This window comes from Charadrius vociferus, unplaced genomic scaffold (genome assembly GCF_000708025.1).
Source record: "Charadrius vociferus isolate BGI_N301 unplaced genomic scaffold, ASM70802v2 scaffold494, whole genome shotgun sequence".
Classification (NCBI taxonomy): domain Eukaryota; kingdom Metazoa; phylum Chordata; class Aves; order Charadriiformes; family Charadriidae; genus Charadrius; species Charadrius vociferus.
This window is the reverse complement of record NW_009648157.1, coordinates 1,484,652-1,540,688: the sequence shown is the minus strand read 5'-3', so window position 1 is coordinate 1,540,688 and position 56,037 is coordinate 1,484,652. Positions and strand designations below refer to the sequence as shown.

The window sequence follows — 56,037 nt, the reverse complement described above, 5'->3', positions numbered from 1 at the left end:
CTGCTGAAATACCTTAACAGAGTAATTACTTTGCCAATTATAAATTAGCCCTGCTTATAAAGCATCTCCACATTTTTAGGCTAAATTTTCAGGGAAAAAAAAGGGGTGTTCTTTGCTGGTGCCACACTTCCCACCACCTTTGTTACTGCTGCTACTACTCCAGCTGCCTCACTGGCAGAGAAGGTGGTGAGGTGCACTGAGACAGCAGTGGTACTTGCAACAGGAGCTGTACCCATGGAGGTGGAAAAAGTGCATTGATAAGAGCAGTATCAAAAGGGTTGGGTACATGTGGGATGAGTGGGAATTTCTGTATGCCTAGGGAGAGGAAATGAGATGCTGAGAGATTTTGAAACCTTTTTATCCCTCCAAGCAAATCTTTTTTTTTTTTTTTTTTGCTAGAACACAACAGGACAATAGTGATTACTGTCTCCCAGTGCAATTCCAGCTTTCTAGCCACAGCCATTTTGGGCAAAGATATAATTAATCTTTTCCTCATGCACTTGAGAATGCATTGGGATAGTCTCCAAGTCTCATCTTCAGCCGACACCTTAGTTCCCCAGGGGGGAATTATTCACTGATACAAATCACTCACTTTGAACATCCTAATCGATATGTTTCAAGAGAGTTTGAATAAATGATGTTTGGTAGCTGTGGTGAATAATTATTCATTTAGGAGAAAACAAACTCTCCTTGAGAGGTAATACACTATGCATAATTCTGGAGCGCAACTGCAAAATAGACAGAGACCCTCTAGATACCCGAATCACTAGATCAGCCAGTCTTCAGTGGGAATTTTAGGGAACAAGAAAACAAAAAGATAAAAGACACTGAGGTATTCTTCGTTCAACCATAACAACAAAAATAGTCTCCTTTGCATAGGCCTCACTGGCATTAAAGTCCTAGATATACCAAGAGGACAACAGATCACTGTCTCAGCCTCAACAGGCTGGGTGTTACTACCCTCCTTTCCTGAGGACTTGAGAGGAAGACAGAAAGAGGACATGAATGCCACCATTGCAGGAATCCCTTGTAGTGCCCATAAGTTGATTAAAATTCTTCTTTACTTCATCTTGTGTGTACATGTGCCAGTAGGAGTGGGGAGGGGAAGGGGAAGGAAGAACATGGGGAGTGTGGTGGCTATAAGTTACTTGACCCAGCTCCAGCTTGGTTTACTTCAGCCTACCAAAAGGCTGACTGAACTGGAGACTGTGGTCTTGAACTGCTGAATGAGAAGTAAGTAGACACAGAGAAGGAGTGTGTCCCCCAACCAGAAGCGCCAGAGTGGCCGGCATTGCTGATTTGTACAAGAAAACCCAGGCTCACCGACACCTCTGCAAAGGAAGAATACCTGCAATAGAGTCAGGGTAGTTGCAGTTACCACTAAACAGGGAGATCAGAATTTGGCCTTTTGTCACTAAAGTGGCAAAATTCATGAATACAAATAATAGTTTCAATAGAGACAATTAAAATAATAAGTGATGTGAGTAGGAAAGGACCCACTCCAGCAAAATTGTTCTTCTGGATTAATTTGAATTTGAAAAGACCGCAAAGCTGATAGAAGTGCCAACGGAGGTTTTCAGCCCCTCTTCTGGCTCTAAAACAGAAATTAACTTGGGCAAAAATGAGAGTACCAATCTAATACCAAACAGAAATTAACTTGGGCAAAAATGAGAATACCAATCCAATGGAAATCTGTCTTATTTAAATAGTTGTCTTCATCTCAAATGACTGAAATAATTCTGCAAAACTTCTGAACTTTGATTTAGAAATACCAAAGCATCATTTGAACAACTCCAATCAAAGTATTTCAGGCATTAACTGCAGAATAGCAGCTTTCCATTGCATCAAAATCTTCTCTACCCACTGCTTTCCATGATACACGTCCAGTAATGGGACTTCAGTGATACATTATGGGATTTAGGCAGCAAGGGGAAAACAGTGCATCATCAGAGATAAATCTAGCGAATGCTCCCAGCATTTGGGAAATTGATGAATCATGGCATCAGTGGCACAAACAGTCTAATGTTGAACTGAACAAATCTGAAATGGGGGGGGGAAGGAAGAATTCCCCCAACCAGAAACTTAGAACAAAACCAGCAAAATCTTTCCACCACTACCACACCCCTGGAAACCTGTAATGTTGCAAAAATGCTGTTTTCCAGCAGTAACAGGGAAACTCTGATTAATCCTTGGCAGAATCAGATTAAATGTTGTTCATTAATTTGCAGCAAGACACAACTGTTTCTGAAGAATCTTTTGCATTTTTTAAACTATATAACTTGAAAATATCTCTGAAGAGTTTTGTCTACTATCTGCTATCATCATCAGCATTTGAGTCTTTTTCTGGGAAAAAAAAGTGCAATCATAGTTGTCAATATCATTGAGTAATTCACAAGTGTTTCAAGATAGAGTGAACTATTTTGAAGTTTTGTTTATGGATAAATTAATCACAAGTAGGATACGTGGGGACTTCATGAGAGCCTGAACAAGAGTGGCCATCACCTATGTAATTTTTCATAAGCCATTTTTTGGTTCAGCTGAATTAGCTTTCATGTCAGACCACACAGTATCAATGGAGTTCGCAACTTATGGGTTCTCATCACTTTCATTAACTACATTCAGGATATCTGTAATGATTAATCAACTTGCAAAAAATTGCCTGGCAACATTCCTTTAACCACTTCCTGCTTGTGAGTTATTAAAAGCACCGCCTTTACATGGGAGGGAAGGGTGGCAGATGTATTTACATACAAACAGAAAAAACAGATCTCCCTCATGTTGCCATGTTCCTCCTGCAGTAAGAATTGCTTATGGAGTTATCTCAGCCCATACTGGGCGACCTTATTCCTGCGGTTCCCTCTGCAGAGCAGCATCCTTAAGAGGGCTGGGGCCAGGGATGGAGTGACACGTTCAGCTTGGGGGAAGGACGTCACACAACGGGCTCATGAGAGACGCCGACCGCAGCCAGGCACCGGTTCAGAGCAGCCAAAGTAGGAATGGAAACTGTTACTCCAGCTTTAGGGGAAGGAAGGAGCAGATCATCTTCCACTGAGAGCTGAAATTCTGGAAATGGGGAAGGCTAATGGAGAAGTTTCAGTCATTTCTTCGATTTGGCAGAAGTCAGTGCTATCCGGAAAAGAAGGCAGGCAGAAGCAGTCACGTTTCAGAAAGTAGATGGTACTGAAGAAGCTGTTGTTTTTTATTAGTTTTGGTAACTTGAGTAGAGATGGTTAACCACCAGGTTATGTTCAAAATATAAGCAATGCACAAAAATGAGCCCCAGAAACAATGTGGTTTTTAACAAGGTATTACATGCAAGTAAAAATGGAGTTAATGACTGGTCTAGCTTTCAAAGGTAATTTTGGGAAGGTGAGTTCAGGTACAAAACCAGAGTAGGAGCCCAATTTGAGGCAAAGCCCTTAGCCTACTGAAAGATCCAGAATTAACTCCTAGCAATGTCTTTATTGCTGGGCAAAGGAAGTGCCCCTGCTGGAAGCTTTGGAAGGTAAACAGGACTTTGATACTGTGGAAAATAAGGAAAAACATAAACCACATATAAAATTAGCCCTGAAATAGAATGGCATTCAGAACTCAAAATCCACCATAGGCAGCACCCTGCGAACAACACAAGTATGGTTGCCCAGCGTGGAAAAGCTGAAGGAACTGTGTTGGAATATGCCCTTAGGAAGACTCTGCAAACTTCAGGAAAGTCAACAAATAGAAAAATGCTTCCTAACAGTCTGAGAGACAGCCCTGGAATGAAAGCTGAATGTATTATTAACTGCAAATATATGGAATGCTCAGTTATCCAATGTTGAATGCTGATGCACAAGTTAGTATAGTGCTGAAAGTGCTGATAGTATCTCAGGAAGAAAAGCTACAGATAGTAATAGGTAATCAGGAATAGGGTTTTCAAGGTGACTTGCCCCACAAGAGGACAGCTAAATATCAAACAGAAAAGATAACGCCTGCAGTGCTGCTGAGGAAAAGTATTCCTACTAGGGCTAATATGTGTTCTATCTTTTCTTCTTCTCTGTAAGCTGTCCTCCCTTCAGAAGAGGCTTCAGGTGGCCTCCAGTGGAATGGTAGTCCAGAGACCTCTGTCCCCCCCATGCTCTGCAGGTGCCACGGGTGCCTGACACATCATCCTCATTTGTTTCACATCTGCGAGCTCCTCTGTGCAGCACAGGGCAATTCTTCTCCATCAGTTGCCTCCAAGCATAACTGAGTAACTCTGCTGGGATTTTTTTATTCTTCTTGTCTATAATGTAGAGTGAAGCCCCTTCAAGAGATGTTTATTAGAACTAGCAAGGACTGGCAGACTGGCATTAGGCATGCTGACTTGTGTCAAGTGTGCTGAGAAGAAATGCTGAGTTTTGCTTTTTCAGTTGTGCGTTCACTGAATGTGCCAGAACTTTGCAAGAGGCATGAGTTAAATATAAAACATAGCATGAAAACATCATTTAGTTTGAGAGCTCTTGAAACAAAGCAGTGGTCTCTTTTATTACAAATATTGTGTTTAATGTCCCTCTGTGAAGCCTCTGTTCTTATTTAGCATTGCGCTTAGTTGCACACCATTCAGGTATCAACAAGGAAACACATATAGTAGATTTCTGAGGCTGCACAGTTGTGTTAAATATTCATCTTTTGCCTCAAAGGATAAGGATTTATTTAGCTGTAGCAAGTGTAATGCTTTTTGCTTTGTGAAAGAGCTAGAATGTCAGCAGAATCTCTGATCCACATCATGCAACCTTAGAAACTACCTATATGATGCAACCTTATGTCTACTACTTAAAACACAGATAGGTTTGCAGTAAATAAAATTAATTTCATGCAGTTTTCTGTGCGTTCTTTATGAGATTATTTCTTTAATGCGTTCTTTAAAAGATTTTGCCCCCAAAATCTTTTCTACCTAAGAAGGTCTTAAGAGTAAAAATGTTTCAGAGGCATTCACCTTCTCCAGGGTGAGAGCTGCATCTTCACTTTGCTTCAAATTAGAGAAGTTTTTAAGAGTTGGTTCAGTGGAAGAAGCGTATTACAACCACTGGATGTTTTTGAAAGTCCTGTGATACAGAACACGTATTTTTCATAAGAGCAAAGATACACCTTGGTTCATAACAGGCTGTAACGTTATGCCCTAATTTCCAGTTTACTTACTCAAAAAGGCTTCATTATTCTTTTATTGCAAAGGGTTTTGGAAGAAAAGACACTATAAATAACTAGTGTAGCGATTTTAAAGCAACTCATTCAATATTTATTTCTAATAACATATAAGTATTATAGGATGACGTATTCTACCCTTTGCCTCAATAGAATCAACTGAGGCAAATAAAAACAGGACATAAAAATTTTTACCTGAAATGGGAGCTAGATAAGGCCTTTCGGTTGGAATATTTTGAAATTTTATGTTTTATGGGACTAAAAGAAAAGAGTCTAAAGAAACCTTCTTTCTAAGTGTTGCCTTTTTTAAAAAAACACTGAAGTAGTTTCTAATATTAAACCTTCTCCTTAGCCTGCTGCGAAGCTTGGTAGCTTCAATCATATTTTCTAGTTTTATTGCATAACTTTTTTCTCCTCCCAAAAGCATGTGATGAAGCTGCACAATTGGCGGGACTGGATCTAGCCTAAATACTCCCAATACACAAAATAAAACCATGGTGGGGTCTGGCTCTGCTTTACTCAATATAGCTGAGCTAGGCAGTAAGCACTACTCTTCTCCTTCCACCCCCTTCCCCAACAGCACCCTTCACCCTTTGCTGCAATGTCTGAAGATAGCTCCTGAAGATAGCTGTGGCTGGATGAATGGGAACTTACTCAGTGGTGGGCTTTTCCAGGTCATGTTGCTCAAAGCTCTTCGCATTCATCTGATTTCTGACTGTTTGTTTTGGTCTCCTAAGCTGATGATGCTTATAAGACCTTGCTCTATCTGCCTGCCTGTCCCTCTCCACTAACTTCATGTACGTCATCCAGTTTCACCAAACAACAGGTCAAACTTTCAAAGATAATCTCAAAGACAGAAAATTAACCCAAGTTCATGGAAAAACAAACCCAGCAGCCTAGTGAAGGAGAGAGGTCCTACTAAAGCGCTTGTGGAGAGATTTGGTCTGCAAGCTTAACCTTTACTGGCCAACACAGACTTTGCAAAAATCCCTGCTGCTGGAAGAGCAGGTGTGGTGTGACAGCTCACTGAGAAGGTCCTCAGAGACAATCGGCATGTGAGGTCTCAGTACAATTTGGCCTTGTACCCAAGCTTGTTGCCAAGCTTCCTTCATTCTCCATCTTCTTAGAGATCTCACAGCAAGGTCCTACTTTCAAAGAGAGTTTGGGACAGAAGTCAATGGCCAAGTTACGATACAGCTGAATGGCTGGCAGAGGGCAAATTGTGGAGGAGACGGAGCTGTGAGTAGCTGGCTGGGCCAGCTGTGCTGGGCCTATAGCTCTTTTTAATTAACTTAATGCTGTCCTTTGACATACTGTCAACAGACTGCCCTGAGCTCTTATACGGTTCTTTTAAATCATTACCTTGTCCTCTTACCATTGCAGACATATTTTTTCTAAAATTCAGCAAGAAAACTACCTATGTGTATTTCACTGGCTAGAGGAAATATAGCTCTTTATGCAAAGCTCTCTAGTTTTTTTTTTTTTTAACATGAAATACTGCATAAAAGGATGCTGATTAACTTCCCTCATGGACCCTGTAGTCTGTGTCGCAGTAAACAAGGACATCAGACAGGCTGCACTGCCAGTGAGCAGAGCTTTTATAAGAAGAGGAGTGATAGACCAGACATTCGCATCAAGCTTCACTCAGTAATCTGTGAAGACAGTGTTCCAAGTGGTCTCATCTGCTGATCATCAGGGATCTATTTATCTAAATTAAATTGGTTCATTCCATCCCATTGCATACTCAAGTGGCAGAGCTACTTTAATGCCTTGCTATACAGTAACATAGCTGGTGATTGTAAATCTGTGCAAATTCTCAGCATAAGAGTGGAGAACTTTTAAATGTACAGATCTGACTAGACGCAACACTTCTATACCAAAACTTGCATGTTTCCAGAGATTTCAAAGGTTTCAAGTTTTCACAGCATGTTTTTCAGTCCCTTGTGTCTTAGCGGTAGATTTTTTAATATTGGTACAATAAAAGGACTTGGATTATGAAAAATCATGAAATTTATACTATTGGAAAGTAGTTTCAAGTTCCATCCTTTAAACTTTATAAAAATGTGGTCTTAAAAATAGACCTTTTATGTAAGATTTTTTTGTAATTCACTTACAAGTGGTCTTCAAAAACTTTTTCTGCATTTGGATTTTGCCCTTTTCTGGGCAGCAAATGATTTGCAAGCCTTTTTCTCTTCTTAAGCCTTGAAGAAAATGCAATAGCACCACAGCCTTCCCTAAGCACATACGGCTTCAAGTATACCATCATGCAAAGAAAAGAGGGAACAAATTAACTTCTGGAACATTACTTACTATCGGTGCCTGTCCTCCAAAGTAAAATATCCTTTCCCAGGAGGAAAAAGGGTGAATTCTTTCTATTCAAATTTGGTTTTAGGATTTGTAGAAATGCAGGAAGAGTTAACTCACATGCTTGATAGGGTTAAAAAGAAAAAAAGGAAGAAAAACTATTATAGTGTTTCTTAGTATGTAAGTTTTCCATAGTGCAATAACTGTCGGATTCTGCAGGAAGACATAATTTAATCATTTTTGTTGGTGACTATGAAAGAATATATGCACAGCTTGCTATAAAAATTTGTTTACTGGGCTGTTTGGAAATCTGTATGGGAGGAGAAAGGAGAGAAGAAAACATAATTGATTTTGTTTTCTTTCTCTGAACCTTCCTACATCCCTTCGAACACACAACATGCTAACTAGCTTAAGGGACTCCTCACACTAGTTTCCAAACATCTCAAGCCCTCTGCCTCAGTGTGGTATTTTGGGAATCTCTATGAACTTGGAGATACCAATTTGACTGTTAGGTGTTTTCTGCATAATTTAGACATTTATGGCTTTCTTTTGCTGCACACCTGCATAATGCCTCTATGTTTACAGGAGAGAGACTGTGCTACAAGTGTCCAACACCTGGTGTTATAAAATACCAACAGCCACATAAATTTGTGGTAGTCAGAAAGTGACCTGTGAGTAGCTCTGGAGAAATACGTTCTTCCAGACAAGCTGGCAAATGAGACGCTACTGAGGATTCAGGCAGCTGAGGTAGATGCTCAAGTACACAAAGAAGGCTGCAGCTTTCTACATGGGAATCCTTCCAGCAGGGGAAGGGATAAAACAAGGACAAGGGAAAGGAAAGAAAACCCGCTTTCTCTCATTGAAAAAAGTAAGTTCTAGAAAGCTCTTGCAATGGCAAGGGGATTTAACCTGGAAGCCTGATTTTTCTTTTTCTCCACAAATGTCTTTTTATTTTCTGTGCTGCTTAGTGCCTTTGACAGATGAGTCGTAGCGAGTCTTGCTGCAGCAGGATTAGGCGCACATCTGCCTGCTGTAGTGCTCTGCAGGTTATCGATTTCACAGCAGAGCTGAGAGAAATCTCAGCTAGGAAAAGCCAGTGACCTCGGGAGTGGGAAGGGAAGGAGGCCATGGCAAGGGAGATGAGTTAAGACACTGGTGCAAATCAGGAGGAGGCAGATGGTCCCATGAAAGTCCATCACTGCTGTCGGCTGAGTTCATCCTGTACCACTGCACTGGGCTGTTGCAGGTGAATGCAAATCAAAGCTCGAAGAGCACAGTATCATCACTGCTGTAGGTGACCCTGCTCTGGCAGGGGGGTTGGACTAGATGATCTCCAGAGGTCCCTTCCAACCCCAACTATTCTGTGATTCTGTGATCAGTTTTAAAAACTCTATGATGCTTTTTTTCTGCTGTTAGGGAATCTTAGAAGAAAACAGCTTCAGGGTCTAGACCAGTGACTTCCACTGCCCAGAGACGTGTTAGGCACGGGGTGTGCCTCAACTTTTCCATGAGATCTAGGTAGAATTTTTATATTTATGACCAACATAAACATTGTTGCTGAAATGTTTACTTTGTAAACGTATATATATATATATGTATATATTTGAAGGAACCCAGAAATGGAAAGCTGCGTGTCTATTCTTTTATATCTCAAAAAAGCCTCCCATTCAAATTTTGAAGCTTTTCAAGCCACATAGCTTGTCACCTCTCTGACACCCACTCTAATTTCATGCTCCAGAATGGTTCTGACCCAAGATTTAGTCAGGTAAATCCATGTCTTCTGTCTTCCATACTTGTTTGTTGTCTTCCCGTTTTCCCACTCTTGTCTGCCCTTTTTATTTCATGCCTGTTTTTCTTGGTAACTTGTTGAATAGTGTAAAGGGATAAAAGAGGCCTTGATAGCTCCTCCCAATGACTGTCCTGTGCTTGTGGCTGTGATCAGCAGCTCCCGCCTCTCTCTGCACTGGTGAAACCCCAGTCAGTCAAGTCTCAAAACCAGCAGTGAGGGACGCGGAGCCTGGGGAGGGGAGATCACCAATTACAGGAATGTGACAAAGCCCTGAGGAAGCACGTGGCCACAGCGCTCACTACAGCACCTCCACAAACGATTCTGCTACTAAAGGAAAAGGGCCATGTTCATTTCATAAGTGGGGAACACTCTCATGTGACACAGCGTGAAGGACATGAAGCTTGGTAGCAGCCGATGGAAAACTGAGAGTTCCTGCACGGGACGTGTGACTAATAGGTGGACAAAGCAGCATCTAACACAGAACAAGCAAGTGTGGTGGAAGAGTCAGACCAGTGGAAATGCGGGATTTCAGACAACAAACCTTCTCCAAGCATGGAAGCAATGGGTGCTTCTGTAAAAAGAGATGAGGAAATGAACGTAAAGCTTTGTTATGATGTGCAGAGGAGAAAAGGGAGATGGAAAGAGACTAAGACACCAATGTCAAGAATAGTGCCTGACACACAGAAACAGAATATGCTGAGTAACAGAAAAAAAAAGGAAGAGGTTTATTTTGTCTTACTTTTTTAACCTGGCATCTAGGAGCACAGAAGGAACAGACTTACACAGCAAGAAGACTGGTATAAGAACTTATGAGAACTGTGGTAATTTTGGAAATTGCTCAAGATTCCATAATTTAAAAACACACAACTTAGGGAACATTAGCTTACAATTTGTAGCAAAGATTTGAGTGGGGATAGCAGATTTCATCCTAAAGATGCAGTCTAAAATGTTCATGGCAGCAGAACCATCCAGGGAATAATTAATATATCTGCTTAAAGTGAAAATTAATGATCTGTATGGCCCTGATAAAAACATAGCAATCAAACAGAAAGACGTACTAAGAAAATTGCAGACAAACCTGGAAGAAGTCAAGAACAAGCCTGTTTGCTTTTAATTATGTGAAAGACTGTTAGACCGTATCCCAAAACTGAGCTGGCAATCTGGAAGATACTTAGGCAACACTATGATTACAAGTTTGTTCTTTTCAAAGCACTCGATACTTTATGCTCTTACCACATGCAACAATATTACTGCACCCATGGCACAGCACCAGTCCTGGTACCAGTGAGCACAAATTATGAATAGTCACAAAACAATGGAAAGATCTTTTCAACAGTAAAGACAACCAAGAAACTGACAGAGAATAAAGAATGGATGGAAAGGGATCCCTCCTATGTCATGCTGAATCATCCCTTGTACCTTATCAGGTGCTAATTATAACCCTGCACAAACTGATAGGTAAAGACCTGCCTACTAGAGTCAAACACATAGAGAAAAGCTTGACATAACACAGACATCATTATAGGAATGCTAAGGAATAAAAGCACCACAAATCTGACCCTGTTATGTAGGTGAGCAGATGGCCACCCACGGCATAGGCAAGAAACCAAAACCCCAAGCTACCATGGACTGCATGTCACTCAAAGCAGCTACAGACTTGGGGTTAGAGTGGAGGAGAGGAAACCAAAGCAACTGTGGAGCAGCAGTAGAAAGTACTGTACACTGACGTAAAAATCCTGGGGAAACTCTTGAAAACCCTCAGTTAACAGCTAAACAAGGAGTCAGAAGTGATAAGACAAACGTGTTGCCTGGAGATAGCAGCAAGGTAAATGAGTAGAGAAGTAGCAGCAAGGTGGAAGCAAGAACCTTGCCAACAGCACCGTGCACTTGAGACAGTCAGGGCTTTTAACTAACTGCGGTCACCCAAATGCCAGCGTGGTGGGAAAGAGCACATCCCTTGCACAGAGTAGGCACTGTTCTCCTCTCCCTTCCTCAGACCAGCAAGCGTTAGCACTAACTAGAGGAAAAGAAGTATCAGCAGCTTGCTAAGAGTTTAACAGAAGTAGCATAGTTTGTGGGAGAGAAGTGGAGATTCGTTATGGATGGGTATGCGCCCAATCTGACCACGATCTGTCAAGGGTAAATATTCCTTTAGTTCTATGGTCATGAAGTTCATAGATGTTGTAATTGGAGCAGAGCATGGTACCTGGACAATCCCTGCCCCTGCCTTTCTTATTGAAAGCTGCTTCTTTTTAGATAAGCCTATCCGCATGTAGTTCTTGGATTAACCTTCTCCCACTATTCCAAGCCATCCAGAAAAACCTTAGGCCTGCTTCTACCTCATGCCACCTTCCACTCCTCTCCCTCTCAGTTTTACTGTGTTAACCAAATACCTTCTCCCTGACACACAAATATCTCGATTTTGTTTATTATACTTCTTTTTGCCTTTTTTTTTTTTTTTTAATTTTGAGGCTGGCTGAGGAAAGGAGGGCTGGAACATACAGGGATCCTGTCATCCTGTCACAGGATAGCTCAGAAGTCAGTCAGTGAAACTAAAATCAGCATGATGACCAAATATCCAGTTATGTCAAAAAACCTATATTAAGGAAGCCTTTTTGAGGCTACTTCTGTCCAAATTTGTGACTTCTGTTTCCAGAAGGAATTTGAAAAATAAAGTGCCTTGGAAGTAGAGGATGCAAGTCTTCATTTTACACTGAAAAATGTGGATTCTGTCACTTCAAAGACTAGAACCATGTCCAAAGTTGTTTCAGAAAAGTTGTTCTCACACTAAAAAATTTTCCTAACTCCTTCCTTTGTTTTTCAGTCTGTAGTAGCACGCGCATCATAAATGAAAGTCATGTGCACTTATTTGATTAAATGCTACCATTTCTGCAGATGAAAAATTGCCAGAATGGTCTTATGTGCAGAAAAAGCAGTTCATCAATGTTAAAACTAGTTTGATACTTGAATTGCACTTGCAAGTCTTTTTACCCTACATTAGCTAGAAATTCTTGTGCTGGGCCTATGATTTTTTCTTAAATTTCTGCTGAAATTTGTACGGAATCTGTGCAGTTCACATAACCCCCAAATGACATCTGGCTCTACGCAGAGAAATGGCTTTGAGCACAGGGAAACTTATTTAGAAATTACAATGCTAATGCATGCAGTAAAGCTCTCTGTGTTCTCAAGGGTCTTCTTAGTGTCCTCTTTATGGAGAATGTCATGGACCTTAACAAACAATTCTTTAATTTTCCAGCAATATGTCAAGACCTGTATTTCCCCCCTGTGAGAAAAGTATCTTTTTGGTTTTCTAAAGTGTGGTGGCTTCATGTGTCTACGTCAGCTGTAGTCACACTAGCCACAACAAATAGGCAGATAGATGTTGTGTAAAATGGGATTCTCAGATGTTTCTCAAACACATACAAATAAAAACAATAAGCTTAAAAAAGATAAAAGGTTTCCTGATGAGTTTTACACTTTGCTTTTTATAAAATGTTCCTGAAGACTGTAGAGTGCTCTTAATCATAATTTTAGTACAGCTCCTTAAAAACCACATGCAGGCATCTCAAACTTTTCAATAATGCATTACTGTCAAGCTTAATGTTTTGTTACTGAGCAGTAATGTCTGATTCAGAAGTACAAATGCATATCTACTTGATGATACAGAGATTTAAGCAGGGCTTCCTCAGGATACTAAGTTCACCATAAAATAATAAAAAGAAATCTCAGACATCCTTTATGAGTGCAGAAACTGTCTGGCAAAGTCATAAAAAGAATATTACTGTACACAAGGCAATGATTTTATAATGTTCACCAAATTGCACAGTTTCAATTGAAATGAATATTCACATAGCAGTGTTCTATCCTAATAAAACACTTAATGTCTGAACGCTTTCTGCCAAGTGTCCACACAATTTCTTTTTCTTCCTATCCCATCAATGGACAGAATGTCCACTTTATGACCTGCTCAGGCCTTGCTCAGAAAGACTTTAGAAAGAGTCAAACATCTCCAGAGCAGAAGACCTGACAGGAGAAAGACGTCTGTATGGCAGAGGTGTACATGTCTTGAAATTCTTTGCTGAGTTGCAGTAACTAATAGAAGAGCAAGATGTTTTGCTGTAGACACTCAAGTCCAGTTCCCCAACACAAAAATTCAGTAGGTGCAATAACCTGTTCTCTGAGCCAAAAAGCATTCAGAATCTACAATTTCAAAAGTTGCTACCAAAATGTGGTCTGCTATTTATACAAGAATGACAGAACGGAGGCCCTGAGATGTCTTGGGCACTTCAAGCTACTTAAGAGAAATAAATTCCTTCCATGGTTCTGCCACATTGGTAATCAGTATGGGACCATCAAAGTTAAAAGCAATGCTTCATACAGCTTGATGTAGGCAGTCAGGCTTGTAAAATTAAAAGCTCTAATATACGCATGCCCTTTATGGGCTGAACTCAGCCCACAGAACACAGAATCTGTGCACTGGCCTGTATGGCCCATCAGCATGGGGTATGTATGCAATATGAAGGTCTAGTTACAAGTATATGGATCAGCTTCTGTTTTGATTCAGACCTTCTTACTCTTCACAAGTTTTTAGAACAGATGTGGTGCAAAATATAGTTTTTGAAGAACACAGAAAAGCAAATCTTTTAAAATTTGGAGTTGCAATTCCGCTTCTGACATGACTACTGTTAACCAGAGTAGTTTTTAGAAATAGCCTTTTGCATTGAACTTTCCTTCCAAAACACAAACTCTTAAAAATGCAAGCATTTCAAACTTTCCATACTGCTGCAATTAATCAAAATTTTCCATGTAGCCTATATTTAAATCAATTAAGGTGCAATTAAGATTCTAGTGTTGCCAATAACTTCTAATTGTTCTGCAATAGACTACAGATACATTGAAATAAGTAAATGAAGCCCCAAGTAACTCATTTATACGTCTTCTTCTGCTAGACTTATTCTTCTGTATGACTTTGCATGAATTTATTTGTGAAATACTGAATGGCTTTCAGGAATCAGTGGCAAAAGAGAGAATGTACCCGTGTCAAGGTTTCTTTTGGGCAGAGTGACTGGAACGAATCCCTTTGGTCCATAAAGACTGTATAAGTGGCCAGCAGCACTTAAAAGGGTACCCATGGCTCTGCTGTCTTGATTTCACTACTCACTTGGCATTGTGAGGAGCATACGGAAGTCTTTATAGCTCACAAACCTCTGATAAATCCCTTGGTCTGTCTTCATTTAGCTCATGGTACCCTTAAGACACTACTCTAGATGAATGAAGACAGCACAAAATAAAAGGTCGGTGTTGTGTTAGGGCTGTCTTTTCATTGCAAGAGCAGCACATGCATCTATGAGATTATTTAACCGGCAGGTGGATCCAAGCAGTGTTGCATTGTTCTAGTGTGCTAGTAAGTTTGTCCTTAAAACCTGTGGTTTTAAAACAGATAGCATATCACAGATCATTAGAAGTAACATATTATGGCATTCTCTGAGGGGTTTTGCATACTGTTTGGAGTTAAAAAGATGTCTAATATATTACAAGCTCAATAAGGCACCTAACTCCTCTGAAAAAAAAACAGTATTTCCGAGGTATCTCTGTCATTTCACCCACTGACTGTTTTAGGAAACTAAAACCCAGGCAGTCAATCAAAATCCTGTAAGCATCACTCTAAATGTCCCCAAACAACCAGTTTAAAAAATCAAGGAAGTGTTAATGTAGCTCTGTTTTTAAATGTTGAGATTTTCCAAATATGTGTAAAATATAAAATCATAGTTGGAAGTCTTGAATGCACAGTATACAAAGCCTTCCTCGGTGTACATTTATTTTTTACAATGGATTCTGAATGAGGTCTTAAATGGGCAGTGTTTACCTCAATGCTTAAGGCTTGACGGCTTTCAACATCCCTAAACTTAAAACCAATTCTTGTTAGGAAAACATGTACCAACTGAACATCAGTTAAGACAGTAAAAACATGAGTTATGGTTAAAAGATCAATAGAGTCACATTTGGGACTAGTGTAAAAACTGGTATAAGGTCTGACTTTATGTAAGCTACACAGTTGAGGTTTTGGTTCTTTGTTGGCAAAGTTAAAGGAAGCAAAGCAGTGCAAATGAGCTGATGCAATAGGTCACCCTCCCCCAAAAAAAGTATTTTAAGGGCTAAGTTTCTTGCCTGCAGAGTAGATCACCCTCTGTATCCTTAAGTCATTGACTGCTTCTTTCTGATGCAAGGTGATCTTTCTTGCCTATTGCAGAATTTTGAAAAAAGACAGATTGCTCTAGCTGATTCTGCTCCAATTCTGTCCTGAAAGCTAAGCCATTATGTGTCCTACCTGCAACAAAAGACATAATGCCACTTGCCTGCTGTATGAAATCATGCTGTGTGTTTATCCGCACCCTTATATGATATCTCTCTTTCAAAACGGCCATTAGGGAATGGCTCCAGAAGATACGATAAAAATTTCTCAATCCCTAATGGAGTTTCAAGATGCTTCTATGACTTCCTAGAGCATGAGCTTCTCCAGTGAATGCCCTCTTGATGCTGAGAGGGGAACAGAAATGCTTACAGGAAGGTCATGGGCAGGGGGAAGCTCCAAAATGAGCAGAGGGGGCTGGATGGGACAGTGCCAGAAGTTCAGAAAATTTGCAGGGCAGTAACGAAAGGCTTTTGAGGCCAGGAAAAACATAAAGAAAAAAAAAAGGTTTCTTTTCCTTCATCAGAGGATAGACATCAATAGAGTCACTGAAATAGCTGAAATGATGCAGCCTGTGTTTTGTGCCATGTCTAACACCTTGGGAATTTCAGGGGAAAACACTCTAAAATCTTAACACAAGTCCTGCAGGAGGTGGAGAGTCAGGGAGGTTCAGAATTTACCTTCTTTTCATCTTCTAGAGGCACTCCGTGGAATTTGAAATTACTGTAGTCAGTATTCAATAGGGCTGCCCAAGTATAAATGTAATAAACCAAATGATTCTTCTATCAGTTATTCCTTTTTGAGCTATCTTCCCAAGATACTGCTCTGTGCACGAGGGGATTTCTGTAATAATTACCCCTGAGTACCCAGTGGAATGTAAGTGGTAATTACACTGTCTAAGCATAGAAATAGATCTTTGTGCCGTTGGTTCCACAACTGACAGGAAGCCTTACTCCAAATTTCTGAGGGTTTTTAAGTTTTCATATTCCTCTAGCACTGCAGGATTGAAGATACACACAGGGTGGTGCAGACTTTCTTGCTCTGCAGCTTATATGAACTACCTGTCTCATAACTTGTATAATAAACAGTTGCTGTACCCTTGGGTTCCTTTCCTCAGCTGCAGAGCAGGGACGGCAGATGTTCTGCAAAATGAAATCCTTCGTGATTACGGGATTGCTCAGAGGGCCATAATACCTACCCACCCCCAAGAGAATGAGTCAGTCAAGCAAAATAGAATACTATTCCTATTTCCTGTCAGCACAAATGGAAATCGTAACACTGTTAGTAAACCATGCCACCAAATGGAGGCAAAGAACCAGATGCAAAACTGGCAGAAGCAGCTTATACCTGTGTTGTAAAGGTCTAAGAGATCATATAGAGTACCAAGGAGAAATGTTCTGTCTATTGGACAAAGGCCCACCTTCACCACTCAGTATTTTTGCCAAGCTAGAGGGTCTCAGGAACAATGAAAATGTTGAAAAAGCTAAAATGCAAACTGAGGTCTTGGAGACAGTATGTGCAATTTGTACCTCTATCTTAGAAGGTCTGCTCAATATCAGTTCACAATATTCTACTCCTTCACAGTTATGTACTAACTTTCACACTTATTTACAGAAAAATAATTTATCTCATCAGACTGACTTGCTGAATTAGAGATTCTAATTTTCCTTTTCATGCCTTGGACCAAGACACCAAATATAAACCCTCTGTCTACAGTCAGCCTCTAAATATAGCCAAGAATTAAGATATTCCTGCTTCTGCATCCTAAATAATCTAATGGAATCAATTATGGTTTTGCGTAGATGACATCTGGTATTTGCAAATACAACATGAAACATGAAATCCAACCAAAATAAGCATGAAACTAAAGTTTCCACCCATCCTACTTCATCCTCAGTAAACATATTATTGTTTTGCATCACGGGGTGGATTTTTCGTATTTCTTATAGATTTCATCTTAGAAGCTCTCCAAGAGAATGTAACACTTGCAAAAGAAAAGGGCTGATAACTTTGACTTCAGCCAGTGGTTAAGCCAGATGAGTGAACATTGCTCATGTATTCACTGAGAACACTGCCTCGTTGCTTGGATTTACAGCCTTGCGCTTTTATTGATCAGCATGCCGGTCACACCAAGCCAAGTAACAGTTTGCATTGTCAGATACAGAGAGGTTCAGAGTGAACACCAACCTCAGCTGTGGAAAGGACAGAATCTGAAATGGATTAAATACAACTCTGTCCCACTGTGCCGGTATATACCATTATATGGTATATGACATTACAACTGGAAGCTAGGGATAGTCCCACTACACAGTATCCATATTATCAATCCATTTCAAAATATAAGCCCTTGCAGCACTCTCCTAGCATCATAATTAATGCTTTAGCCTCAAGTAGCCAAACATCCTGTAATAGGACCAAACTATCCTTATTATTAGGATGCAAACTATCCCTGGATGTAAGTACATGGGGTTTAGGGGGGTGGGGGGAGTTTCTTTTATTTTCTTCTTTCATATACAGCCTAAATAGGTAAATGTAACCGTGCCTGCAACCAAGGACTGCCCTCTTCCTCCTCCAAATAATGCACGGTCAGGAAAGGGATGGGTCATGCCCCTCCTCATAGTCCAGAGCAGAGCAAAGCAAACCATCCCACTCTAAAGACTGGCTTGCAGCCTGGGGGCTCTGAGCAGCCTTGGAGGAAACCATGCCTCCTGAAACTCTCTACAAGGAAGACCCACGTTTCCTTATAACTCCTGTTGCCACCATGTACTGCCAGACTTGTAAACCTCCAAAAAAGTTGGCCATGGCAGCCCATGCCGAAAGCTGAACACAGGAGAATTTTCAGTGGTAGAAGTTGCTGGGCAGGGCTGAAGATGTGGATCATTCCTGTGAAACCACGCTTCTGACTTTGTCTCCTGGGCATGCCATGTGCTGTGTGTTAGGAATTACAATCGCAGATTTTGCCTTTCTGCAGCTAAGCAACTCCCCTCTGTTACACCGTTAGTTCCTGCCAGCACAAGCAGGGTCTGAAGGAAGCGGTCCCCGTGTTCCCCTCGCCTGCCCGATGTTGGTGCTATGCTGTTCTCTTTCCTCCCTTGCTCTGGCCCAAGTGCTCACATCTTCCCAACGTGAACAAGACTGGGACTTGAACAAAATTAAAGCTAATTTTATTTTTTTTTTCTTTCCCCTCCGGATTAATTTTAAATCATGTCTACTCTTTTATCCAATTCACCTAGTACCTGCACAAATGCTGCTGCCAGCACAGAGAATGTGACAGCTCAGGTGAGGGAACGAGTGACTATGAGCTGTGTGGGAGAAAAGGGAGAGAGACATTTATTTCGGTGGGACAGCAGCTTCTGCTGTGTTAAAGTTATTGCGAAACTACAGCAAAGTCACCAACTGTCATCATCATGTCTGAAAGGATAACCTTCATCCTGCCCCCTTGTATTTATAGTGCAACAGGTTCTAGCCATAGCACCTTTTTTATACATAGCTAAAATTGTGTAAGAAATGCATAATTTTAGGTACACAGGTAGAATGCATCGAATTTTTTCATTCCAAGATTACAGCCTTATAAGTACTTAAGTATGGGTAATTTCACCGGTTTCTGAAACGAATAAATTTTGTGATTTTGTACAAATGTTTCTAGAATCTTTATCTATCTTGCAGGAAACAAACATTCCCCATGAAAATATCTGGCTTTAATTTCTTTAACCATAGTCCTTGCACTTGCTGAAGCAAGTACCATTCACAGCATGACACAGCTATCTATGAAATAATTTAACAGCATCATGTGCAGTCAGCAGTTCAGCACTGTAATTTGGAGAAAGTGATTCCATGCTGTCACTCACTGTCTGAGCTACACATTATACTGCAACACTTTTCCTTTCCTTCCTATCTATGGTCATTTTTTCAATTATGTTAAAGTTTCCCTTCTTAACAAGACATGCTTACATTTGATTAAAAAAAGGTGTGTTTTTAATATGTTAGTTTAATATTCAGGACTTCAGTACCTATAAACCATAAGAAGTAATATCAATAGCATAATCAGGTGCCCTCACCACAGGTATTAAATGTTTCTTCATTGTTTAATTTGACCAAGCACTTCAGAAATGACTTGATTGTATTCAGCGACAGTGTACATGGAAAAGTTATCCGTGCAAGAAGCTGAAATAACCACCAGCCACGAGTTTTGCCTCATGAGTTCTGAAGCTCAGCATCCTTGCTACATGTTGTTGCATGTAAACTGCCTACAAGGACACCACTACAGAAGAAGAACGTCAGGAGTTGTAGCAACCATGTAGATGCAAACTCTCACAGCCACTGCTTGAATGCACGTAGACGGAGTAGCACATCTCTCGGTTGTCTGTGCGTGATGTATCCAGGTGGCAAATCAACCAGAGCCCGCCGTTCCCCAGCACTCCTGGCTACAGCAGGATGCCCCGGGGGTGTGGAGTACAGCGCGTGCTGCTCATGCCAGGCCACCTTCTACACGCTTCTGTTTTAAACTGGGCTCCTCCCCACAGTAATCTGTTTGTACTTTTTCAAAGGCAAAAGTACTAAATTAATTTATTCTAATTTGTCATAACCATCACTCTGGAAACTTATAGTTGCTGTATAAAGATGTGAACCGTTAGAAGGATCCTGACATCTAAACCTTCCTAAATAACATAACTTAGCAATAACTGTTTTTACTTCTTTTGAAAACTAAGTAATGCATGGAATATTACTTCCAGCTGCCTATTGCAAGTCACTGGAAAGAAAAATATCTTGGCCTAATAAAACCTAGGAAAGACTGGCAATGAGGAAGAGATAATCTTCTGTGACCAGAAAAGAGCCTCAAAGTTGGAAAAGTATTTTAGAAATACATATTTATTATTCCTTTTATTTACAGAAAATAACTGGCAAGTAGCAAACCTCCCAGTTATGACACTTATAATAATCTTGTCTTTTAGCAGACAGCTATTAGTGCCCGTGATATAACATCATTCCTATCAATTTCATTGGTATGAAATTCATTGACCAGAGAAATCAAAAAGTAAAAAAGATCAGTTTCCAGCTCATGTTTAAAGTGAATAACCATCCCGCTGTATTTTTAGTACAATGGAAAGAGCTGTGATAGTCATATGGCAAAGAACAACTCAGTCCCTACCAAGTGCTACACAAGCTGTGTAGCTTGCTCTTCACAAGGGTAATAAACAGCCCTTTTAGTCCAGCCAAAGTGATAAGAATAGACGTGATTCAAGCGTGTCACTGAAATGCGGTCTTCTGAAAACATCTTTTAACACAATAGAACTATTACTCGGCCAGCACAGTTGACGGCCACGTGCTTTTGTTGCCACGAGCTGTGAGAACCAGTAGAATCAGAGATTATTGTAGAAATGTGAATGTACTTTATGACGGTCTGTAGTAATTCTGTACATCTCTTATGTCTGTGTTCTTATAGCCACTTGGGCACTGAAGTAGCTGAAATGAGAAAGAGGCAGCAGTCACAAAATGAAGGAACATCAGCTGTGTCTCAAGCACCTGGAAACCAAAGGCCCAACAACACATGTTGCTTTTGTTGGTGCTGTTGCTGCAGCTGTTCATGGTATGTCCTGTAGTATATTTGGTTTCGTATCCACCACAGGTAAACGATGAGAATGGAAAGTGCTGAGCACTGGGAACATGCAGACTTGTGGGAGAGGATTGCTGCCTAGAGGCACAATTTAACATTTCACTTTAAAATTTGATTAAACAATTCCCTGATTTGGTTGGACATCTTGTGAGGGGGAAGAGGAGAGAATAGTAAATTCAAGCTATATTTACCCTACTTAAACCAAAACTAAAAGAGTAAAATTCAGTTGTAAAACTAGTATGTGTGAATGAGATTTGATACTGAACATTTTATATTTTGCATTCAAAACATTTCTTTTTCTGCTTGTACTTTTGATACTGCAATTCTCCACATTCAGGAGGGAAAAAAGGAAATGGTCATAAGTGTGAATGTATGGTGACCTGTTTTACTACTTAGTTGTTGAATAATATATATTCTGTAAATCTGAAAATGCAAGCCTTAAATTCCACTTTATCTTTTAACTGGTGTGGCACAATGTTAGTGGAAAAAAAGGCTGAAAAATCGTGGCTGATTTTCTCTTCCTAAACAAAGAGTTCATTTGGAAAGAATTATGGGTGCTTTCAGAAACAGCTTTAAATTCTCAGTATCTTGAGATACATCAGGTCTCTATTTCTTATTTTCATGAACGCAGTGTTGTAACATAAAGTAATTGATACGCAGTACTGTTTGGAGCCTGTGCATCCTGTTACACACACAGTTCAGTCTTTTTGGAGTGTCCATTCCTCTATGTATCTCTGTTATTTTCACTTGAATCAGCCTTCTGGCCCCAATCTAAAATCTGAGGCTATTTGCCCCCAATGTATTTAAAAATACATAACAGCATGCATGCATCAGGCATCAAATGCGACAGCTTTTTCCAAGATGCCACATCCTGGAGGCAGTACCAGGGTGGACCTGCCTTGGCTGTTGCTTCCAATTTCACCTGGAGGCAGAGGATATTTGGAGCAAGGATGAGCGAGAGGTCACGCTTTCAAAAAGACACTTTGCAATGTCTTCCATCCATACAGCAAAGAGCTGAAGGGTATTAAATGGGAAGAAAAGGGAGGATGTTTTGTCACTGTTATCTCTGCTTTGTGACGAGGGCACAATGTAAGATTAGCTATACTGTTACAGACCAAAGGCTCATTTAGCTCGGCACCCTATTTCACAAAGTGACCTGTAGCGGATGCCACAAGGAAAAAGATAAAACAAGTGGACATGAGCCTTCTTAACCCACCCACAGCAAAATTTCTCACAACTTCTGACAATCTGCAAGTTAGGGGCTTTCTGGCCCAGAGGTTATTTCTGTGTGTTTTATAGCCCTTGATGGAATTTGCTTTCATTAATTTGTCAAACCATTTCTGAAGCGACTTCCTGAACTCATCTAAACTTTTAGCATCCAGTTTCCCATAGCAATAAATTCTACAACAGACCTGTGCACTTTATGAGCTATTACTCCCTTTTATTTGTTTTAACCTACTAGATGTTAAGTTCATTTGATGCTTCCTTGTTCTTTTGATTGTGAAGAACAGTGAATAATTGTTCCCAGGTTGATCAAGCTTTTATAGAGTTCTCTCGTATCCCCCTTCAGATGTCTTTTCTTCCATAGTCTTCTCTATTTTAATCTCTGTGATACAGAAACTGACCCAGGCCATGATTTATCCTTATCTCTCTTCTATCTGTTCACCTACCTTGTGTGTCTCAATGTACCTTTCCTATACTACTATCTCCTGCCTGAGATGTGTGGCTACATGTGTTGCAGTAGTCAACACATGGGTGCGTCATGTTTTGTGTTTGCTTTTGATTTTTTATTATGAATTCCTAGCACTCTGCTTGCTTTTTAACAATCCCTGAGACGATGTTTTTATAGAATTATCCACCATGACTACAACATCTCTTTACTGAATGGAAATGAAGCCTATCATTGTGCATGTACAGCTAAGGTTGGCTTTTGCCTTGCATACTGGAACATGAATGGCCACAAAACTACCAGTCTAATTTCTAAAACTTGAAGACAACTGATTTTATTTTTGAGCATGCTGTAGCTCAAGAAGTCTTATTTGACAACTACACTCTATTTTGAAGCTTTCAGGAGCTTTGTGACCCTTGGAGTGCCTCCACTCCTTAGAACGCAATACCATTATATATTTGAACCGCTTATGCATATTAAATCTAAATTAGAACAATTATTCCTTTAAAATGTAGGATGTCCCTCCAGCTGCTTTAGTAATTGTTTTTGCTGTTAATAGCCTGTCTTTTGCATGTTGAGGGCGTTTTTTGGTAAAGTAGATTAGAGATGCATGGAGAAATCCTGTCAATTTAAGCTAGTTTTCAGGATTAAGTCAAAGAATAGGTCAAAGGGGATAGTAACATCACTTGCACCTTCTAAAATGAAAAAGGTAGAACAGATGATGTAATAAGTCTTTTCCAGCTCTATCTTCTGTGATTCTCTACTGGAAACTCCATTAGAGGAGAGATGGGACAAAACTTTGAAAAAGGCAATATGAAATGTTTCAGAATCTCAGTTGAAATGAAGTAATTGATTCTGGTGCCAAATTTGTTTGGTAAATTTAAACTGTCCAGGTAGAGTACAGATTACTGCTCTTGCCTTAGTTGTGTACCCTAAAAATATACAAAAATTATTTATTTAAAAAAAAAGGTAACAAACTTTACTAGTCACTTAGTATATAAGGGTTTCTAGTAGGTAATTCTCTAGGGTAGTGCTCTGTAATACGAAAGCCACCAAATCAATCATTGTAACAGGTTCTCTGGACCTGATGTAATTGCATGCTTTCCCTAGTTCCACAGGTCTTTGTATTTGAGTAACATGAATTTCTCAAGAGATACCTGTCTGGAAATGTTGCTGGGTTCATTAATGCTGATGACAATGCTTTAACTGTCATTACCAAGATTAGGAGACTTTTCTTCTGTTTTTTCCAGCAGCCCATGTGACTGAGGACAGCTCCTGTATCACTGACCTCTTAGTGCCTCAACTTCCTCACCATTCATAGAAATCCATGGGGGGTGGGGCAGGTTTTTGTGCAGCTTTTAGTAAGAATATCTCACTTGTATCTGTTTGGAGCATTAGTTCAATAGTTCATATGTCCAAACAAATAATTAGAATTCTAAAAATATCTTCTGCGAATCGTTAAATGTCTGTTTTCTTCTGTTCTACCTTGCATTAAAATCAGAAGAGGCATTAAGTCTTCCGTTTGCATAACAGCACAGGCAAATATTCACACCTTTGGGGAAATAGTACCTTGCCTAATAGAGACTTGTTAACAGCAAAAAGTTAGATTCGAAAATTATTCAGTATATCTTACAAGAAACTTATTTTCTCTAATAATTCTTTCATAAAGGTAACAAATATTTGGAGTGTTTTTTCATTGTTGTGGGTTAACCCCAACAAGCAGCTCAGCCCCACGCAGCCGCTCACTCCCTCCTCCCCAGTGGGATGGGGAAAGAGAATTGGTAGGGTGAGAGTGAGAAAACTTGTGTGTTGAGATAAAGACAGCTTAATAGATAAAGCAAAGCTGTGTGCACAAGTAAAGCAAAATAAGGAATTCATTCACTGCTTCCCACCGGCAGGCAAGTGTTCAGCTATTTCCAGGAAAGCAGGGATCCATCATGGGTAACAGTTACATGGAAAGACAGACACTACAACTCTGAACCTTCCCCCTTCCTCCTTCTTCCCCAGCTTTTACTGCTGATCCTGATATCACATGGTATGGAATATCCATTTGGTCAGCTGGGGACAGCGGTCCCAGCTGTCTCCTCTCCCAACTTCTTGTACGCCCCCAGCCTGCTCACTAAAAAACAGAGAAACCCTTGACGCTGTGCGAGCACTGTTAAGCAACAGCTAAAGCATTGATGTGTTATCAACACTGTTTTGGTCCCAAATCCAAAACACAGCACCATATGGGCTGCTATGAAGAAAATTAACTCCATCCCAGCCAGACCTAGTACACCTCTTGGCACTGATGATTGTCAGGACAGCAAATTGTTCGATTTACAAGGACAAAGCAGGGCCGATTGCCAAGATTTGCTCAGGTTGGAAAAGATGGAGATAAACAGAATCCTTAAGTTGGTCATTTTATTGTAATAGGTATGGTTTCTCCTTAGTGGAGAAAATAAAGTGCTTCTGAAGTCCCCAACAGGAAAAGCTTGTCCAGTTAATGCAGAGGCAGATGATAGAAGATCCCTCTGGAGTTCTTCTATAAGATCTTCCTCTCTCTACTGACCAGATACAGACCTTAGGCTCTTACTTCAGGAAGACTGCCTCACTAAGGCATCTAACAGATAAGTACCAGTCAGGTACCGGTAGGAGCTGGACTGAATCTCACCCCGTGTCTTAAGCCTCCACAAAACACCATTCCCATAGAAGACTGAAGAAAAGGCTTCCTCACTAGGTGTAATTTCAATGACTCGGGTAGATTGAGAGTTGCAAAATTTGCAGTAAGACGCCTAACATGACAGTCTGTAATTTCCTTAATTACCCTTTTGCAGAGAGCTGTGCATTTACTATTTAATGCTATGGCTTTACAGTTTTGAGCTTGGGTTGGTGAGGTAAGGATAGAAGCCTGCTATTTCAACTCCCCAACCTTATTTAGCAATACGTTACTTCAGCTTCCTGAGCAGACATGAAACCAGTCATCCTCTTGCAAACACTTGTAAATCACATTCTTCAAAAAAAACTCTCAAGACACTAGCACAGGGAGCTTGGCTATTCCGCCAATTTTATTTTGCTTTCTCTTCTGTCTCCCACCCAGAGCAGGAGCCGTATCGTTTTATCCTCTCTTCCTTTCATCAGGTGCTCAGTGAATTTTAAAGCTGTGGGACACTGATGCCTGATAATCCATCTCCTTTTACTACACACAGAAGGCTCAGAAGGCGTCTAACATCTTCCCTGCAAGAGACCTTAGCAGTACGGGAGTCTGGGGGACATGAAAAGGCTTCCTGTGGATAAGTGAAGATGATCACACAACTTTACTTGGTTCTTTAGCTCGATTCAAAGATGTGAGCTGGAAGGCTTTTACCTTAAAGGGAACCACTAAAACAACTGCTGAAGACTCTTGTGGAAGAGGGAAAGGGACTCTCACATGTCCAGCAGCTCCAAGCTGTGCCCTGTAGAAAAGCTATGCCTGCCATTTGATTTCTTATGACCTTTCCATGACTAGTTTCCCACACCCAAGAGATTCCAAGGAAGATAGGGTATTTGCCAGCTTGGCAGTAAACAAGAGTTGCTCTTGGCAAGAAAGCTCTCTCCTCCAGTTCTTATAACTTGCCCATAACTGCTGTGAGTTAGGTCTGAAACTTCTTCCTGGTGACCTTGTTACACAAATATTTTTCTTTATTAAAGGGAACATTTTCCTCACATGGGTTTAGCAGTTGACTTGAGCCTACAAGAAGATATTTCTGTCATTGTGCCACAAATATGAGATGACAGATACAGTTGTAAGGACAATTTTAAATTATATTAGTATTTTTTCTCTATGGGGTTCAACGTTTTCCTCCTCCTAACAAACACAGTGTCCATGGTAGTCTAAATGAAAAAAAAAAAACCTAAACCAATTTTTTTTGCACTTCCTACCTCTCTAGTACTTTGAGATTAATATTTTTTTCTGGCATATTCAGTGTTAGTTTGCCACCGAAAAGCTTTGTCTAAGCTTTGTGTGACCCTACACAAGATAATCGCTGGGGGTCATGGTAATGGCTGCTTTATCTTATTTAACTATGGTAGAAAGTTTGGTGGAAAGAGAAGCAAAGAAACAATGGAAACAAAAACCAATGTAAGGCAATAAACTATACCCACGTGTTTTGAAATATGTGGAAAACAAAATCCATAGTCTTCTTCCCATGCCTTTCTGCTGCAGAATTTATACTAGGAGTAGACTAGAAGTGGGCTGGTACAAAAAGAATCACCCAGGCTCCAGGATTTTTTTTAAAGCTTTCAGCAAGCAAATAAAATCTTTATCTTTGAAACAAAAGTGCTCATTCTGAAAATTGGCTTTCAATTATTTTGGTGTTTTTACAAACCTATTTTTTTTTTAATTCTGCTTTTCTTCCTTGAACACACAGGACAACATATCTGAAACAGATGTACTCAACTCTCTGCATTTTACCTTTTCAAAACACCCCACCTAAGAAAAGCAAGTACGGAAAAGTGCATTGGGAATTATTGTACTCTAGTGCAGAATACAGCAGAGCAGGCTACTGTACTCTATTTTACTGAAATAGAAGGTGATTTTTTAAAAATATTTAATGGGAAAAGCTCTTCCATTCTGAGCCTTTTTATACTTTAAAACATCACAGGACTTCCTTATGGTTTTAGCATTTGCTGTTGCAGAGGTCAAAGATGAAAACATTCCCTCTCTTTCCTGGAGAATATTTTTTTTCTGAGGGATAGTCAGCTTAGCTAGCATGGGAACTCATGCTTTGTGCAGCTATGGGACAGTATCATCTGCTCTGACGCGGGACATCACAGTGCCATGGGCAGCGCTGGTGTTTTCTTAGGAAAGGAGCACCAGTTCTTCTGACAGGTAGAATTTAAAGCTGGATAAAATCCATTATATGACCTGTCACACATGCTGCCGAATGTGGTATTCTAGAAAACCAGTCTTAAATCACCTTGTCTTTAAGGCCACATATCCTCAGTGCTGAGGGCATGAGAGAGAGCTGCCCGGCTGACATTCCTGTTGTCACTGGAATGCACCGTAGGGTGAGTGTGGGGTAAGGATTTAAATACTTAGTCCTCAGAAACGGGCCTCTCAAGGTTCCCTGAGCTACTTAAAATAAGAAATTTAAATTCTCAACATTTGGAAAAACAAGCAGAAGACACTCTAAAAATAAATAGCTTGTCAAGTATTTTTTTTCATGCTTTCGTAAGTTATGGTAACAGTACTTACTAAATAATACCCAAGTAAAGTATTTATTTTCCCTTTAAACCAAAAGAAAGGGATGATCTCTAAAGTTACAAAATCAGAGGTGAGAAGCATGTCATTCCAGTAGGTATGATATTTCGTAGGCTTCCTCAGCTTTATAATTCAGATAGGGCAAGTGATTTTGGTGGAGTTTTTTGGATGTTTACGTCCTCAGGGCAGGCTGGGGACAGGTGGCTCTGTGCATGCTTGTTTACACAACTCTCCCAGGGCATCACAGCCTGACTTGACAACCTCTGAGCTCGCACCCTTCTGTGACACTGGGCCAGATTGTCAGTGTTAGCCGAATCATTCCTGGAAGTCTGCTCTCTCCTTGAGCCGAAACACCAATATACCTCAGGTGTGATTCAATACAGGGCTTATCCCAAAGCTCCAGAGGTGGGGAGTAAAGGCAACTTTGACCACTTTCTGCACCTCCCTGTGAAGCAGATGTGAAACATTACCGTTCAAGAGAGGGGAGCACCTTTCTTCTACAAAAATGATGCTGCAAGGTGCCAAGGTACGATAGATGAGGTCTCAGGTATACTAACGGCAGCAAACTACTTCTCCATAATTTTTCCTGCATCTACTTCTAAAGAGTAAGATGCGAATGCAGGAAATCTAAATGTTGCTAGCAAACCTAAGGGACTATAGAAACAAAATTTACAAAAAAGCAGAATTTAATGTAAAATCAACTAAAGGAAGCTTAAAATTAACCTATTAAATCTCATGAGAGCCTGCCGTGGAACCAAAATAAACAAATACCTCTGATCTCCCCTCATCAAAAAGCAGCCCAGAAATCCCTATTTCCAAGCTCATCCACCACCTTTTATCTTCCTCCTTTCTTCTTCTCAGCCCCCTGCCATGTACCTCCAAAGCTCTGTGGAAGCCCGAGCTCTTGTGCAGCCCTGGAGCAGGGGCAGGAACCGTGAGCCACCAGCTCCTGCAGTAGCAATGGGTTTTTCCAGGCCATTTGCCATACAGGATCAGCTTTGGTGCAGGTCATCGCTTTGTGGGACATGCGAAGTAAATCAGACTCACGCAGTTCTCTAGGGGAGAGCTGAAAGCTACACACTGCATTTATTTCAGCAAGTGTCTGCAAAGGGGTAGTCACTAAGGCACTGCTGACCTACCATGAAATCATGGTGGAAGCACAAAGATACACAAGACATTACACAGATGTTCAGCGTATATGAATCATTTTAAATTAATTTTCAACCAAGAACTCCGGTTTGGAAAAACCTTTAGCACTGTAAACTCGATCTAACTCTATGTAAACTGATAAATGTTTCTATTTTCAAAGGTACGAGGTAAACTTTTTCCTGTTCAGAATAAAATATAAGTCTACTGAGAAGAGTGGAGCAATAGCTTCTTATGCAGCTAGTCTGTTACCTTTGATCACAAGCCAGTAGTAGAATCCTCATTAACATCAAAACCAGCCCAGGGTTCTCTGGGCCAAGCTTTCCTAGTGTCAGGATTTTATCCTTAATATTTTAAACGTTGAAAGTTCATTTCATTTTGAGGAACAGATGGAAGCTCATGTATTTACTGACATTTTTACCCATCTGTGATAACACAAGCGGGTTAGAGAATGGGTAGAACATAAACATAATATATTAGCAAATTTTTAATAAGTGTTTCTGAAGCTTCACAAACCAAATGCATAGATTCCTATGTGTATAATGCTACTAAGATAAGAAACCCTCATCAGTCTAAGTGCAGAAAATAGTCCTATTTCAAGCAAAGAATTCTGTAAAGAAAATTGGAATGCGAAAAAAAAAATCAGAACTGCAATCCTCCTAAATTGAAGAATAAATACATGCTCAGAGGGGATTTGGGATTACACAAGGCTCATTCTAATTCAGCCGCATATAAGATGCTGACAGTAGCTCCTTAGAAGGAGATAGCAGACTAAATCTAGTTAACTTTAGAAAATGATCTTGATTCTACCCTGGCGCCGCACACAGAGTGTATTCAGGGACAGCTGCTCTTGAGGAGACTAGAGGGAGAGAAAGCAATGGCAGAATCACCTCCACTGGGGTAAAGCAGCTTGAAGTCTCCTCAGAGGCTGTTTAAGAGATGGATTGCTTCAGAGCATCAGCATCTTGGCTCTCCCTTGCCACTCATGCCCGTTTCCCACCTGCCTGTGCCAAAATGCTATTCAGCTTGATGTCTGCGGAACAGTGGCTGAGGGAAGATTCATAATGTCATGACAGATTTTCTGTCACCAGCGCACAGCTTGACTGTTGCTGTTGAAAAAAGAAAAAATATAAAACTAAGAGTGCTGAGGATGCCTGAGTCCAGTTTACGCTGTGATTTTGAGCTTTTAGGAGTTTGGAGCCTTTACATCTTCCCCAATACGAGTTTGGGCTGGTTTTTGTTTCCTTATTGCAAATTTGACTATTATGTAAGATGCATTAACTCAGGAGTCTGTGGAAAACCACAGAAATGGAGAAATGTGTGAAAGGTCAAAATAGGTCTGAGATCAAAATATAAGCTAAAATAAGGCATGTTGATAGATGGTGTCATTTTAAAGGTGCTAAGGCAGCCTTGCAAATCCTCTGAACTTTATTCATTGTGGAGTATAATAAAAACTTAAATATTTAACATGCAAAAACAACAACAAAAAATTGTATCCAAATTAAACACACTGGCTGTTTCTATACTAGTAAACCAAGTAGAGCCAGGGTCTAATATGGGCTCAAGCAAGCAGCTGTACGGTTAAATTGTTAGCAAGCGTTAACTCCCTGGCAGAGTTTTGGCCAGGGCTGAAGTGCATAGTCTCAGGTAATGACCTGTCGCAGGTGCAGAAACCCTGTTTTGGGTATGGACTTTATGGACAGGGGCTATGTGGTGCCAGTCAGCCTCGAGGCCAGAGAACTCTCCCAGCCCCTTTTATCTGCAAGAATAAATGCGGTCTGCAGTTCCAAGCCAAAAGGGAAAAAAAAAATAGGCTACTTAAATCTGTTAGGAGCAAAATTTCCATCTTACAAAGGTTTATTTTTTAACCATGTATCATTCCAAATCGGTTTAAAATGTCAGTTAAAACAGGAATAAATGTCTAGCGCTTTTAAGAGAAAAAATGAGAGAATGCAGTATGGAAATGAGTCTGCACCCCTCATAGATAACTTATAAGATGGAGATCCTCTCCTGAGAAAAGTGGGTCAGACATTCATTATGTGAGGCAGAAAGGCAAAGGAGATGTGAATCTTGTCTAGTCACCCTTAATAATTCCATAGCACATATATTTGTCTAGATGGCAACTCTGGCTCTTCTGAAGTAGCTGATTGAGGGCCTGATACTGGCAGATGCTGAGCACCAGCTATGGAGCAATGGATATCCTCAGTTCCTGTTGTCATTCACGCTGAAAGTGCTTCCCAGCTCAGGGCCGTGTCTAACAGAAAATCTGGAAAACAGCAGTTAACACCCACCAAAACAGGTACCTGTAATATACTCAGACTGGCATGGTGGTTCTCAATCCTGTTTGCTAGTTGGACAGATGTTAAGTGAAAGTTCCCCCATCTTATTTGGTTGCAATGTTGATAAGCGTAAACTAGTTTGGTGCAGGCTAATTTCATAAAATATGGTGTTCATAAACATCATGGTAGGAATTATACTTTGCAAATAGATAAAGGCCTCTTTAACTGAAGAGCGTTGCAACACTCTATGAAAAGAAAAATGTGAATTTAGTATGAGTGTTCCCTGGCATCTCTTACTATTTGGAAACTGCAACTAAATCTATGGAATCAAAGGAGTGACCCTAATCAAGCTTATTTCTTTACTGTTCCTGCTATTTTCATCTCTGCAAACCAAAAATAATAATAATAAAAAAAAAGCCACTCTGAAAACTGAGACTAGGCCCATTTATCAGAATTAATTGAGACCATTAGGCTTGCTTGCTAGTGGATTGGAGGGCTTTTATTCATCCAGTTATCCTTTCAAGGAATACAATTTCTATTTCTTTGAACACTAGACAACTGCCACTTTTAATTGTATCAAATATATGAAGGAATTGCTTGCAAAATAGCTGTAGCCAGGAGTAAGGACACTGCAGATTATCTAGTAATTAGATGTATCCATTGTACAAGATGGAATATGGACGGTAATATTATTCTGAAGGAGGGAATGAAGCTGACAGCCACAGTAGTGATCTGTTGGGTGACCTGACAAGAGAAATACACCCTTGAGTTGAATATTGCCTGAAGGGAAAACCAGCTCTACAGTAATGAAACAAAGCTAGAGTAACTCCATTAGGAATCATTGGCAAGCAAACTTCAGCAAGCCATAGATTTCTTACCTATGCAGAAATTACATTCCACATCTGAGAACAAAATCTCAAAAATCTATCCTAGAAAGGAATAAAAGTTTCCAAAAGTTGTAATAGCTTCTGGTGTGACTATCATTACGTAAAAGTAACAATCTCTTTAAAGTAGAATCCAGCAGAAAGCCTATTTTCTCACAGATTTTCAGAAGAACAAAATATATCAGAAAAAGGAGAGTTTAGGAAAGTCAGATTGCTTTAAATCACTAGTTCTTTCCTCTCTTGCACAGGTACAGCTTTTGCTAAGTGCTAGTCTTTAAGTTTGAGGTAGATACTCTTCTTTTTCAGAAGTTCAAGCAGTGTGCACACTGGTAGTTTCCATCTGCCTTTGGATGCCTGCTTAGCTGCAGTATCTGTAACTAGGTAGTTTAAATCAGTCACACAGGAACAGAGGAGGAAAGCAAGTTCAGCAAGGCTATCCATTGCAAGGACGAGTCTCCTTGCAGGTACCTTTTAGCCTGCATTGACCTTGAGAACATTTCCCTCCGTTGCCCTGAGTTCAGCCTGAAGTGTAAATATCATCACATTTTTTTAAGTAGCCCCCAAAATTACCCTTCAATTTCAGTCTTTCTTCAAATATGATTGTAGTAAATGTGTTGTTTGTGGCACTGGTGGCCACACCTGGGGTACTGTGTCCAGTTCTGGATTCTTCATTGCAAGAGACCTGGACATACTGGAGAGAGTCCAGCAAAGGGCCACTAAAATGATTAGGGGACTGGAGCACCTCTCCTGTCAGGAAAGGCTGAGAGAGCTGGGGCTGTTCCACCTGGAGAAGAGAAGGCTCAGGGGGATCAGGTACCTTGTACCTTCAGGTACAAATACCTGAAGGCAGGGTGCAAAGAAGACGGAGCCAGGCTCTTTTCGGTGGCGCCCAGTGACAGGACCAGAGGCAACAGGCACAAGCTGAAACACAGGAGGTTCCCTCTGAGCATCAGAAAAGACTTTTTTACTGTGAGGGTGAGCGAGCAGTGGCACAGGTTGCCCAGAGAGGCTGTGGAGTCTCCATCCTCGGAGATATTCAAAACCCATCATGATCCTAGGCAGCCTGCTCTAGGTGGCTCTGCTTGAGCAGGGGGGTGGACAAGATGACCTCCAAAGCTCTGTCCCTTCCAACCTCAACCATTTTGTGATTCTCTGTTTCTGTGCTTCTGTTTTCAACTTGGCAAAGACTAACTCAGATCTTCAATGTTTGTAAAAAACATTTCTGGATATATTTGGAGGTATCTTAGGAGAACATCCCTTTTGTCAGAAGGTTTCCAGCAGGTTAGTTTTTCCACTGCTAATCAACTTCTCAACATTTTCTAAAATAAGAAAGAATCAGTATAAAAATTACATCAAAGATCACATTGCAAATAGTAATCTATGATGGAAGATGTATTGACACGTGGATTTTTGATTTTACAAGGCTTTGCTTTCAAATTCGTCATGGGGTCCAAAAGGAAAATGCAGAGTTTGGACACATTTGAAAGCTTGTCTGCCAAATGTATACTGAATTCAACTTTTATGGAAAATACAGCAGAAGAATATAACTCATGGCCCTAAAAAGAGACTGTTAGTCCGACTGCCCCTTATGAACAGAAAAGGTTAGCAGATTTTAGATCTATTCCATTTTAAATTGTTAAATATACAGGAAAGGGAGTAGAGTGTAACACTGCAGGTTTGCTAAAACCTCTTTAGGTACTTGCTTTACTGAGCACATCCCGCTATGCCTTACTTTATCTTAGCATTCATATTTCAGTAAGGATGATCTACCTTCCCAGTGGCATGTGGGATGCAATTTAATAACCTTATATAATGATCTTACATAAACTCCAAAATCTTGGCCAAGACTTCCCATTAACAAAGAGATGATTATGCTCTTAAGCACTAGATCACTTGGGTTCAATTCTGCTTTTACTCAAGCGGAGGAGTAGCACAACATAAGTAAGGCTATCAGGGCAGAGCTAAATGTCTTAACTGACTAGACCTTAATAGCCTGAGATGCTCCAGATGTCTTAAACCTTAATTTCCACCAATCTCCTTTTTCTTTTATGGTTTATAGTTGAATCTGTAATGACTTTGACCAATTACACTGAATCCAGCACAGTATTAAGAAAGCACTGCAATTGAAAAGCAGTAAGAAATTCAGCCTGCTCTCCCCCGCCTTGAAAGTATGGCAGAAACATACAATCTCAGATGAACTGAGAAGTTTCTTACCTTTCATGGGGACGTTCACAACTCAGAACGATGATGAGCTGGCCTTATCATAAGCCTTTGAACAAAAGAAGTCAGAGACCCTAGTCCAGGTTTTCAAAAGGAAGAAAGTTAGGACCCTGTGCATCCATAGTGTTTTTCAGTGTTTCCTTCTGAACTTGCAAATATCTCGCAGGGTTAAAAGCTATTCCTTCACACAGAAAAGTCTAAATAGCACTAAAGAGCAGAGCTATGGAACAAAGACAGGAGAACAGTCAACGATTCCTTCGGCCACCCCTGGATTGCTGCCACAGTGTAGGTGTCAGAAATAAGGCAGCAAACATGCCAAGATACCTGTGTGTAGGCACAGGGGGTTTTGACCACATCTCTTTATTCCTGCGTCCACACACTCCACAGCCATACCATCAATGCCACTCTTCTAGAAATCGCAAGAGCCATTTTGGGAAGCGAGGATACTTCCAAATAACCCAAAAAACAAATGCAGGTTTTGCTGTGTTTTAGGATTTTGATGCGCTTTAGGATTTTGATGCTGTAAGGCATTGCTTTTCAAGCTTCTCTCCACCGTTCTTAGTATAAACCTGATTCTGAGTGAAAGGTGGGGTTACTAACTGTTTGCAGGACTCTGAGAGATGAAGTTCTAATAAACTCCAGGTATCATGAGTTTAAGAGTTATAGCTGCTGGATTTCCTGATGAACTGTTTTCTTATTAGACAGTCTCCTTTCTTGTACTCAGAGAGCTTACTGGGAAAAACATCTACTATGACAGAATGTAATTTTTCTAAAGATTTTTTTAAAGTTAAGAACACGATTTCATTTAAATCTATTATTTGATTACATTAACTAGAATTACTTACAAAAGACTAGTTAGAGTAATGGTTGCTAACAATGAATGAAACCAGGATAACTGACTATTTAGTTTTAAAATTAAATGATAATTATTTCTAAAACCATCAAAACAAATTATGACATTTCATTAATTTGAAACCTTTCCACAAACACTACTTTGTGGAAAATCCGATACAGAAGTAAATTATCTTCACCTGTCAAATCCGTGCAGAACACAAACTCAGTTCCAGTCAGCCACGTTCTCTGTAAAACCCCAGTGGAAGGGCCTGTGAAATAGCTTCTGCACCCAAACTGGATAGCAAAAATCAGACCAGAAAATTTCCACCTTGAGCTCCCCTTCGGCCCACAGGGTTTATGGTATGCAGAAAGGTGCATATGGGAGCCAGAAGTCTGCCTGCATTTACTATTACTGGATCCTGAGCAGACAGTAAGCTTTTCAGTTGAAAGCACATTCACGGCGCACGCAAGTGCCCAACCGTCTGTTACAGACTGTTTCTCAGCTGTATGCTCTTCAAACAAAGAGGTGGAAAAAAGGGAAAAAATCTGAAGTACACCACGCCACAACATAGCAAAGTGAATCAAGGGGAAAATATACCACCAAGGAAAATTGGAAGGGAAGAAACTGAATGTTTTCTAGCCATTGGAAGAGACAAAGCATCTGTTTTCATCATTTGTTTCATCCTTACTTTACTTTCTGTGACCTATGAGGAAAAAAAAAAAAAAAGAAAGGCTGTTATCACTGAGGCTTTTATGGTTACAGGTCAAAATGATAAGACCATAGTGTAAGCTGAACAAAGAGCTGGAGGGTTTGCGATTCCACATTCTTTCCCCCATCCGAAGCTTTGAAATATTGGAGGGGTTTTAGCTGTAGTACACAATCTGCAGGATGCTAACTTTGCAAATACTTGCATTATTAAAAAAACAAAACAAAACAAAATAAAATACTTGTTTGGGTTTTTTTCCTACATGAGGTAAAGCTTGCAGAATCAGACCTCAAGTTTATAAGTTCCCCTTGCAAACACATGTCTCTTTGCTCTAAAACAGCTGAGTCCAAGCTGGAGTCTATGCGTGTTTGGTTTTTTTCTTTTAAAACAATTTGGATTATAGATGTCTCTTGCACCATCTTTTCACCTAAGGCAAATGTAACTCTGGCACTCAGGAAACGTAGCACCACAGGTACCTGGACTTTTTGAAAGGAGTTTATAGTTTCAGTGGACACTGCCAAGTAGGCTGATTATAGCCTTATGGTAATTGTTGGCTTTTCCCCAACAGACTGCTTTCCTGTGTCAGTCTACTAAACACAATCTCCATCATTTAAATTTAAGCACAAGACGATTCATTTTTTACTCAGAGGATGTAGCTATTTTTCACTAAAATTCTAACTTGTTTTCAGTATAAAATTTTACATCCTGCATTTCTTTACTGAATTCAGTGAAGATATGTAAATCTTATTTCATTAAAGAACTTAGATGGACACTAATTAAAAATAAAAAAACTTCACTTTTTTTTGATCTGTTCATGCTTTGGAACAGCAATTAACATGTTCTGCTGACTGAGTTAAGATGAGATTCTGATTAATTTAAGTAAATGACTCCAAAGGCTCTTGACCACTGTTCCGCTCCAAAGTTTCTTGCAGACAACCAATGTAGACATATGGAAATACCAAGTTTCCAATTTTTACTCTTTCACGACTTTCTGTGGATGAACTACACACCACTTATACTGGCCTTGCAGACCCCTGGGGTCAACGCAAGCCTTCACTCTAGAATTTATTTAGTGCCACTAATTTGGCTGAAGTTTGCTCTACACATCTATGCTTTGCATACACTGGTGTTATTACAACAGTCTAAGTGCTTTAGTCTGTCTAGCTATTCTTACAAGGAGATAAATCCTCAGAGGCTGGAGATAAGAGACCACAACCCATGGCTTTGATGGCTGATGCATTCCATTCCTCTCTAATACAGCCAGGAGCATGAAGGATATAATCCAAGTTTCTCTGAGCCTACAAAATTATCTAGTGCAAGGCATCACTTCTTCATAAAAATCATGACTTAAGCTGCAGGTCTTCTAAGACTAATTATTCTGGATGTTATTAATTTATTGTGACAAAAAGTGATCTCTTTTCCTAACTTTGGTGGCAGAATTTTTTTATCCTTCACTTGTCTGAAACAAAAGGATAATATTGTTCATGTAAAAATTAATTCTCTTGGGTGCCTATTTTTGTGCCATTAAAAGGGAGATAGAATATAGCATTACTGACTAGACTCTATCTAATACAGATACTAACATAGCTGTATTGTTCTTTATTAATGGATGCTGATAATATTGCAGTTATTTTTCATTATTATTGCTTTGTACAATATAGCAAAAACATCATGCTCCTCTGTTCATAAACAAACACTAGTTTTCACTGCTGTCAGGCTTAAATCTTCCATCTGTCACAAAAACAAGGTGACAGAAAAGTAATTTTTTTCTTTGGTTTCATAAAAGAAATTAAAGTGCCAGTAGAGTTGTCTGTTGCATCACCATACAGCGTACGGGGACAACATCCATCTCTGGCTTCTACCAGAGCCTACCTCAGCATGTAGGAGTCACTTGTGAACAGAGCTGTGCAGACAGCTGATTTTCCAATGACTGACTCTACTGAAGACAGTCTAATCAGACTGAGCCATGAGCAAAAATGAGAGAAGACACTGGCATGCACCTTTTCTGCATCCTAATTAAAATGAGGAGAAATAAGTTTCTGCTCATATAGTATGTTTTATGCCAGACACTTATAATAAAAGTAAAGGAATCAAAGAGCTTGGAGACAGGCAGGGGCACAACCACTTTGGGTTGAAGAGTGAAGGTATTTACCCAGCTGGTGAAAGATGTAGAGTTGGTGTCCGCCTTTGTCTCAGAGTTTTCAAACCCACCTCCCCCTCACTTCAGGAAAACACGCTAATCATATGTTCTTGTTTTCAAGCTGTCCCCTCAAAGCTGTATAAAATATTGTACTTTATATAAAATGCTTAAGTATTCATTACAGGATGATTTCCATTAAGTTCAGAGTGTCTTGTTTCTGTCTTGTGCAATGAGTATTCTATTATTTTTACCAAAGTGGAATAGCTTCAGCAGAACAGCTTGAAAGACATCTGCCCCACCACAGTCCCACAGGAAGGGTGTGAGTGCACTAACCTGCTTGTTTAAAGAAAGGCTTTTCCTCCTCCAAACAACTCTGAAAAAATATTTCCTAACTTAATCTGGTAAATTCTACCTGTGTTTGTCAACATTTTAGGGGAATGGCCATTTTACATCGTCTAATAGCGGAATTTTAACATCATAATTAAATCTTGATCTCTTGTGCTTTTTTCGGGGGGAGGGAGTTATGTCTTTTTAAGGCCTCCACTTAATCCGTATCTATTAAATCAACATTATTTAAGTTATGTCAGTCCTGAGTGAGCCTGTAGCTCGTTCGCTCGAAGCTGGACTCAAGCATCAAAAATATCTTTCTTGGCTTTTGGACCTATGACCTAAAAATATTTTGTCTCTTGATCTGGTGATAACAAAAATTCCTAGGAGGAGGATAGGGTGAAGGGTGGTGCCAGTGCGATACACTCTTTGAAAGGGTAGATCAGTGAAAGAAACATGTCAGAACATCTGTTATCCGGAGGATCTTAACTGAATATTGATTTTTCTTCTGAAAACCAAATTCTGCTTTTAGATTATGTATGTGCAACTGACTGTGTAGCCTTTGGGCTGGAGTAAGGAAGGTTTCTGTGTTACAGTTGTGGCTAGAGGGCTTGTGGCCCAACTGTGTGACACATACAGGTTCAGCCTAAAGTGTAATCATTGCCCTGCGGGGTCTAGCGTCTACAAAATTCAGCCAAGAAGTAGGAATTGAGCACAGACCTCCTGAACAGCAACCCAATAGCCTACCAACTAGTTCACAGTGTCCTAGTTTGATTTCTACTCCTTATCTTCATGGCAGCATCAAAAAACACTACTAAGGCAGGAGTCTTTAATCATCATGTTGTCTTCAGTGCCAGACATAATTGCAAAATACTGTGATGCATACGATGCACATAACTGAGAAAATACCTGAGTAAATAGTAACTGGTGTTAGCCAGGTGTGGCCAGAATAATAATCTTAGCACTTGTCACAATGGCATAGTTTTCTTGCCATAATGGTAACAATATTTTCACCGACTCACCACATTTAGGCTACTGGTTCATCCGAATCTGACCCTGGGAAGGAATTAAAAACTACTTGTGTACCGGGTAGACAGAGAATGAAAGATCAGGTCCGAGCTCTAAATGATTTTCAGTTTCTTAATGGCAGTAGAAAGTAAGCGCAGCATTAGGGATGTGAAGCAACTTTAAAAAAAGGCTAAAACCACCAGCTGGAAACAGCTGGAGGAAGAGTCAGTGAGATTTTTGCTCTTAAATGAGTCCAACTCTCTTGATGATTTTATCCAATTAGCTTGGTTTTTTTACCTTACCATGCACCAGTGGCCTGCAATACTGGTGTAGCGAAGTAATTAGTCAATAGAACAACTATTTAATTGCTGAATATGAATATTAAGAGCTGAATAATAGTAGCTAAATAAAGATTAGTCTTCTGAATCCCAGTAGTTCCTCCAAAAAGACATCTGCTAGGAACCTGGACCGGTTTAACCTTACGTGTTATAATTTGTTCATTTCATATACTTCTTCCAGTAGTCTCTGGTCATTAACATTTTTACTTACAAAGTTTGTGAAGTGGCAAAATAGAAGCGCACTCACTCAGAAATTACTCATAATAATACTGTTGCAGTAGTTAAAGAAACTATTGTTTTTGTAGAAGTCAGGAACCCAAAATATATTTGAAAGGTACATCGAGGTCAGGCCACTTGGGCTTACTGAAGTACTTTTTACCATACTCTCCAAAGCAATAAAATCAGCTTAAAAATGGTCAGAACAAACCTTCCATAGGAACAGAAAACAAACCAGTGTTTGGGCTTTCCACTTAAGTTCTACCGTTAGACACCCCAAACTCTCTCTTTTTAAGGCACTAGTAGTTCTGTTGTCCTTATATCATGGGTAATTCACATCTCTAAATCTTAAAGATATCTGCTGGATGTACTCCAACTAATAAATAATAATGGCACCATATATGTTAATTGACATCAGATGTCTCTCCAGAACATCTCCCTTTTATTTAACTATGTTTTGGTGAGGCATGTCAGCAATTTCCTCCTCTTAAAGCCTTAATTAAGTAAGATCATTTTGTTAATCTTTATCCTGTTACTTTTGCTCTGTTTAATTTTATACTATGCAGCGTAATTCTTCTGACATAATCAGCTAGCTTCCATGATGGAATAATGTATCAAGAACACCAACTCAAGGTATGCAGGGTGCCTTTGCCACTGAACACTGCTTGAATTCCACAGAATTCCACATATCTCCGCGGACAAATGTGAACAGATAGGGTATTTTCAACTGAAGATAGCAACATAGCAAATAGCAATGCAGTGTTGTCATTTTGAGGTAAAAGGTAGCAATCTGTTATTGTGATCAGACTTATTTAAAGGCTGCTTTCAAATTAGCTTTGCAGTCACAAATGTGTAAATATTTAATTTTTTTCCTAAGCAAACATGAACCAGTTCCTTGAGTGAAAACAGAACATGTCTGAATTGAATGTACTTCTGTATAAAAATGATGGTTTCTTTCACAGGAAAAACATATCAAAAGTAATGTATCCGATGGAACTCCAGCCTTGACAGATGCAGATAAATAGAAGTTGAAATGTAGCGCTAGTGTTTGTCACTGGAAACATAATACAGAATTTGGGCCAAGATGTATTATAAATTTAGCACGGTTTTAAATATAATACCCAAACTTGAGAAAGTGTTCCAACCAAGCGTAACGCTTCTTTCTTTAGAGTCTTCCTTTTTTTGCAATGCGGACTAACTTCAGCCATTGAACTCTAGCTAGGAATGGTGAGATGAAGGAATTAGGGCCAAGTGTGTACCTCGCATTGTCACTCTGGAATAGGTACCAGAAAACCACCCACTACTTTCTGGGCCTACCATCTGAATTCTTTACCAAGACGTAGTCTTGTAGAAAATCAAAATGCGTAGGGCCTATCCATTACTCCTTTGGGGAAAAAAAAAGTGCAATGAAGTCAACATGTCTTTCTTGTTTGTTTTCCTATTTTTCTTTCTTACTCACCACTCACTACTTCTGTTCCACCTTCATCAGCCCATGTGGGTTTTCCTAAGTTTAGCAGAGATTTTTACATGAGCAAAACAATAGTATTTGACCCCAGACATCAAATTAAATTAGCAGTGTTGATTAACTGCTCTCAGATGAGTCACCTTCTACTTCCAGTAAGACTCTGCATCCAAACCTTGGAATAAGCCTACTGCCCGACAAGTAAATTATCTCAATACAGTTTAGCTGCTGCTCATGTGATGGAGGACAGAAAACGGGCAGCTTCATTCTCTTTTGGATGGACTTGGGTGAACACCCTGTTACATTCCCAGCCTACACAAACTGTTTCCTCCTTCCATGGTGTTACTCTCCCATGAAACCAAAGGACACTCACTTCTCTGTATCTAGCAGAGAAGACACATGCTGCTCTACCTATGGACTGCAAAGGAGGGAGGGAGAGAGAGAAGCTTTGTGCCTTCCCTGCTTCTCCCTCACCCCAACTTTGTGCTCCGGCCAGATGCAAGGTGACCCTAAGCAGTTACATGTGTGGACTTAAAGATTACAAGACAGAAAGTGGATGGATGGTCCCTTTTTTTTCTCCTCCTGTATACGGAACTCCCATTGGCTTTCCTGGGTGCTCCCTCTATAGACTGATGAGCAACAGGTCAGAGGAGACGGAAGGGCTTTTTACCTGCCAACCCCAGAGTTCAGGATGTGTTGTTTCTCCTGCAGCAGTTGATGACACCCTAACACCTTAGCAGCACTGGAGCTGCATTCCTACGCTGTAACAGGGGAAGCAGGACCAAGGGCCTGAACTAAGGTCTTGGCAGGTAAGTGAAGGAGCAACCAGTATCAAACAGCTTTGAAAGTGTACGTCTTTGTAATGTTTAAGTCTTAATATGTGCTCTGCTTTACCTGGGAGCTTAACTTTCCACTTTTCAGAAGAGTATTTAAGACCACATATCAACTTTGCCAAACACTTGAAAAAGCGTTGATGAAACTCATCAATGCAGAGGGGCTAGAAAGAAAGTTTATTGGTGCTAAAAATATTTCAAAGCTGGAATTTCTTCTTAGAGCTGAGCAGAAGTTATTCAAATTATTGGGGGAGGGAGAAACTTTATGCTACCAACATATTTTTGTATATTGCCATGTAGGACGACTGAAAGCATTGTTGTGTGGTGAATACTCAATATTCAAAATATGAGCTCTGTTAGGATTGGGAGGGAAGATTTTTTGTTTCATTGCTTGTTTTCTCTCAATTGGACATGTAGGGAACACCTGATGAGGGGAAATCTCCATCTCCTTACTGCATTCCATTTCTTAAGCTTAATTATTGGAACTCGGTTTCCTGTATGAATACTTATGTCACTCCAAATGTGCTTTGTGTCAGTAGTTATTAGGAATTGTGTTTTCAGTGGCAATACCATGTTCCAGAACGTTCATAAAGAGCACACACAGAGGAAGTCGCTACCACTAAAGCAAATCCATTTAAAATGATATTTACAGAAAAATGTATGATGATAGTTACCAGCTCAAAAGAGAAGGAAAAGAAAATAATTAAAAACATCCTTACCTAAAGGAAGTCTTTCTTTTCCTTGCTTCTGGGAATGTGAGGGTAATGGATGTCTTTCTCTTGAGAGGCCAGTAAGTTTTACTTTTTGGAATGAAAAACAAATTTGGGTCAGAGAAGGAAATCATAAGGGGCTGCCATGAGTACCCAAGTTCTGTACCCAAGCCATCTACTGCCACCGTATCCTGGAGAGAAAAAAGGGAACGTTCATAAAGAATGAACAACCATCCAGAACTGATGGGGCACCAGAGCCTCATCAAGGTCCAATCCAGATATTCTTATCCCCGCTATCCTTATCGTTACTAATATACTCAATTTACTAAGTGAAATCACTCCAAAAGTGACCTCTATGTCCATCTTCCAGTGGATTAACTGTGAGCTTGCAAAAAAATTACACATGCTAATAGCAACTGTTAATTAACATTCATCAGAATTAAGGGAAAAAAGTCATCCTCAAAAATTTCTCTCCAAACCGTGGGTGTAAATTTTAGGGGCAAGAGTGAAAAATGACACTTTACATAGGTTTGTATCTTTTAAAAGTTTGCATTACTATAGTCATTGTTTTAAATTAACTTTCTCTAGACAAAATAAAGTGTTGTACTACATTGCAGCCTCACTGTTAGGAATGAAGATAGAGGAGACAATGCAGGAAGGCCAACACATACAACCAAAATGGAGAGTATCCAAGTCATAGAAGAATGGTAAGTCGGTCAAACTGTTATCTAACAAATGTTTTTAATTTGCCTATAACTAATATCAAGAATTACCTTGGGGTTTATGCTTCAGGAATGTCCTTTTAATAATTTTTCCTCCAAAACATTCTACACAAAAGGAAGCAAAATCAGACCTGACAATGAAATGCCAGCAGAGACATTCATAAGTCAGGCTTACTTACAGTTTCTTATTTGTGGGGAAGAACTGTGGGGAGGAATGGGAGGTGCATGGGTGGATCCACAGACCTGTGGGTCTCTATAAGAAGCCTCTGCTAGCTGTAGGATCATTTTCTTCTGTTTATTCAGACAAGAAGAAAAACTAATAGGCACAAGTGTACTTCACAGTCAAATTTTTAACATGGCTACCTTTCATAAAAGCTTGGACTATGGTTTCACTGGAATTAACCAAGGAAACACATACCTTGAAAAACGGGCTAACACACACTGAAAGTCTGAGCTTCTATTTCTGTCTAAAGGTTGGGCCCGTGTTTATTGTGTTGAGAAAAATGCTAACCTATCACTGGCCTTGAATTCACTAATCCCATACAAAGCAAATTAAAACTTAACTCTAGAGGATATGATTGATGGCAAAAGCAACCCAAACCACTCGTTGTCTTCATTGCTACTCATGATCACTTATGAGAGGACAATGTCAGAAATTTCTACAAAATACTGTTGTGAAGAGCACTTCCCAGTAGACAACAAGGGAACACAGGATGCTTGTCAGCTCCATCCACCTCAGCAGCTTCCTTTCACTCTCGTCAGAAAGAGGACTTTTCACCTTCAAATCTGTATGTTGATACTTTTTAGTTCAGATTACAATTATTTTGCTGGATAGTTTAAACAGTTTCTCATTTATTACATCTTTTGGACTGCCGAAAAGCTATCACAAATAGCTTCCCATCACGCGGTCTGCCTTGCATGCAGAGTAGGAGTTGATAAATGGTCTTGAAGTGAAATCATATAGACAAAGGTCACTTATTGTGCAGCGTGATTACATGGAAGCTATTAACAACAGCTAGTAAAGCTCTTGTGTTGGATCCTATCAGGAAGGGGAGGATGAGTGCTCAGAATTAAGTTTGAAACCGTATTTAACTGCTGTTAAGTAACTTGGAGTATTACCTTCTCAAGCTATTCGTTGGTACATTAATGGACTAATGACGCAAGTTAGTCTTCTGATCACTTATCCAGTGTGTCCACTGCTACAAGCCACGAATAGTTTCCTTCAGAAAATGGGAATAAGGACTTTTTCCCATTTCTTCTCTTTCCAGTTTTGCCAGCAACGTCCATCACATCTCGTGCCAATAGATCATCATTCAGGTCAATAGCACCAAACAGAGGGAATCTTAGCAACACTTAGGTACAAGCACAGAGAAATATGCTAATTTAAAAGCTCTTTGAATTACTATTTTGTTTGGCCTCATTAGTATGCTCTTGGCTGCCAAGTGCTTTTTGTTTTTCTTGTCCTTCCTGAACCAAATCCTGTGGCAGGCAGTGATTGGCCAAATACCATCAGAAGCAGGCAGGGACATCAGGTGTCATCTAAACCCCTCATGAAAGAGACTCTATTGCCAGCTTCCTGAAATCACATCTCCTTTAAGTGCAGAGGCAGGAATTCGGTGTTGTTGTGGGAGTTTGTCTTTGAGTCTGATGGCTAGCAACACAAGTAGAAAACTTGTAGAAAGCCAAGTGCATGTCTCATAACATTAAACACGTTTAGTGGGCTATTGAGATAATGAATGAACAAGTGAAGAGTGAACGAAATTCCCCTGTCACTGATCAAGCCTTGTTGCTTCCAGTTCTCACTCTGGACTAGAGTGCAGTTGAAAGGAGAATTTTTGGACAAATGTATGAAAACAGTGTTACAAAAATAGAAGCATATTTGTAACGATACTTTGCTTTTGCAGCCAAAACCCTACTGCAGATGAAATTTTGTCTTGGGCTCAGAATTTTGACAAGATGATGAAAACACCAGCTGGGAGGAACCTTTTCAGAGAGTTTCTTCGAACAGAGTATAGTGAGGAGAACCTGCTTTTCTGGCTTGCATGTGAAGATCTAAAGAAGGAACAGAACAAGAAAGTTATTGAAGAAAAAGCAAGGCTTATATATGAAGATTACATTTCTATACTATCACCAAAAGAGGTAAAGCCGTAAACGTTACCTTTGCATTTTCTGTTATTCCAGAGCAGAAATGTTATACCCTGGACTGCCAGATGGGGGTCTGAAAGTCTGTCTGATCTGTCAGGTGAAAGTCTTAGTATAGAAAGTCCTAGCCTCTACTTAGAAGAAGTAGAGACACAGATGCCGTGCCACTTAGCATAACTGGCCTCACCACCTCAAAGGTCACTATAAGACTCAAGAAACTCCAGTAAGAGAAGGCTGAGAAGTAGGTATGCCTCTTTAGTAATGCTACATGCCTGCCAGAGAGAGGAAGTAAGTAATGCAAATGGATTTCTGGAGAAAAGGCACCCAAACTAAGGAATTTAAATCAGAATCATTATAGATTTATCTGCTGTAACAGCTGTCTGGGAGAAAATCCAAATTTACACTGGTTATTCCTATGTGAGAGTCCGGGAATGGAGACCACATATTTTCTCTAATGAAAGGTATGATAATATCTAGGAAATTATATAAGACTTTCCTCAACCCTTAAACTGAAATAGACAAATTCTGAATTACCTTCACCTGGAGTAAAGAAAAAGCGTCCCCTATCAAACCATGTTTTGCAGTAGAGAGATATATATAATATAAATATATATGCACTATATATATATAATATAAATAATATAAATATATAAGCACTATAGAAGAGTCTTTCTTAGGCCACATCAGGTACCTTTAGCTCCTCTGCCTTGTCTCTGTGCATTGCGTCTGATTTTCTACTCAATAGCGTTATGCTAATTTATGCTCACTGTGGACCTTCCTTCCTACATTTTACTTCTGCACTGCATTCAGTAATAATTTGCAACTTCATTCATATGAATGAAGCCAACAGCAATTTATAGCTCCATTATCTTCTCTTGTGCCATAGTGCATTCTTCTGCTTTGGAGTGAGATAACTGCCAGTACAGCAAGCTAATAATGAGTTTTCCTTATAGCGTAATATAGTATCTCTGGTATGTATATATGTGCTGAATGCTCAGTTGTCTTTCTAAGATAAGATCAACCAGCAGTTAAAATTAAAATACTAACTAAGTGTTGTTTGACTCAGGGTTTAATAAAACTACTCACAAACTTGATGCACTGGACATGTGTAGACATCATCAATCCAATTGCTCCTGCCCCTACTGGAAATCTTAGGAGGCAAACAAGAACTGTTTGCAATGCTTTAGATCAGCATGGGAGCTGAAAAGCTCTTGTTCATCCAGGCATCCCACTCCAGATGTTCTCTTTTGGCATACGAGCTGAAATATTTAGCATTACTTGTTCAGTGATGAAGTTATTGAGGCAGAAGGTCTTAGTGTTCTAAAAACATACCTTGTATTCATCTGTTTAGCAAGGAAATACCTTTAATAATTCCAACTAGTTTTGCCATCTGGCTTTAGTGAGTCGTTGAAAAACTACAATGTAAATTAATAGTTCCATAACTACATTTTTTTCCATTCTATAAGTGCGATTAACTTTTACTATATTCAATGGCACAAAACTCCACCATCCTACCAAATTTGAGCTTTTTATCCCAGCTATTGTTTGATAATGAAGAACCAATTAGCTAGCTGCACAAACTGTTTTTGCTAAGACACACCTATGTGTATGTGTGTCAGAAGTGCTTAAATCTTAGTGTGTCATTTCCGTGTTACAGAAATGCAACCGTCTAGGACTGAAATCTATCCAAATAAATTCCGAAGACGCATGGCTGCAACACTGCTTCTCAAAACTACCATAACACTACCACCCTGCACGCTGTTGTGTCTAAAAGCAGATAGTCAGTGTCCGAGCAGCCCCACCGGTCTGTCTGTTCACTCCTGCTGTGCAGTCCGGTCTGCTTCCACAGCTACATTAGTTAGACAATGAATTCAAACAGAAAAATGCCTGGGTTGAAAACCAGCTGCTTTCAGATGGATCAGTTCCTTAACTCAGCTGGCTGTGGGGCTGCGCAGGGCACAAGGGGGAGGGGGGAAACGCCAGGATGGGAAAGGGGGGAGGCTGTTCATGGCAGCTGATGCAGCACTGCTGCCCACACGTAAGGGAGGCATACAGCAGGGCTGGCTGCTGCGCCCCAGGGTGCTGCGCACAGACGTAGCCATGAGCACTTCGATGGAGAGTGTAGATGGATCGTAGATGATGTGTAGATGGATGTAGAGAGAGATGGGTTAAGCAGGCACAATGGATGTTCTGCAGTAATAGCGCGCTTGAGTAATAGGTACTGTTTGCTAGCGTGGACACGCAAGTTTACTCACAGTTAGTCTGCATCATAGCTGTGCCTTGTGACCCATAACCAAGTAACAGTGAAACTTGGAAAAGAAAGAGCTGTGGCAGTAATGTACTCCAATATCCCAACAAACTGACAATGCCAGATTCTATTCTATTCTATTCTATTCTATTCTATTCTATTCTATTCTATTCTATTCTATTCTATTCTATTCTATTCTATTCTATTCTATTCTATTCTATTCTATTCTATTCTATTCTATTCTAACTCTATTCCATTCTGCTCTGCTCTGCTCCACTCCGTTCCCTTCTGTTCCGTTCCATTCCATTCCATTCCATTCCATTCCATTCCATTCCATTCCATTCCATTCCATTCCATTCCCAAAGATGTAATGAAAATATGTATTTACTCCTCAATACCACACCATCCCATCCCATTGTATTTCAAAGACTTGGTTTCACCACATACACAAATAGACAAGCCACAGGCTCACGCATCCACACGCGTCCCGAGTTTTCATGTCTGTTAGCATCCTTCACATATCAAGCTGTCTCAGTACATGGAGCTTTTCAGTGCTGAACTCAATCCTTCAGAGAATATGAATATCTATTTATATAGTTATAGAGTTGTGGGGTCAGACTGCAACCTGGTGTAAATCACAGTAGCTTAACTGATCTATACCTGGTATTTCCCTATTCAGGGTTTTAGCCTTTTGCCTCTTAGCTGAGTATAAACACTTGCTGGCCCCGGTGGCTTCCCCTGCTACTGCCGTTTCATTTAATCCAGAAGGCATTAATTTTACTGGTTTTGGACCATTTGTGGATAAGCTGTACATTGACTCAAACTTCTAAATGATATTCTAAAATCATCTGTGCATTCATCCCAAGCATAATATGCCTTTTTCTACCTAGGCGCAGAAGTTCACTACAAATGGAAAGTAAATGAGAAGCTAAAAGTAAAACTTGCTAACAACTTTGGTATAGACATATGGTATCCTGAAAATCACCAGCTGCTAAAGGGTCTTGAAAAGAAAAACAAATCTGAAATAGTTAATATTAACAGGGAGATTAACATGAAAAAAAATACAAAAAACTCTGTGTAATTTGCGAGTAACAAGTGTAGTGTCTGAAAAAAAAATGGGAAAAAATCTGTAGGGCAGCCAGACGAGAATGCTGAATAGAAAGCTTCTAAAGATTTAACCACAAATGGTCAGAAAAAAAAATATTTCAGCTCTCTGAATGAAAGTAATTCAACATTCATTTGAGAGAAATTATTTTAAATAAATAAATAAAAGTAAGGTAAAATAACATATTTTGAGAAATCCAGGTTGCTGCAGAACTTTATTTAGTCCATTGTATTTTTTCTGTTATACAGCTGCACTTCATCTTAAGACGGATGCAAAGACCAAGTCAAAACTGCAATAGAGTCGATGGTCTGTCTGTAATTGTGTGGTGGCTCTGAAAGAAGCACAGAGCGTTACTTGAATAAACTAATAAACTTGTCATGTTCTGTGCACCCTATGAAATAAAGTTACACATAACAGCCTTTCCGATATTACTGTTTAATATTTGTCTGTTCTCCTCTTCTTCAGGTTAGTCTTGATTCCCGGGTGAGAGAAGTGATCAACAGAAACTTGTTGGATCCCAGCCCTCACATGTATGAAGATGCCCAACTCCAGATATACACCCTAATGCACAGAGACTCTTTTCCAAGGTTTTTGAACTCTCAGATTTATAAGTCTCTCGTTGAAAGTATTACAGGCTCTACTTCTGAAACCTAGTTTTAATTTTCAAACAGAATAACTTGATTTTTTTTGGGTGGGTGGGATGGAAGAAAAGTAGTTTAATAACATCTGGAGCTGGGTTCCTGGAGAACTACAGTTTAGCACTACTCAGGCTACTGTGAAGAAAACAAATACATATTATGGTCTCTGTCTACATTTTTACCAAGGTCCTCCTTGCTCGAGATGGCATGGGAGGGGAACAATGGATTTGCCAAAATACATTTGTTTCACACTCCTTTCACCCTACTGCAGTCAAGATTGCAATGATGTATTTGTAGTTTTATGAACAGTCTCCTTGTGTATCCTCACACTGCATGTGCAAGGTAAAACTGCTTCACTTACCACTTAGTTGTTGCAATATTTAATCCAATAACATAAATTATATCTGTATTTAAGAACTTTTTTTGTGCAATACAGTCTTATGGTACATAGAAACAATTGCAGCAAACCAGAAAGAGGCTTGCATTTTTTAACATCACTAACTGAAAAAAGCCAATTTTTAAGGTGTAGCATTACGCAACATGCTCTACTGAGTACAATACACTGACTTTTTGAAGCCAATATTTCTGTACAGAACAAAAAAAAGAGCTATTTATCACTGTTTATTTAAAATAAATCAAGCGGAGGATTCCTCTGGTTGTTCACTGCCAAAACTGTGGCATTTTCATTACAGAGTTTGCAATGTCAAAAAAAATAAAACAAAAAAAGAAGAAAAAAAAAGCACAAACCACTTAAAGGGATCCGTATCTGGGTGACACAATCTATGCGCTGATATTGTTTAATTGTTAAAAGAACAAAGATTTTCAATGTACATTTCAGATGTCAGATACTGTAATTCATTTATTAAAGACTGGCTATCCAGTTCTAACACTGTTGTATAATGTTATGTACTTCAGCAAAAAAACAAAAAAACAAAAACAAAAAACAACAAAAAGCTTGATAATTTAGTTTTTTTAATAAAGAAATTTAATAAAAGATTGCCTACATGTAGCATTTTAGAGCATTTTAGAACATTTTGATGAATTGCATCTGTCCTGTAAGATTTTTTTTTTTTGAAAGCTAAATCTAGTAGAAAATGTTTTTAAACAAAGTAATGTTTTACGAGGTGGCAGGTTAAAGAAGTGTTATCTTAGCTTCTAGCCTCATTGATTTTGTGTAACTCCTTGAAAACGAGGGGTTTGGAGAGTAATATTAAACCAAACTTCAAGGGCTCCTAAACCTACAGTCCTTACCCAAGCAAAATGCCTACGGAAACACAACGGGTGTCTTTCCTGGGTAAAGAATCCTGTACTGAGCCCTTAATCAGAGCTAAGGCAGCACGGTACTCCCATCACTTGGCTGCCATGGTGTTTTTAATAGGTGTTTGCTTGGCCTTTTTATCAAAAAATGTCCAATTTTAGGATGCATTTTGATGTTTAAAGAGACAGTGACTCGGAACTTAAAAAACCCCATCTTCATACCTACCATATACAAGCAAAATGAGCGTTAGCATCCCTCACACACTGCTAAAGAGATACCAAGACATGGCTTTGAATACTTGTTAAATATATATATATGTATGTATGTATGTGTGTATATATATATTTAATACTGACAACTCTGGTCTTATAGTAAGACCTCAGAGGCAAGGTTCTTCTCACTCACGCAGGACTAAACATGGCATAAGCCCGTTGCTTTTGATGGAACTGGAAGGTCTGGCAGTTGTGTTCTTGAGCAGAATCTAGCCCCAACACGCTTGGCTCCAACCACCCAGTTCCTCCTTGCCGGCAGCCTCCGGTGCCAGCTCTCTCCCGCTTGGAGCCGCTGCTGCCGAGGCGGGTCGGCTGCTCTACGGTAACTGGTGGGATGCAGGTCTTAGTTTATTTTCCTGGGGCTTGCTTGGTTGTTTTTTTTTCTCCTTTGTTTTACTACCTCTCATTTTTTTAATTTATTGAACATGCTTCAAATAGCAAGTCTGGGGAATTTTTTAATCATTCTTTTTACTTGAAACCTGTGTGCTTTTTTTGGATATATATAAGAACAATTTCACGAACTGTTTCTTAAACTCATTTGGTTTTGTAATTTATATAGAATTCAGGAGATGATTAAAAGGGCTATTCTCTATTCCCTATGCAAATATTTTAACTGTTGTAGTGTTTGACAAAATGGGATCTAAAAAAAAAAAAAATCTGCAAAGTGGAAAACAAATCTGTTTACAGTGGCGTTGCTGACTATCCTACCATATTCAGCACTTTTAAATATTGTTATTTATGAAAATGTAGTTTAAAATGCAAGACAAAATATTTATAAACATTTCTTTTAATAAATACCTGTTTTGTCTGAAAGTGTTACTGTGTTATGACAACTTTATTCATGTTGGTTAGCTACTTACCATTATGAATAAAATATTCAATTATTATATTGATAGAATAATAGCTATGATGTTTACAAATCCTGAGGGGGGGGAAATTCATAGAAAAAACGGTCTGCCTCCTTCTACTGTGAAATACTGTTAGAAAAAATGATTTTTTTCTGGCTTTTTTTCTTAATTGGAATTTAACTATGGTCCTACATATGTCTAGTATCATTTGATTACAGTTATATTTACTGTGGTACTAAACATATACAGCATCATATATGTATATATTTACATAGTGTAATTTCAAGTTTGTTGGTGTTTGAGGCACAATACAACTAGTCCACACATCTAAACAATGTGTAAGAGACAAAACTGCATGCATAAGTCTTTACAAATGTAGACTTGACTATTCTTAATGTTACTATTTGATGGTGACCTGCTAGTCATAAGCTATCTTTATAAGATATTTCACACAGGTAGAAGTTCTTGTCAACATAGACAAGTCATCCTTTCAAGGACAGTTTTAAAGCTAAATGTGCGGGCCCTAAAATATTATCTTTATTTCTAGCATAAGATTCCATAATCTGTATTTGGAAACTGTTACAGCATTTTGAAAAATATTACACCAACCTTCACTGTAATACTGCAATGAAATCACGTTCAAAATTTCTTGTCTAAAATCCTCTATTTAGAGGGATTTAAAAATTGAACATAACATGTGAAGTTTCTTTCTTGGAGCAAATGCTCATATTAAAATGTTTAATGTACCTTTCATCTATCATTTTGGGTTTCCCAAAATTTTTTTATGAAAAAATGGATACGGTCCAGATGGACAGCAAGTCATGCCGTAACATGATCTCATTGCCTATCATACAGTTCTTTGAAAACAAATTGTAAAACAGTCAAGCTATTAAACTGATTTATTGTGCATGCAGTGTACAATACACTTTGAAAAACTGCCTAAATACACTTATTCTATGGCCTGGAATAAAATAAGTATGTATTTAACCTGTACTTCAGTTTTTCATGAGAACGTATATAGAAAGTACACTACAGAAAGTGAGTTATGTTTTTGTCACTTTTGCCCAGTGTTTAATCTTTTCTGTCAAATAGAGCCTAATGCCAAACAGCCACAAATAAGCAGAGCATTTGTGTGCACTCCTGACCTTTAGGTTTCAAAGAAACTGAATATATATTGTATTATACATGTTTTCAACTTAGCTGTTTACAGTCAACTTTCACATAACTGAGCTGAAAGTAGTTGGGGATACCCAGGATAAAACCAAACCTGCAGACAGTATCAAGAGTATTGAAATTGGACTGAAGGCACATATGGCGTGAAGGAGACTAAAGGTATGATGGGGAAAAGACAGGTTAGTGGCACAGGCGGCTGGGCTGCATGTTAACCACGTGAGTCCAGGTGCCATGGAAATGTGGCCATAGGGGTTCCACATCCACAGCCCACCCACAACTTACTTGAGCACCTGCGGAGTCCACATAATCCATTCACAGGACAACAGAGAGTGGACACAAACCAGACTTCAGCTCATAATAGCTCTGTTTTAAAATAAAAGCGTGCTAAAGTGTCTGCTGGGCTGTGGTCTAAACCAAGCAATTAGAGGAGACCTACATTCTACCTTAAACAGCCAGGGTTTAAGCTGTCACCTGATGCCAAACTTCCTCCCCTAGGCAGCAAATTCCATCACAAGGAGCATCTGCCTGTGGAACCAGTATCTAAAAAAAAGTGGGGGGCTCTTTCTGTGAGAGCAGCTTGCTGGACTGACCACGCCACGAGCCCGCTCAGGAATCAGCAGCTTCTGTATGCAGTAAGTGCTTGCAAAAACCATTTAGCATAGGTATTCCACAACGCCAATTCAAAAGCAATCAAAGCTGCTACAAGAAAGTCTCTTAACTTCAGGGACTCTCTACACCACAATGAGTAGAGCTCACACCTCTACAATGTCTGTGAGCCTGCTCCCAACATCCTTAACCCAGTCAACAACAGCCTGAGTCCTTACCAAATCCAACAAACCCAAAAATTAAGGTTACTCATAGACAAGACAGCTGCAACATCTGCTCCAAATTGATTTGAACCATGTCTAACTACCAACTCCAAAGTGGTTTTTTCCTCAGCCCATAATGCTGTTTGAGGGGCCCAAGAGTAGCACTGTAGCACATCCTGGGACATGGCTGCAGTGACAAAGGTCCACCTACAGCCTGAGTACGTTTGCAGTGACAAAACATCAGCCCCATTCCCATAGGCCCCAAATAATTCTGCCAGGAGTAGAAGTGACGTGAGTGGGATGAATGAACAAAGCAATAATGGTGCCAAAATCAGCTGGAAAAGAAAAAGACAGAGACATTGTCTGTGTATTACTTTAACATTATACCACGAGCCAGATTTTGCCCCTTCCTTCTTCCATAAACTCTCTCTGTGGAAATCCATCCTTCCGATTTAAAACAGGGATACAACGCAGGTCATTCAAAGGCTGACCATGAGTCATTGACTCACACTACCTTTTTTCTTCTCAAAAGCTTTACATTAAATCACCTCTTACTCTTAGTTTCCCGAGTTCTGCGTAATTGTCTCACAAGCAGGGTTCATGCTGCTGTTAAGACTCTCATAATTTATTTCATTGTTAAAGAACACCAAAATATTTGGTTGATTAAATGCATAAATTTGATCATTTTTCCTTTACCTTTCTGAAAGAAGGTTTCAGGGAGCTTCATAGGCAGGCAGCAGTAAGTGCAAGGGAAGATTTTGCTGGGTGAGATTTCATAAGCAACGGCCTGGGCTGTTTATCAGCGCCAGACTAGCCGCAGGCTGTGCATTCTCCACAAAGCTCTTTGAGTATGATTTTACTTATAAATTATTGCTACAGTGTATTTTGCCAATAAGCCTTATTCAAAGTGGTGCATTTACAATCATAGGAAAATGTTTTTATCCAACTATTCATTTTAATGTTTAACATGCCAAATAACAAATTCTCATGTTGACCGTATTGCCTTTGGATTTCCACAATGGAACAAAAGTTCCAGATTTTCATTTCTGACTACCAAAACCACGTAGGTGTGCAAGGCTTACTCTTGCTTTGGATATTACATTGGTGAAAACAACAGTTTTCTAATGTATCATATGGAAGTTATTCCACCAGCGCAATTTAGTTGTAAAGCACGCTTACCTACTTCTGTTTAGACATGAACAAGGACAGAAGAGGAGCGAAGACCCGACTTTGACTCCTGCAATGACTGTAACATAGTTGCATATTTTTGCAATAAAGTATATTCTTCAAACTGTTTTGAGTTTAGCCAAGAATCTCATTAATGATGTTACGTAAAGGAAGGTTACTATGCCACCCCGTCCGCGTACCAGAAGGGATTTGTCAGGATCATCCCACAACACCCATCACATCACATTTACTGCATGACTGCATCCTCACTGCATTCCAGTTTAAAACTTTGACATAAGACACTGTACTCAGATGTGGATTTTGTAAAGGGGCAGTCTTTCAGTCGCACCACTCATCTCTGACACGAAGGCTCTTTCAGTTGCCCTTTTTGCTTCTCTTTTTCCCCTAAATGCTCAATTTTGCCCCTGCTTTTGCTGCGGAGGCACCCTTCCGTCCTCCCTCCTCCTCCTCCTCCTCGGGGTATTTTAATTCTGAAAATTTCCCCTGGAGGGAGAGGGAAAGTCCTGTGTGCCACCCATCACCTGGATACCCCACCCCCCGGCTGGCACTCCCCGCCTCCCTCGGCGGGGCCCGGGCGGCGGCC

General features: G+C 39.7%; 1 protein-coding gene across 1 annotated transcript; it reads left to right on the top strand.

Annotated features, from left to right (window-relative positions):
• Positions 1–20,891: 20,891 nt before the first annotated feature.
• Positions 20,892–50,500, top strand: RGS17 (regulator of G-protein signaling 17). The gene is made up of 4 exons (XM_009884053.1): positions 20,892–21,030; positions 43,669–43,758; positions 45,678–45,912; positions 49,734–50,500. Exons 1-4 carry the CDS (start codon positions 20,912–20,914, stop codon positions 49,920–49,922), a joined length of 633 nt encoding a protein of 210 aa, XP_009882355.1. The 5' UTR covers positions 20,892–20,911; the 3' UTR covers positions 49,923–50,500.
• The last annotated feature ends 5,537 nt before the right edge of the window (positions 50,501–56,037 follow it).

Coding starts and splice junctions, on each gene's coding strand:
- RGS17 (XM_009884053.1), top strand. CDS start 20,912: ATGAGAAAGAGGCAGCAGTCACAAAATGAAGGAACATCAGCTGTGTCT. Junction 21,031..43,668: donor TGTTGCTGCAGCTGTTCATG/GTATGTCCTGTA, acceptor ACTACATTGCAG/CCTCACTGTTAGGAATGAAG. Junction 43,759..45,677: donor ATCCAAGTCATAGAAGAATG/GTAAGTCGGTCA, acceptor TTGCTTTTGCAG/CCAAAACCCTACTGCAGATG.